Below are 72,089 nucleotides of genomic sequence, written 5' to 3' on the forward strand. Positions count from 1 at the left end.
CTGGTGCCCCCCAAAAAACACCTTTGAGACAAAGGAAGATATTTTGCAAGCTTGTTCGTTAAAAAATAAGCAAAAACAGAAACTGTGTTATAGTAATCCCCCGTGAGGCCGAGGTCGATTATCCAGAAAATCGTAGGCCCCACGTGTGGTGCCCCATAACTTAACAAATGCGCCCGCCCGAAACATTGTTTTTTCCCATCCGTGTCTCAAATTCCTGTGGCAGGTCTTTATATTTTTTTTTATTTACATGTTTTCTGATAACTCATCTCAAAACCTTCCTTTAAAATGAAAAATAAATCAATGGAAAAAGACTCCAAAACCAGCAGGAATCCTTAAATAAATTCTCAAAGAAAACAAAATCAGCCCCACCTGGCTCGACTGTAAGCCGAAGAATCCCTCCAGCTCTCGGCATTCGTGCAATAAAGCAATGCATGGGTGGACAGGCCCTTTAAACAATAATGCGCAAACTAGAGTGTGTTTTTGTTCGTGGTTACGCATCAATGGGGGGCTCGGATCCACTGAAATAGTGCCTAAACTGGAAAAAAATTATACTTAAAAGCAGGGATGGTCAAGGAAGTTTGGGAGCTTGGAAGGCCCACCAGGGTAGGCCGGTTTGTTGGCGAGTGCAGATATCTCTTCCAGAGGTTAAAGTAGCTGCAAGAGGGACTTCAAAGTCCCGTGACCGCCTCCGAAGGGATCAGAAACTAAAGGTATTTAGCATTTCAGGCAAACTGCTGCCACAATTCTGTCCTCGCTTCAATTATTCGAGTATGGTTTTGCATGCGGAAATGGGGTGAATGGGCTTGAAATGGAAATAAAATGAATCGCATTTGTGTACTTTAGGTGCGGCAGTTAAAATTGTTTCTGGGGAGGGCCGTGTTAAAGTGGGAATGAAAGAGAACGATAGGAAAGGTTCACGTCCACCGAGCGGAATCGGCTGGAATACTAGGAGCTTCCACCTCATGGAGCCCGTCACATGGCCTCAAAATATCTCTTGCGGCTAGTTTTGCCGCCGGGATAGATACCAACATTCACCGGCAAGCTGGCCCTGGGTTCCTAGGAGCCCAGTTCGAGAGCCCATTAACTAAAGTATTGTGCAACTGTGGTTCAAAGTGCTCAGCGGTTGTACAATGGAAGTGAGGAGTTTTTTTCTCTCGTTGAAAAACTTGTTTAGAGGCAAGGAAAAAAAAAAGGAGCAACATGGAGTGAATGGATGTTAATCATGAGCCCTTAAAAGAAAGGGGTAGCAGGCTTTTGTTTCCATTTGTAAACACTTGTCAGAGTAAACACAGCTTTCGTGGGGGCTGTGCACATGATGTGCACTTTGCACCGCGTCCAAAACCCGTAAAAGTTGATAGTGGGCACTTGTATGGACATGGACGCATCATCGGTATCTTTTGGCAATACATTAGTCAAAACAAATTCTCGTTTAAAAGTTTGCCTGCAACATGAGGACTCCTAAAAGCTTGGTGCAATAGATTTGCCACGTGCATTGATGTGAAATGTTACATCTTTCTGTCAAGTCGAACATTTTCTGCAATTAATTTTAAATCTGCCTTGCTCCTAGGGAGACCCTACTAAGAAGTGGAGAAAACAAGAGAGAAAGAACAATCTGCATAGATACTTGTGTCTACAAGTCTTGCCACTTCAATGCCAGTGTTACTACCAGCAGGAGAGTGCAGTGCAAGATGAGAGCCGAGATGTAAGAGCACCCAACACACCAAATGCTTCTTTGGCATTGCATCCTCAGCCCAGTAACAGTGTTTCTGTTCCAGAGAGGGCCAGAACTTTAAATGCTTTCCATCTCTACCACAGAGTTGTTTGTTGGGAAGCTCGTGATGTCAGCATTGTCTTGAAGCATCAGAATCTGCCTCCAGGTTATACAGCCCGATCTCAGAGCAAAGTATTAGCTTTTGTTTCATTACACTGTATAAAAAAAGAGCAAATGAGGTGCTGCCATGGGATGTAAAGGGGCTCCAAAATTTCTATTCACTAAGCTGCTACGAGACAAAATTCTTTTGGTCTCACTAAGCCATGTTGGTGAGTAAACAAAATAAATTCAATGACTAATGTCACGACCATAAGCTCTGCCAAGGAGACGCATGCTTGTTCTGGGAAGGCACGCTTACGAGGAGAGTTTAATCTTTGATCTTTGCTGCTAGCGACCAATTGCGAAGCTGATAGGTACACGGCACCAGGCCGGGAAGGCCTTGCTGGCTAGGCGCCCAACAAAAGCGGAAAGGAAGGAATTAACACAAAACTCGAAGTGGAAACTGCAAAAATTTTATTCCATCAGCAACCAAGTGGGAAGGTTCCAAAGGAGTTTTTTTTTTTCGTTTTTATTTTTTATTTTTTTAGGATAGTTCACAGCGATGCACAAGCCAGAAGCAGCATTTCTTTGGGCTCGCCTAGGCGTTAGCTTACAGTCGTGAAATTCCAGGGTGAAACCATCGGGAAAACAATACAAATTCTGACTGCATGCCACACAACATCCATTTTCATCCCTTGGAATAAGCAAACGAACAGAGCAATACATGTGAACATGCACAAGTAAACTATCCATCATCCTAAATATGCCTGACAAATAAGATGCAACAGGGTATTAATACACTAAAACAAAACAGGCAATGAACAAAGGGGATACCACCATTTCATTTAAACTAGCTTTGAACAACCCTTTCTAATTGCCGTTTTCAACGACAGTTTCCCACAATAAACGAGGAAACCGCAGCCCTTGCTTTGCAAGTTTCAGAAAACATCTTCAATGCTAAACTTCCAAAATAAAAATGAAAAGCATAAAAAGCTTTTATGTAATATGCACAAAGACGAGTCATTTTTGCAGGTCAGCTGCGAACAGAAAGTGACACAGAACAGCTCACACTTAACATTTGGGAAGCACGACATCCTTCAGGTGGTGGTGGTTATGACACAAGACATTGGGCTAAAGTGCCAGCACCATTAACCAACAGCTAACTGTGTCAAGACACATAAAGAAAAGCATCTTTACATATATAAAAATATGCCCTTTACACAAAGAGTTAGCAACAGAAAGCACGCCTAAAAATAAAACCTCAATCACATACGAACGCTAAACGACATTTAGCCAAATACCATGAATCGGCAAATCAGTGTGTGTCGCGCAAGACGCTTAGAGCCAAGATTGTAAGCTGATACGTCGATTGCTCAAATGTCATTTCGCTAAATGTTATTTGAACTGCTGTTTGACAGCAGTACTAGACTGACTGAAGGGCTACATTTATTGCACCCTCATAGCACACACTTAAATATTTCTTAAAGCTTGGGATCACAGTGTGCAAACATGTTCCAGGATTGACAGAATAATAAGAGTGACCCATAAGCAAATAGTGCATTGAATTCTATGAACACCTATGACAGAGTGTAAGGGTCTGACCCAAAATTATGCACACGCCGAAACCAGTCTCCTGACGGAATACCAGATTCACAATGCATGACCTCCGTACTTGCCCATGGCACCGTTCAGAACAAGCGATTCCCATCCAACCCAAGCTAAACTTTTCAGAAACGGCTACACAGTTTCACACAAGTATGTGAAGTTCCACTGGAATGTCACATCATGTGCAAACAAGTCACACACTTTTGACAACACTCATAATTGGGAAAGTACCGACCTGAACCACACATCTACGTCAGTCTCGTGACAGTGCGTGTTGAAAGTTCCCAAAAAGATGCAGCCAGGTGATAGATGTTTTTAAAACTTAAAAGCGTGTGATACCTGTGCCCTAAGAATTGAAAATACAGATACAACTCACTTTCCCATGAACAAATATCCATTCCTGTCACAGCAAATAATTAAAAAAAAAGACAGGGTTGCCGATTCCTGTTTTAGCAAAAGATTGGTGCTGAGAAAGCCACATAGGCAAGTCTTTTGAGTTACTCCATGGTTTCATCAAAACAAATTTCTAGGCAGCCTACAATGCTTAGCTTGAAAGAAATAGACTAAGCATAACAGTGCACCACAAAAAAAAAAATTAATTAATAGTTTTTATTTTTGACCCAAGTAATTAGTTCTGTACAATGAAATTCTGAAACTAACAGCCGACCACCATTATCGTCTTCACAAAAAATTACAAAATGAACGATCAAGATGCCAAAGAGATCAATGTCAGCTTCGAATGATACACCCTAAATGGAAAATAAAGCCACAGAAAAACCTAACATTGTAAAACAGAAGGCTCAAAACTAGTTTTAAACCTTTGTACAGGAAACGAGCCCTCAGTAGACCATAAGCTTTGATTTTATTACCTTGTCTCTATTGCCAAAAATGAACCAGTTACTCTTCTCTCCCAGATTTCATCTTTTTATGGTATTATGTCATAAAATTAAGCTAGTACATTTGAGTACACTTCAGTACATGGAAGCTACTGTGATACAGTTTGATTTGCACAGCTTGCGGCACATAGAGCTGGCAATGTATTGAAAACTATTTGAGGGTCCACTAAGGTACTGGGGATGGTTGACACAACACCTCAAAATCAACAACCTCAAAATTCCTCAAAGGCAACCCAGGTAGGCCTAACCAATATTTAAATGGCGGTGGCAGCAAGCCTGAAACGGACAAATGAAAGCAATAGAGGACTACTGAGAAAGAAAAAAAGAGAAACAAATAGACAAACAAGTTTACTCATGAACAATTCTTATATCTCGTTAAGTTAGTAGAAAAGTACTATTTAATAAAAAAAGAACTCAGATGTACTGCAGAATCAAGTGACTTACGGCAGTAGAGCAAAACATCCGACTAAAAAACCAATTGAAATTAATTTTTTAGTAAGAAAACTGACTTTTTCAGCGTCTCAATAAGATATGAATTCTTTATAGAAGTCTATGCAATCCACAAAAGAAAGCAGAAACGAGTCTGTATGTAGAGTTTCCATCATTTAGACAGCCCAAACAAAAAGAAATGCAGAAAAAAAAAAAGAAACGGTGAAAACAAAAGTATTCAAGGTGCCGTGGGCACGTGCGATTGCAGCACACTCTGCAAATGCTCCCAAATGAACCGAAAGTGTTGCAGAAAGCTGGCCTGTGCATGAGGGCCTAGACAGGCATATCAATAAACCCTACAGCTGGTTCATGCCACCGAGCCTTCAGAAGAAGCAAGGTGATTGCCCAGGGCAGGGCGAACAGCAAATGTCACCTGGACGTTGCCATTCACCCAGCAACAATACGACTGCAGCGTGACGACTATGTTTCGTCTCGGTGGGGGAACGCGACCGCAATCCCGAGGCCCGACGGGCGGGCAGTTTAGTGAGGGTCGCAAAGGGGAGGGACTTCAGCCCGCGCGGCGGGGCCCAGAGGGGGCTTTGACCCACCTGGCCTGGCGGCAGCACAAGCTGTAGCCGTTGAGCGCCCCAGGGTCGCGCTGGAGCTCGAGCCCCTTGTCCTGACAGAATTTGCAGGGCAAGTCTGTCCTGACCACCCCACGCTCCACCAGCCAGGGCACCGGGTCGCGACCCTCCACTATTCTGCGGAACTGGGCCTCTACACGAAGCAGAGGTAGACATTGTTGTTGTTACTGGCGGGAGGGCCCTCGGGGGGCGCCCCCTCGGGGGCTCCTCCCTGGGGCCGGGGCCCCGTACCCAGCTGCTGGGCCTTCTCCTGGAGCGTCTTGCCCGGCAGCAGCTTGCTGGGCATCACCTTCACCATGAGCAGAGAGTTGGCCGTCACTGGCGCCGTGCCCCCCGTGATCAGCGGGATCGGACGCGCCGCCACCGTGCCCTGGGGGGGTCCCTGCACCTGTCGGAGGGAGAGCACTGTCAGGCCACGCTTCAGGCTACGAGGGGCCAAACCAACGCTCTGGTGGGTCCCTTTAGCAGCTCGCCAGTCGCACCAGTCGTCTCTCAAGCGCTGGCTAACATTACCAACGCGAGAACTTGGCTTTTGAAAGTGCATTTGCCATGCAACTGCACACGCAGTGTGGTGGTCTAGGAGTGGAGGTGTGATTATCGCGTGGGCCAGACCGGTTCCATAATTCATGCTCATGAAGCGCAGCATAATTGGTTTAGAGCCCTATTCTGGGCTGTGTAAAAAAAATGCTAAAAAAAGTGGGCAGATTGAGCATCTGATCCCACTCTGTAGAGCAACAGTGTGACGTGTTTGGCTAGTTGGTTTGAAGTGAACATCTTGGGATAAAGAAACACACACGACAGGATGGCACTGAACTAACAGCTGTTGTTTATTACATAAAATGGAAGCAAGAAAACAAGAAGCATCTTAACCAGAAAAATAGGCACCACACACGCACCAACCAAGCAGCATATTATGTTAAGATAGACCATATCACTGACTATGTAATGCCCTTCATAGTTGATCAAAGGCACCCAAATTCTTTTTCAGATAAGGCCACAGACGGTTTGCTGACGCATCTCCCGCCAACTTCAGAGTTAGAGAGGCTCGAGGTACACCTGAGCACTTCTTACGAGTTGTGAATGCGAAAGCATCTACATAATTCTTCCACTCCGCTCTACCGGCGAGGAGAGAGCACCTCTCCTCACCGCTCTCACCTTGGACGTTTTGTGTTGGCGCGCTAACGGACACGCAGCACCATGAGGTGGCCAGTCGTTGAAATTGATGCGCAGCGTCAGTTTCTACGATCGGCCTCCTCATGGCGCGGCTTGTCCGGCTAATGGAAGCCTCGTCGAGGCGCACCAGCCAATGAGACTGAAGCCAAAAATCCATCAGCTTTATTCCGCTGCTTTGGGATCGGGGAATTTTGGTGCTGCTGGCTAGTTTTGCGTGGGGTTTCATAGCTGGGAGCTGGCTTCACTTGGAGAAAGGATTTAAGATGCCGTTTGGTGTGGTTTCAAAGCTGATGATGGCGGCTCGCTCCATGAGACAGTTAAAGGGACACTGACAGGGTATTTATGCTCGCCGAGGTTTTTAGTGGTACATGACATATGAGAGCCCAACTACCCAGAACACAATTTGCGAGTTGAAATTCGGTTTCTTTCCTCCCGAAAACTGCCGATCAAGAACTGGCCGGTTCGAGTCTCGCTCACTCTCTTTTCCGTGGTCACGGGCCGTTTTCTAAGGTATCGATGCGACCACCAAATTTAATCAAAGTTGTTAGTCACTGAAGGCACACACTCAATATTAAAAATAGAAAAAAATATGAAACCCATTTTTTGTGGCTTCTAAAAAGCTGCAAATATGTTGATTGAAGAAAAAGTTCCACAGACAACCGGAAGCATTCTGAGCGTGCGTCGTCTGGAGTCGTTTCGCGTATCGTGGGACTCGCGGGGACGGCGATGGGAGCGGACGACGGGCGTGGGACCTCTATTTCAGAACTGTCGTTCGCGGTACCGGCGAATTCTATCTGCCTTTTAAAAAAAATTTGGGACTGATCAAAAGAATTGGTATTCATCCCATACGACACGCCCGACCACCAAGCCAATTTGCACGAAGACGTCGCCGAGCCGTCGCTCCCATCTCGTGGCTGAAGACATCGCTCGCGCAAACGTCAAGCACGACGTGTCTACTTCGAGTTGAATATGCACGCGTACGATTTCTTTACTAGGTGCGAATGTCCCCAAAGCGTGGTGCTTCCCGATTTCGACCCGGGGGCGCTTTTGCTGGAAGAAAATCGGCAGCAAACTTTCCAACTTACAGTTTACCGGCTGAAATATTACTACGGAAAGAGATCCACCAGTGAAGAGATTCCCCAGTAGCTCAGTGGGAGAGACGTCCGCTTCACACGCGGTAGGACCAAGTTCAATCCCCCCTCAAACCTTTTTTTTTTTTTTTTTCGAACTTTTTTTGACGTCTACATTTTTTTTTTTACAATTAACAAACAAATGTTGTGGACGACACGTCACTGAAATAAATGGCATGGGATTTCCTTTTTGACACCTGCGAACTCAATGTAATCACTTTCCACAAAATGCAAGGAGCATATAAATCGGGTAGCGTCCGCTTTCCGAGGTGCCCGTAAATGTTCTACAGGAATTGCAGCCAGCCGCTGGTCTCGATCCCGTTGATCTTTCGGAAACTCTGGCGCACAATGCCACTTTTTTTCGGACGCAGGACATGTGAGCCAGCTCTTCACGCAACACCTTGGGTGTATTCTTTTCGGAGCCAATGATGGAAATTCACCACGGGCACTCACTACTCATCTCAAACTCCTCAATGTACAAAACAACTCATCTTGGAGTACAGAACAACGAGCGGAACAAACATAACTGCAAACCAATCGCACGGCGAAGAGTTCCCGTAGGCCGCATGTCGTCTGCTACGGAAAGAAGAAAGAGAAAAATAAAAAAAACTTGCACGGTCGGGTGTAGCTATGTGACTTCCGCCACTCACTCTCTTCTCTCCACTTCTCCGACCTCCGTCGGGTTTCAGTTTCGAGCAGTTGCGTCTTTGGCTTTATTAAGAAAATATGCTACTCTGTTGCAAAATATTAATTAAGTAATCCTCCGACACCATAATAAAGCGCCTGGCAAAAAATGAAAAAAAAAAAATTCTGGTAGGTGTCAGTGTCCCTTTAAAGACCCGTTCACACTCTTGCGACCGAGTACGACTGAGAGAGACGAGATCTCTTACAACTTCTTAAATGTTTCTAGAATGAGGGAACACACTGACATTGTGGCGCCATCTATGCGGTGACCCTAGAACTGCATTTCACAAAAGCGACGGTTTTGTGGGATTTCCGAGGTCAAATGTGCGTAATAACCATAGAAAGGCTCGTTTATAACATTGACAAAAGTATTTCGAGCCAAAAAAATAAGGATAATGCGCGATAAATAAATACAAAATATGCCGGACCGCCGAGTTTACACTGCTTCCCAATAGATGGCACCAGTGTGTTCTCTGGTTTAAGAAGTTTTAAGGAACCCAGGTTTAAGAGGTCGCAAGAGTGTGAACGGGCCTTAATGCTTTTGCCTTAAAAAGCCTCAATAATTGTCCTTGTCACTCTGTCTATGTTTATCCAAAACATTTACAAAAAAAAAAAAAAAAAGAATGGTGGTTGTGCCCTATTTTCATTGGGTATTCCATAACCTTAAACGGGCACCTGCAGAAATATTCTTCCGCCTGGCCGAAAGTCCTCGCCCTCGTTTTTGCCCTTTTCCTCTTGTCTAGCTGGATGGCAAGGGCGGGGGAAGGTCCATTTCTGTACCGGCTTCTTTGAGAGGATAAGCCTAGAAAAGCCCAAAATGACCAGCAGGCTTTTTGACCCTTTGCAAAAAGACAGCAGCCTGGGAAAAAAGGAGGGCAGGGAGGGGTAACGTTGGGCAGAGGAATATTTCTGCAAGTCCCCTTTAAGGGGAGGCACGGCCTAGGAATCGCAATTTTTTCAAAAAAGTCACATTTTTGGAAAATAGGTTGACCAGCTTTTACAACTCATAAAGAATGCTGTCCAAAAATTTTATTCCTGTAAGTAAAGTATTTACTCCGAAATAAATTATTTTCGAAGTGCTGGCGGCCGCACGTGCGCGCCGACGACGCGGCCGATAACGAAAATGTGCCATTTTCAAGGCACGCTCCCTCCGCGTTTCTTAGGATTAGCATGGACAGGCCCCCCTCGTCGGAATGAGCGTCTCGCCCTCTTTCGTTCTGTTCGCAGCATTTTTCGTGATATTGTGCTCACAGACCGTAAAACCCCGTAGAAAACATAGCTGTGCACGCTCTTATTGGTCAAGCTGGCGAAACAAGAGCTCTGATTCGCTAGGACGAGCCACGTGACGTGGCTCGTCCTAGCGAATCAGGAAGCTCTGTTGGAAATGGGCATACAGCCAGGGAGCTACCAAGCGTCATATGGAGAGAGGGCCACCAAGATGAAGGTTGCGAAGGCCCAAGTGAAAGCGCTCGAGTCCTCCAAGATGTCCCACAAAAAAAGGAAGATGGAAGCTGTGGCCAAGGCACAGAGGGACCGTTTAGAGGAAGGAGTGACATATGCCCCTGGAGCATTTTAGATGAAATGGCAAGCCCCATCTAAACTAAAACACTGTTCGAACTTTCAAACCCTTTTTTCTCAGCTTCATGTTTTCACCATTTTTTCACAGCTCTAAAACTATCGTTCGATGAGTTAAGCGCCCCCAAGTCTAATGTATGGCTTTTTTGGCATGAAATTTACTGGAGAACTCGGCTATGCGCTTACCTTTTGCAAATTGTTATTTCTTCACACAAAAACGTTGACGTTTGTGAAACAAGAAAAAACCTAAAAATTCATACCACTATTGAAAGTTAATTTTTACGTGAAATATGGCCTTAAAAATTATTTCAAGCCTACTACCGATTAGTTTAGTCATTTAGCGTTATATCCCAATAAGGAAATTGTGCCTTTTTATTCATATTTTGAAACGATAGTTTTTTTCCTTTGGTACTGCTATATGTACATTTTAAAAAATAAACCTTTTAGGTTGAAAGTTGGTCTAGCCTCCTAAGTTTTGACGTTTAAAGTACCCTAAAAATTTCATTGACCTGGCACAAATGCTTAAAAAGTAGACCCTCCAAGGGAGTGCCTCCCCTTAAAGGGATGGTGAACCGAAATTCGGATTTGAGGAAACAATGCAGGAGTTGTAGGCGGGACGCTACAATCCCTACAACACTACTCGTACGGCGATATCTCGAATGGACGGCTGTATTTTTGGAAAAAGAGGTCGAGATTAAACAAGGCCGACAAGGCACGTGATGTCAAGATATCTCGTTTCCTCCCATTTTCGCTTCGCCCCCTCAAGGTGGCGAGGCGGAAAAGACGCGAGGCTGTTTCCTCTCCTTCTCGACTCTTCTCGGAGAAACAAGACGTCGACATATCTGTCAAATGCTCCTCCTTTTTTTTAGAAAAATACGGTCATCCGTTTGAGATATCGAAGTATGAGTAATGTTTTGGTGTTTGTAGCATCCCCTTACCCGCTTTTGCCGCAGTGTTTTGTGGAATTCAGATTTCGGTTCAGCATCCCTTTAACCCGTATTTACTGTTTGAATAAAAAGTAAAAGAAAAAAGTGAAAGCCGCTTACAACTCCCTGTAACGCCGAATTAGAGCGCAGCTCTTGAGGAGGAGGAGGGAAGGGCGCTGGGAGGGGGGGGGGGGTTAAACTAACCAGGGGGGTCACGTGACCTTGGGGGGTCACGTGACCTTGGGGGTCACGTGATCCCCAATGCCGATGATGTCATCACTGACGTCACTGATGACGTCATCAGTGAAGATGACGATGCGGGTACCGATGACGTCATAGGTGATGTCGCTGATGACGTCATCAGTGATGATGACGATGACGATGCGGATGCCGGTGACGTCATCAGTGATGATGACGATGACGATGCGAATGCCGGTGACGTCATCAGTGATGATGACGATGACGATGCGGATGCCGGTGACGTCATCAGTGATGATGACGATGACGATGTGGATGCCGGTGACGACATCAGTGACGTCACTGATGACGTCATCAGTGATGATGACGATGACGATGCAGATGTCGGTAACGTCATCAGTGATGATGACGATGCGGATGCCGGTGACGTCATCAGTGATGATGACGATGACGATGTGGATGCCGGTGACGTCATCAGTGATGATGACGATGACGATGTGGATGCCGGTGACGTCATCAGTGACGATGACGTCATCGGGGGGTCACGCGACATCGGCGGGGGTCAGGTGACCTCGGGGGTCACGTGACCTCAAGGAGGAGGTCACGTGACCTCAGGGGAGTCACGTGACTTCGGGGGGTCACGTGCCCCCCCCCCCCCCCCCCCCCCCCCCGAGGTCACGTGACCCCGGTGCATCATGGGAAATGTTCCATAATGCACCCCGGTGCATCATGGGAAATGTCCCATAATGCACCGCGCGAGCCCCCCACCGGGGTCACGTGACCTCGGGGGTCACGTGCCCCCCACGAGGTCACGTGACCCCGGTGGGGGCTCGCGCGGTGCATTATGGGACATTTCCCATGATGCACCGCGCGGTTACGCCGACGGCGACGCCGACGCCGCTCAAGCCGGAAACGGGCCCCTAAGAGCTGCGCTCTAAAATAAAAATAAAAAAAAACCGCATCTACACGTGGTGAATGATGTTGATTGGGGCAAAGCTCTGTTGGTGCTTGTCTGCGTAGACGCTGAGCCGCAGCATGCTCAGCCTTTCGTTCGTTTTCATCCATGTCACGCTGCGGTCAAATGCTCAAATGCGTATTTAACCACGTTCCATACCACACATTCTCTTTCTGACATGGATGAAAACGAACGAAAGGCTCGGCATGCTGCGGCTCACCGTCTACGCAGACAAGCACCACCAGAGCTTCGCCCCAATCAACATCATTCACCATGGGGAGGTGCAGTTGTCTTTTCTTTTTGCCCTACACGAGTACGGGAGCACGTGCTCACATGCTCATGAGCATGTGAGCGTGTGAGCTCACGAGCAGGAGCACGTGCACCCGACGGCGGACGGACATACGGACATGGCTAGCCCCTAAGGAGCTTCCCCCCAAAAAAAATAAACAACCTTCCCAGCAAGCGTATGAATGCCATGCCAGGCCTCGCGGGCGCAGAGCTGCACCGTAGTGAAATCGAAAAACATGGTGCTTTCCTCGCGTCTTTTGAAAGCGTGCCGCACCTCAGCGCACCGAGGAGCCATTGAAAATGTTCATTTTCTCGGTAATTACGGCACGGTAGTTTACCGAATTTCGCTATATTGCTCATTAAGGAACTGCAACATTCGGTTAGAAATGCCAAAACTGCAAAATTCGAAAAAAGATGGGCATTTTAGGGCCCTTAAAGAAATTTCCACGACTGCCCCCTGCTATCATTTGTCCACGGTGTTCGGCAGCGTCAAGCGGGTCGCCCTGTCCCTTCCCCTGGAGCCAACTTGGGACCACCCACCTGCTTGACCGCCACTGGCTGCCCGGCCGGCACGCAGGGTCCTGACGCTCCTGCCGGGGTCACCGTTGTTATGGTTGGGCCGGCCGCCTTGGTTGCTGAGGCGATGGGAGACAGAAGATTACCGCTCAGCAACGAAGTGACCCTCCCCTGTGCTAAGGTTCTCACTAGTGATGGGCCAATTTTTTGCCCAATCGAAAATTCGGCACCGAATCTTGGAATTCTGCAAAGCTCAAGTTTTGCCGAAAGTTTCTAAAGATTCGGCAAAGATACATTGTTGGCAGACTTAAAAGATGATATATAGTTTGTTTTTTTTTTGGCCAAAAAAAGATTTCAGGATTTTTTTTTTAATGCTTGTTGACACAGTTATTAAATAAATTGATATTCTACAATATAAATGTATCGGTGTCATTTTTCTGTGCTTACAGGCAATTTTACAGTGACTTTTTGCAGAAGTGGCGTGACAACGAGGTTCGACGATACGCGAGCTTTGGTTTTAAGGCCTCATCAGCCCAAGCCTGCAAGTGTGTACATTGTTAAAATAAAGGCGGTAACACAGTTCTTACTTTCTCTGTGAGTCACCGTTTCACAAGCTGCTGAGACTTCAGAAGAGAAAACAATATTATCGTAAATATGCATGCTTTCCAATTGAGTCACTTGACGCCATCTTTGCAAGAAAGCGTGTGTCCCATATTTGCAACGTCTCGTTTTTAATTTTTAAATTTCTGGTTTTTGATGTTGGGACACATGCGGATGTTTAGGAAGATGGGAACAGTTTGGAATGTCAGACGTGCAACGGCAAGCATGATAGTTCTGCGTCTAGTTTTATGAGGATAGATGAAAACCACGAAATAACGCTCATTTCAAAGCAATATTGTTTTGTTTTGGCACAAACTACTTGTGAGCCGAAAACAGGATTGCTCTAATTGCGAGGAGTGCTTCAAAGTACTTGTCAGTCAATGTTGCAACTACCTCGTTGCGTAACTAGAAATATCAAACGTAAAACATGCTATCCAGAATGTACAGCATAATTTGTCACTTGCGCAGTGGACTGTGTCAATTCCTGGTTGATTTTCTGTTTTCTAGGCAGAACATACTGAAGAGAACCACACTCACAAAGGCTGACAAACACACAGTTACCATATCACCCACTCCGCACCTCGCCATAACCGCTCGTAGTACTACAATACTACGCTGTACGATAGTGACCGCACGGCATCCATTTACAATCCATGGATCCGTTGCAATCTCACATGCGTGCAGACGTCTGCCAAACTTTTGCAGAATCTTTGCCTAACTTTCCTTCAAAAGTTTGTCATGTGCCGAACTTATGTGTGGAATTGGACTTTAGTCCATCACTAGTTCTCACACACTTTAATTTCCAAGAGTAGCTAGCTTCCTCGAGCGAAGGCCGAGGTAGCTGGGCGCTCGCAATCTCGCGACGAAACGGTTTAAAAGACTGCAAACCTTGATAAGAAAAAAATGTGTGCTACAGAGTAAGGTGCAAATGTCTGGCTTGGTCGTATACCAATGCTATGCTTAAATAATGAATAAACTAAAGAAAAAAAAACAAAAAAAACACTCGTGGGATTTAAGAAGTTTGAGCCCGCAAGATAACCCCGTCCCAGAACCGAAAAAGATTGAAAAATTGTAGGCTGAAAGCCAGAACGAAGTGCCAAGTTGAACAGACCCAAGGTAACTACCGTGTTTACACGATTGTAGGTAGACCCATTTTTCAATTTTTTTAAAATTGAAAGCATCCCACTATTGACCAAGCAGAAACTGCAGTGATAACGGAAAAACACCTCAGTTCATTACAAGCGCCACTGGCTCAGCCGGCTATACCTGCAGCATTACGTCCTTCTGTGCGCTCGTTTTACAAGTATTGTATTTTCCGGTGTATAAGTTGCGGTTTTTTTCAGACATTTTTCTTGGTGAGTCTTATACAAGAATGCAACTTGTATGCATTTTTTTTTTCTTTTTTTATTTATTTTTTAATTCACGGTATGCACCATTTTTTTCTGTGCCGCGTGCCATCTTTCATTGAGCACCGTAACTATGTATCCATTGGTGGTGTTGCCCCTTCCAGTTGTCATAACTGACTCGGAAAGTGAGAAATTGTATGGTTACCCCAAACCGGCTTAATCTGGATAGGCAAGACAGTGAGAATAAAACTTTTACAGCATGTGATCGATGTTGCTTCATTCAGCCATGGTTCCGTAGTCTTTTGCTAGAGTCCAGTAATACTGAAAGGTAAGTGGGCTGGTATACACGCATTGCAGGAATTTTTCTCACATCTTTTTTAGTTCCCGTACGAGCAGCAGTTTTCTTTCTGCCATGCTCCAGCCGTGTTGCCACACAAGAAGGATTGTGGCGAGCTGATCTTTTTGCAGCACCAAAAGAAGTGTTTCAAGATTCATCTACCTGCCGGCACGTTGATGCTCAGGTCGTCTCCACGACTTAGCCGCGGAAAGGCCTAGTGGTCCAAAGCTTAGTTCACGAGTGTCTGGCTCATTGAACTTTCGTTTGCTCGGCATGTGTTTGCTTGAATAAAGCCGACTACCTTCTCATTTTGCGCGTTTTACATCCTTTTGCTGCGAAACACTCATTGCCCCTGCCAGACGCCGCGCTATGGGCCTTTTTCGTGGGTCTAGACGTCAAAGTTGCGCGTCAGGCAGTACGTACGATATAGCTGACTGTGCAAAACTCAGATTTTCCAATACCGATGCCCGTAAAACTAAAAAATCTCATCGCGTGTACCATGCAAAGAAGTGTGACTTAAAGGCGCAACTTATATACCAACTTGTCCACAAAAACGGCTTAATATAACAGATGTGCAACTTATAGTCCGGAAAATACGGAACACCTTTTATTTTTTTACTTGTGCAAACAGGTATTACAGTTCGCATATCGGCACGGAATGTGCAGAATACACTGCAGTGATCGGCGCACAAATCAAACGGCTGCGCCGAGACTTTGGGGGGTGCGACAGTTGTTGCAAAAGTTACGTCAAAACAGCTTCCGTTCGTACGGTCGCATGTTCTTCGTTTGAACGATTCGTGTTTGAAGGACACTGCGCGACCGTGCTGGAGGGTGCCAGGCCACATTTCTCTCTATTGACATGCGTGGGGTTTCGGCGCTCGTTTACAGCCATTCTTCATGAGGAAGCAACTAACAACTGCACTGCTGGATGCAACTTTGACATGTCGGAGCGGGTGATGTGCCAGTGGCTTCTGCAACGGTACAAGATCTTTAACTGTGAAGGCAAAAAAAAAATTTCCACGCGCCGACTTCTGGGTGTTTTCCAGAGATCAAGCTTGCACACATGGCGCAGAAATGCGAGATCGATCCCGGTCCGTGATGTGCGGAGCGATCACCGAGCAAGTGCAGGAGATTTTGTTGGACGACGACATGCTTTGGCAACGTAGCAGTTACGATGACTCGAACAACACCGACGAGGACAAATCATAATTCGGGGATTAACAAATGTCTGCCATGGAATGTATCCTAAAGTACATTGCTACATTGAGCTTGCTTAGAACACAACCTGGAAGGTTCAAGTAAACAGAGCAGGAACTGGCTTCAAAACAAGCGCAAGCAAGACCCCACTTTGTTTCATCTTATGTCCGGCCGGAGAGGATGCCACAAGCCATCCCAGCCAATCCAGCTCTTTAAAAACAGCACGTGACTACGCTTTCCGTGCCCCACGGTGCTCCCTCTCGAAGGTCGCAGGAAACTCGCACGGCTTTGGATTGGCCCCGACGGCTCGTAGCATCCGTTGTGGCCAGATGTAATATGAAACGGAGTATAGGAATCTCTGGCCTGTTCAAGAAGTGAAAGCAACATACTGTTTGTGCTGAGCACCAGCGGCGCTTGACCAGCAGACAGCAACATCCCGCTGCGAGCGTCGTAGATCAGGTTCACCGTGGTTGGCTTGGCCAGCTGAAAACAAATGGTTGCCTGCTGTTCACTGCCCCACAAAGCAACACACGTAGGGAGGGTGCATAGGCAAGAAAACTTCCCTGGCGAACATCAGGAAAGCGGTACACAACGTGACATCGTTAGCACGAACAAGCGGTCAAGTTTTTTTTCTGTTTTTGCCTTAAAATTAGACGGTTGCCGTAATAACTACAAGTGTGACGGAGAGACCTCATTAAAAAACATTAACACCCCAAAATATTTCATTTTTCTGTTAGGCGATCCTTATGATGCCAGAAGACTACCCAATCAACTACAGTGTCACATATATTTTAAATAAAGTAAAAAAAACGCAACTGCTCGAAACCGAAACTGGACTGAGGAGGAAGAAGAAATAGAGAGGAGGAGAAAGATACAAAAAAGTCACGCGGCTGTACAACTTTTTTTTCAATCAACGTATTTGCAGCTTTTAAGAAGCTCCAAAAAATGGGTATCATATTTTTTGTCCATTTCTAGTATTGAGTGTGTGCCTTCCATGACTCATGACTCTGATAATCTTTGGTGGTTGTGTTTAAACCATAGAAAAGGGCACATAACCACGGAGAAGAGAGTGAGCGAGACTTAAACCTGCCAGTTCTCGATTGGCAGTTTTAGGGCAGAAAGAAAACAAATTTCGAGTCGCAAATTGCATTCTGGGTAGTTTAGCTCAGATATGTCATGTATAAATAAAAACCTTGTTGAGCATAAATACCCTGTCAGTGTACCTTTCAGGGCAGTAGCCCAAGTGGTAAAGATTGGTGCCTGTCAATACCCTGCCTGCATGAAATGCAGAAAAGCACTGATGTCGTGTTCACGCTAATAGTGTCGCACAGTGTATATGGACACTCTAAGAGTCAAATGCTGCACGGGAACAAACGTATGGCCCTTCCTGGTCCAAGTGACTACACACAGGGGTGGAAGCGGGCGTCAGCGTTTTGTAGCTGGTCTGGGAGCAGCAAAGGTGTCACTTCAGAGCAGCTTTGGAGGAGCAGAATTTATGCATTTATGCTTTGGAGCAGCTCAGAAGACGCAAAAATTTAGTTTTGTAGCAGTAAGTAAATCTTCGAGCTGGTCATCCAGATCAAACATGGGGCTACAAGTGCAGACATGTATGTTGAAAAGTAGTGAAAGTGCACAATAAAGACGAATATGCTTATTATGTGAATAAAGACGAGTGCGCTTTCACTACTTTTCAACATGCATAACCAACTCGCCTGCATCGCTACATTAGTGCAGACATGTATATTGTATGAATATAAAAATAGAACAAAGAAAAAACATCTTCATGTGGCGTTGCATAACAATGTCAGAACATACAATTTACAGTCACCGACCGATTTTCGGACTCGGAGGGGACCCCAAAATTGTCCAAAAAATCAAACGGTCTGAAAAATCTATTTCAGCTAAAATATCAAATTTCCACGCATATTCCGCTGAGTATTGGCCACTTTCAACTTGCTTGATGTCAATTTTAAGTTCTCGTGCAACTTCCGCTTTATATTGTTCACTTTTCACTTGTTTGTTGATCTGTTTTATCAAAAAACAAGTGCTGCACTTTGTTGGCGCCATTTGGCGAAGTTGGCACCATTTGGAGACAATGTTTAGTCCACCAAGCTCACTTAAATAATAAGCCTATCGGCGAAAAACCTTTGCGCTCAAAGACCACAAGAACAGCAGACGGCCGCTCTGCTCGCGGTCGCACTTGAAAAGCACGGACCACGAGGAAAACTGGTAGAACCATAAGAATTGGCAGACGGCGACCATGTTGGCTATAGATGAACCGGAAAACCCGACTATCGCTTCAACCCAGCTTGTTTATTGCGTAACACATGGTATCGAAGCTACAGGACAAAATCAGAACAACCAAAATGACGGCAACTAAGCTTGCGGCGCTATCACAGCGGCTGTTTTGTAGCTGTAAACTGAGGAAATCACGCAAATTATGTGTGAAACATAAGAGCAATAAGCTTTATGACGTCCGAAATATCAGCCAATTTTTTACATTAACTCCGCGGGGCAAGTGACGGTACAGTAAAAATGTCAAAATAATCAAACATGTCCGAAAAATCAGCGTTCAAATAAAAAAAATCCAGCCTATGGCATCGAAAGAAAAGAGCGGAAGTGCAGTTCATAGAGTTATTACAATAAACGCTAAAGGCTCCGCTGGCGCTAGTGTCTACGGGACTTCCGGTTGCAAATCGAAGCAGACAGCATGCAGTCTACTTTTCCAGTCTTCCTGTGTATTTCTATGGGAAAACGCGCGTGAATTTTCTCTCGTCGCCGGAAAACAACATGAATAACGCTTGTTATTTCGGTTGTACCAGATAGTATGCACCTTTATTACTATTGTGAAAGTGTAATTGCTTTAGTTACAGCATTTTTCTTTTACCACTGAACGACGTTAAAATTCGCTATATTTCAGGCCCAAACCTCTGTTCCATGGCAGGTATGTAGAAATGACCGACGATTCTAAGCAAAATAACGATCAAAAGGAATGTAGAGTGTGTTAAAAGTCCGCCAGTGGTGCTTATATATTGCTAATATGCCTGTCCTCTTACTATAAGAAAATGACCCCGTCGTGCATCTTTACGAGTGGCTAAAAAAACATTTGAAACGTAATAAATAAAGTATGTGGGCTACGAAACGTGTTTTTTTTAATTATTTCCTATGTCAGGCAGTTTTTATCGCGCACCTGTTCTCTGGCTTCCCCCTATTTGCAAAGATTTGGAGCGCGTGGGTGATGATTTGAGCACAGAACAAGCATCTTCGCACATATTCATGAGCAGAAAAAATAAAGCAGTACTTATTTATTGCAAATCGGACTATATTACGCGACTTTCAATTTATTTTGATCGTCTGCAAGCACAAGGAGTTACTTATCCAGTGTTACTGCGTAGTTCTTGCCGTCTCTCTTGGTTTTCCACATGTCCTTCGTTCGTTTGGCACGTAATCCCCCAGGCTGGAAAGCGATGACGCCGTGTTCGCGCTAACAGTGTCCGACGGTGCACATAAATACATGTACCAAACAGTTTTAGCACCGTTTTTCATGCCACGATTTTAAAATAAAAACGCCGCAACTGACCAATTATTCCATCTGCGTGACTGGGAAATGTTCTAATGTGCCTAGTAGGTACGAATTGTTCGCAATATTTGCTCTTATAATCAAGCACAGAGAGGAAATGCACTCGCGTTTTTCCGTAGAAATGCATTACCGGAAGTCAATTTCGGACTGCTTGCTGTCTGCTTCAATTTGCAACAGCACACTAGCGCCAGTTGAGCCTCTAGCGTACATTATAATAACTTTATGGTGCAGTTTATGTGAATGGCAGCTACTGAAAACTGGTCTGGCAACAGGTTGGTTAACCTTATGGCTTTCCAATGGAAGGCATAGCCAACAAAAGCACAACTTAAAAGGGCACCAAGAGGTCAAAATATTTTTTTTATCCTCCAAAATGATTGAAAACGATGCCTGGACATTACCCTCAAAATTCGAAACTTCGAAACTCAGTATTTGTGAATTAAAAAAACCATTTCCCAAACCAAATCTGAAGTCCCGTGCGATCCATGCCAATGCAGTGATGTCAAATATTGACTTGTCCTGAGACTCGAGTTTCTCTCACGCCTCCGAACCAACCCGAAGTGTCCTGTTTGCCAGCGTCCCGCGAACAACCGCTAGCGTGCCATCTATCGCTGTGAGCAGATGACTCTTTACCTTCAAATTTGAAGTTCTTTTAGGGCTCTTTCAGTGATCTCATATTCTTTGAAACAGCGTGAGGTGGGAAAGAATGCGCAGTAGACTTTTGTGAGCGGTGTGAGGTACCACGTCGGCGCTGGTTCTGTGTGAAAGGCTGCCCGGCAGAGTCACAATTGGCACTACGGCACACAGACGCCAAACCCAGTTGTTTTGACCGTTTGACGATTTCCTTTTCGAAGTCTAAGAGGTCGTTGTGCACCTAAACAAGAGAACATCCGGTTCCCCGACTCACCGATTGTCCTCAGTGCTACACGTCTCGAGCGCCGCCATGTTTTCCGAGAAAGCGTAAAAAGCCAGGAAGCTATATCACTCCGGACTCCGGTTTTCGGTATTTCAAAAAGAAGGGCCGTAGTGCGTTGCAAGTGCGTTAAAAACATGTTTTACGAATGCCGTTTTTAAATATTATAGAAATGTTGCTCACAAAGCTTCTAAATTTAATAATTATTGACCTCATAAATAAACAGAAGAGGAGGTGGAGAGGGAGAGAAGGGCAACAAAAATAAAAAGGCATGCGCGCACGTAAGAAAAGTTTGCTCCGCGTTGTGGTATTTTTTTTTAGTGTCTATGACTACAACTTGCATCGTTTCAGACAAAAAGAAAAAGACATTCGGGGTGTCAGCAATTTTTTAAGCCTCAAGAACAAAGCATTGTGTCTATTTAACAGCCCAAATCGCAAGTTCCATAAGACTACTAAAATGAAGTAATAACAAAATATATTAGTATGGTTTGAAATAAGGCCCAATCCTTACTGACTACACTTTTTATTAATAGGAAATAAAAATGTTCTAAGCCCCAGTTTAGCAAACAGATGAATTCACAAAGTACAAATCTACTCTATCTGATAAAAGTACAAAAGTTCAATAATGAAAATTTCAAAATATCACCCCTACTCATACATATGCTGCTTGAAGCCCTTAGTAAACATGCATGACTGACTAGAATAAATAAAAGAATGCTTATGGGATTAATAAATAAATGAGATTGACAAAACTAGCCAGTAAAACTATACACCAACTCATGTTTACAAACAAACCGGAGCGCCCCTAGCGGACGCCACCGGCGCCGCGCATGCGCGGTGGATGGTGGGCAAGAAGCCCGCCGTCGCCCATAAACAAACCATTGAATTGCGTTGTTGTCGGCGTCGGTGGGAGTCCCCGTGCTCTTTTTCGCGTTGGAATTGTTGATTCTACGTCCTCCTAACAATGTCCGATTACTTGTGCGGCTTCAGCAAAACTAACGAGGCAAAACTTTGCGTGAATAATGTGACGTGCGGCGAATCATTTCACGTGGACGCCGCAGAGTGGGCGCTAAACCTGACTCCCACGATGAGATTCTGCTCGCTATTTTTAGTCGCGACGTCGCTCGGACTGCAAAAGCGTGGACCGTAGCTGAGATGGTGGACGTCGATACTGAAAACCGCAAGTAGAATCGGGCATTACAAGTCGGTGATGGCTACCGGTAACAATAATGATAAACATCTTGTATCTGTTTACACTTAGCCTACTTACCCCAACCAACCTTCAAAAGTGTTTTGAAGCCTGCACTTAGTTCTTATCGCAATTACCGGGTCAAGGTTTGGTTTACGGGCCGCTGTCGTTTGAACGAGCTGACGACAAAAAGCAGCCAAGTTTGAAAGAGCAGACGACAGTTCGAACGCATGCGCAATGGAGTACGGGCAAGAAGCACCGCGTCCCACGTCAACAAACCATTCGAATGTCACCTTGTCGGCGTTTGTGTGAGTCTGCATACTCTTTTTCGAGTTGGAATTGTCGATTCTACGTCGTCATCAGAATGTCTTTCTTACCACTTTAATCGCCTGAGCGAAATTATCAATTCTTGTTACGCCGCTAAACTTTCCGTAAATAATTTGCGATTCATTCGCGTGAACGCCGCAGAATGGACGCCAAAATCATGATGAGATTCTTCTAAAGTTGAGGCTTGGGCGAGTTGGTACATACTTCGGAAATTAAAAACAGCGCGGAAAGACGAGGACCAGAGAAAGAAGTGACACGGACGTAGCGCAGCGCTACGTCCGTGTCACTTCTTTCTCTGGTCCTCGTCTTTCCGCGCTGTTTTTAATTTCCGGAGATTCTTCTAGCTATTTTCGGACGCGACGTCGCTCGTGCTGCAAAAGTGTAGAAGGCAGCGGCGATGATCGACGTCGATATTGAAAATCGGAAGCGGGAACAAACCAAGCGTAACAAGTCGGTGATGGCCACCGGTACCAATGATCAACATCTTGTATCTACTGTTTACATAGAGCCTACTTAAGTCTTCTGAGGCCTGCTATTACTTCTTATTGCAATTACCAGGTCAACGTTTGGTCTACAGGCCGCTTTTGTTTGAACGAGCAGACGACAAAAAGCAGACAAGTTTGAAAAAGCAGACGAAAGTTCGAACGATCAGGCGGCCGTGTGAATTTGGAGACGCACTGAACCCGTGGGTGGTCCAGACAACTTGGCGGTTTTATCTCGTTCATGTGGAACAAAGCAAATACATCTGGCGACCACAAAGTGTTGCCCGCACACGCAATTGTAGAGCGACAGCGTCTGGTTTTCCCTTTTCACGGCTACTATTCACGTTCTCGGACGAACGGAGGGGGCAGAAACACATGAAAACTGATCTTCAAACCTTTCCAGGCTCTCTTGGTACAGCCCTCGTCGCAGCATTTGACGAGAAGGCAGGTTTTTTGTCTCGTTTCTTCCAAAGGAACACAGGAATGCATGTCTGGTACAGCGACTTCTGCCCACCGCCCCAGACCGGAAGTGCGTCCGGCGCGCCACCACCGCGGCGTGACGTAGGAGAGTTGAGTTGGTGTATAAAACAGAAGGTTTCTCTCACAACAGTTTAAACTACTAAAATAAATATTACTTTTCATAACTTGGAGAAAAGTCAATTTCTTGAATGTGTTCCAGCATAACAGTGTAAAGTTTGCATTGCTCTGCAGAACATTTCCACTCTTCATATTGTCCTCCTGCCGGCTCGCTGTTTCGTGATCGGCGCGTGTATTATATGTAGAGTTCGGAGTTTTCGGTTTAAACCGATAAAAACCGATAAAAGTACGCCGAATCCATTTTCAGAAATTCGGTTTTAACCGAAAAAGGTCAGTTTGTAGGTTCGCCATTTTCGACTTAAACCAATAAAAACCAATAAAAGTACGTCGAATTCATTTTCTAAAATTCAGTTTTAATCGGAAAAGGTCACTTTGACCTTCCAGTCAAACCGCAGAGCCGTGGCGAAAAAGTGGCACGACAGTGCCGACCGAAACGTGTCCGAATGGATGGGATACACGGATGCCATCATGACGTTATGGTTTAATGTGCGCATCATCAATCGGAACTTGAAGTCCGAAATGCCCCATGACTTTGCCATGTACGAGCCTGTTTTCAAACTCGTCGTAAGGAAGACTGGATGCAAGCTCTGCATGTTGTGCTGTGCTTCAAAACGTCGCACCGTGTCTCTTTTGGCGGTCACAACGGGTTGATTGGCCGACTTCGCTCAGGCAGCGCTTCATCTCCTCAGCCCCCCAGTGTCCAGTGTTAGCGTTAAGAGGGCATTCTCGAAGCTCACGATCATATTAACAAAAAAGGAAAAGTGCGGATCAACGAAGAAAACCTGGGAAAGTACCTGCGTGTGTACTATAATAAGATCACGTAATCCCGATGTACAGAAAGTAAAGTTCCGTGTGTTTTGGGCATAGGCTTCATATCTGATTTGTTTGTACTTCCCGTGTTTTTTTGTTGTTTCTTTTACAGTTTCAAACATTTGCCAAATAAAGTATCGATTTCATTTTCAAGTTATCTGTGCAGTTATTCTTTGAGTGATCACAAATATCAAAGCTACAAGGATTGTCTGATCCGGTGTCCGTTAGTATTTATTTTAATTCACCGAAAGAAGCCGATAAACTTTTTTGGGCATAAATATACACCGAAAAAAACCGAAAATTGAATTTTAAAATAAACACCGAAAAAAGTATGCCGAATTTTGCAATAATAGAAACCGAAAACGCGGAACCCTAATTATATGCCTTGTATGCCATTTACGAGAAAGATTCCAGATGAGACAACCAATTATCACTTTTATTGTCAGGCTTACGAAGAGAATGCGGAGCACGGAAGCGGTCTCAGCAAAAGTAAAGTCCCTAAACACAAACAAAAAAAAAAAAGTTAACCAAATGTTTTCTAACCTTCCAAACAAGCGGCCCGCAGGCAAGGCGGCTATGAGTCCCGGTTCCCATGTCCCAAGCGCTAGAAGTGACATGTGCCATAGTGACCTCGTCTCAACGTTTCATTTTCGCTCGAAAAGTACCTCCTGTTCTTTTAATATATTCACACAGTTCATACTTATTTGTGTTCATTTGCCCTTTGTTTCACTTTATTTTTTGCTCCACAGCTTTTTGTAATCTACAACAATTCCGCTACTAGGCTGCAAGTGCGAGCTCTTTGTTGAAGGATGCATATCAGCTGCGCAAACTATCATCAGGAGTAATCTCCAAAGATAAAGCTACAAGCTTGGAATTCTCGCCTTAAAGAAAAAAAAAGAAAAATAATCACCATTAAAAGACAAGTATTTGCTCAAGGTGTTGTAATAAAAATCGTCAGGAAAGAAAGACCTGACAATTTAACTGATTGCTTTTTTAGAGGCAGGTTGAGCCTGGTTAATGTTGAGTGAATTGAGCAAGGGGAACGACAGTGTATTTGCTCTCTTGTTCAATTAAAAATGCCAGCTTCTGTCGCTGGTGCCATTTTAGTTTTGTTATCACATCAGGTCAGGGCCCAAAGTAACCATAAAAAGAAATCAAATCTAAAGACGGCACTGGCAAAGCTGCGTTTACAAAGAACATAGAGCATGAGGTCTCTCCTCTTTTAAATCTTTTTTTTACAGCGGAGCTGTTAAGGGCTAGGTTCTTGAGGATCGTGTCCGGTACAAAATACTTGTCCACAAAAACGCCTCTGACAGCTACCGCCATCTATAAGCAATGGCGGCAAGCACACAACCAGTATGGTTGCCACCGTCGCTCGTAGATGGTGCCAACCTTTCCAGCTATTATAGAAGAATGGATAGTTGGTGGGAATTCATCGTAGGAAACAGTGCAAAAAACAGACAACGACAAAGAAGGAGCACACGTAACGAGCGCAGCGCTCATCAAAGTGTGTTTCTTCGTCTTCGTCTGTTTTGCGAGCTGTTTCCTACGCTCTTATCAGTTTCGATTTGGACTCAGGATGGGTCGGCCGTGCGCCCTTTCGGGAAAAGAAGACTGGCTGCGGAAGGAGCGGTGACGTACGCAGCAGCGCGAATGGGTCCATAATCGCCGCAAAGCCGCTGTCGCCTCGACTTCCACTGCGTCGAGCGCTTCAGATTTCCTTGCCAAAGGAGAGCACATTGCTCGCCTGGAAAGTTGCCGCCAAAAACAGAACCAGCCATGTAAAGGGCGCCGGCGGGCCAACGCCACGGACGACGATTGTGCCATGGAGGCCAAGCGCAAGCACGAGGCCTGGCAACAACTGCACTCCACGCCGGCTGAACAGTTCCCGGGCGCGACGGCGATGTTCCGGAGGGAGTTCGTGAATTACCCGTTTGGCGTCAAGTGCGCCGTGTGCGACCGACTCTGGGTTGCCAAAGACATATCCACGATCGGCGGCGTGTCAGAGAAGAAGAAGCAGGAAATGGACGTGTGTACGTTGCAGCAGTGTATCGAGTACAGCTCTGCTGGTCTTCCTTCTCTACGAAAATGGAAAGGCTGAACGTTTTTTTAATTTAATTTAAATTAAATTAAAACCCCCGTCCGGCCCCCACACTCAAATAAGTTTGAGACCACTGGATCATATGATCGGTGAACGTATGCCAGCATTGTTCGGACCTGCGTGCATGGTGCCTAGCACTCGGCAGTGACAGACCAGGAGAAGAAAGTGATGACCGAAAAACTAATGTTTATTTTTCGTACATCCCTTATATAACCTGATGGCACCAGCGGTGCCATCTGTTAGGCATGCCAACAAATACAACAATAGGGCGGCGACCCCTACAAACGTGCTGCTAGGTATGCTTATATGCGCAATGTAATGCACGCAGCACATTCCGTGACACTCTGTCAAAAATAAACGACAAACTGATATGCCGGTACTTCTGACAAAGCCTCCTAAGCAAGTCTCATTTTCGGAGATCAGAGATCTGCATGCCGTCAGTGGCCGAGCTGTGGCACTGACGGAACAAAGCAACCCGCTCAAACAAGTGCTTCGAAGGCGCTGGCACGGGGTGTATTATTGCCTCTCTGTGGAGCCTGCGCTCACAAACAGAAACAAACACGCAACTTTTATTGTATGTTGCTCATATTCATCCAAACAAGGCATATTTCTAAACAACAATAAGATAATTTAGTTTTCTTCATGTTCGAAACGGACGAGTTAGACCATAGCCCCCTATATAGGAGGCTAAGGTTAAACAAACACCAAATCCCGCGGTTTTTCTGCCTTCTGCAGGCGCTTGACGGCTCATCGCGGCACCATGAATTGAAACAGAACACCGTGTCTATTTACCTGGTGCGATATAAATCATGGTATTTCTCCTTTGATGAAAATAGGCACTTAGCGCTTGTTAGTGTGTTCAAGAAGTTTAAACTAAGTTGATGAGAGTCAGTTGCCTCGATTTTGACACAACAACATCGGTTCAGCGTGATCTAAACGACCACAACATGGTATACCACGGTGGACAGTAAAAAAAAATTCTAATAAATTTAGCGATACAAGAAAAAAAAAAGAAGCTTCTTTGGCCAGTTTTGGCACGAAATTTGCGCTTGGGAGCGGGATGGCACAGCACAAGTGAAATAGTGCACAACGGCACAATTGGTGCAACGCTTCCATCCCTTTATACATGGGGTTGTCTCCTCACCTATTGGAGAGCTAAAGACATGAGCTTGGAGAGGGGGGCGGGGGTGGAGGGGGGGTGCATTTCACCAATTGTTTTAGGAGCTGTGATGACATGCAAGTCTAATTGAAATCAAGTTTTATTGTTCTAGTTCTACCTCTTGCAATACAGGGTCCAAAACAAGTTGCAAAAATACTACCTCCTCTTAATGTGTATGTTTACTCTCCGTGTTGCATTATCCCATATCTTAAAGGGGCGGTGCAACGATTTTATGGTCAAAAGAATTTGCATCTTGTAATTTTTACGTTGTTTATCGTGTCGCAGAGGATAGAGAAAACACCTCCTTCATTAAAAATGTCGCCCTTCCGCTACATAATCGCAAAGCAAAAGTCAAGCTTTTTCCCCCACCTGCAGCCCCAATTGGCAGCCAAAGGAACTACGACGAAAAGATTACGTGACCTCGCTTGGCTGCAACATAACACCCGCTAATGTCAGCAGAGAGAGAGGGAGAGGAAGCGTCCTCTGAGAGAGCACACGGGAACCTACACGGCACTCCCAATGACGTCACTAGGAGGGGGACCAGGTGTGACCCTGAAGGCTGGGAGCGAGTTGAGTGGTGCCCGAAATGCCAATATTTCTCTTTTTTTTAAGCAACAACTAGAACATGCAGGCGACATCCGTTTACTGATCTTTACTTGAGCAGTTACTTGAGAAGTGACAGAGGGCAACCTCCAGAAATCTTTGACCGAAGTCCGGAAATCGTTGCACCCCCCCCCCCCCCCCCCCCCCCCCCCCCCGCTTTAATATGTTTAACCAACTAGCCCACCAGATGATCTTGATGCAGGGCATCCAAGGAATGATGCAAATCTACAACATTAGATGACAAAATGTTAAAATCAAGTAATCCAACGTTCCTTTTAGTTCATGTTAAGATGTGCATGTGAGACAAACACACAAAAAAAAGTTCTCACCTTTTGGTTCTGGCTTATTAGTGGTTGAGCTATGTTGTAAGACTCCTTAGGACAGCAGTAGATGAGTTTGGCCCCCATTGCCTGTTGGAAAATAAAAGATTAGCCTCATTACACTAGTGTAAGTGTAATGGTGTAACTTATATCAAATGATTCACGAACAAATGTATCTTACCAATAAATACCTCCGTGTTCACATTACTTTTAATGTGTCGTGAAAAGCTCCTACCCATCACGTAATTGCTAACGCTAAATCTATGCTTGAATAACCAAAACGAAATTTTACACTAGACCCAATGTTATTCAAATTACTTTTTGTAAAAATCTAGTTTGATCCAAGCTGGAATACGCCATTCGGAGACCTGCAAAGTTGCAGCGTACGTTTTGTACTCTCTTACTATCATCATAGTGCTAGTGGCTGATCTAGGAAAGTCACTCTATCCCTGCCGCTCCTTTTCTTAAATCAAAAAATATCTCGTTTATGCATTTCTACAGAATTGATCATTATAGTGCTCTACTAGACTACAGTCGCCAACCGATTTTTCGGACGCCGATAATTCGGATTTGTTCACTACTTCGGACCTAAAGAAGGAACTGTGACCTACCCGATAGAAATAATGCATATTCACGACCAATGTTTCGGACAGCTCTAGTCCGAATTTCAATTTTTCGGACATAACTGTCGCGAGCGATCGACGGAAAACACCACTGAGAAGCTGCACATGGATTGGCTGCACATGGATTGGCTTAGTTTGGCATTAATACTCGAGTACTGCTAAGTCCTACCGCTAGGTCTGTGTTCCAAAATTTACTCGATCCGACTCCGGTGTAAAGGTTTCGTACCGTGACGTTCCAAAACTTACTCGCGCTTGCTCGATGACGTCGGAACTCGCATTCCAGAAGCGAGTTGTTTACTCCCCAGTAATTACTCACGCTACCCTTCTCAATCGCAGGATGACATTAGATAAAATTGAGTAAATATGTCACGTGATCCGTTCGTCGTCTGCTTTCTGCGCCGACAGCCATCAAAGCTCGTTTGCTCCATTGGCTTTAGTAGTGGTTGTTCGAAATTACGAAGAACGAGGTGCAGTCATTTATGAGTGGCTATTGTGATTTGCTGGTTTTAACGCAAGAATTGACTGCAGACCCAGGCTGTGCACCTTCACCGGGAAGGTATACCCACTGTTATTATCATAGTGCGAGCGTAAACAGGAGCTTCTTTGCATCCTCGTCCTTGGCGTTTGAGGGAATTCCGTATTACCACATTCACGGCTCAAAATATTTGAATACAGTAGATGATGCAAAAGTATTTTTTTCCCCAGAGGGTCTGTAATAAGAGGATAACGCTCGTAAGGCAGTGAAGACTTCGAAGATTTTATGTATATGATCAGTCAACAATCCCTCCCCAAGAAATTGGCTATAGCGGTTTAAAAAATTTTCTTTGTGACATTGTGATTATATTCCCGTCAAAGCGAACATAAGTTACATATCACTATTGAGAAAGTCCTCTGCGCTGTCCCGCTACACCATGTGGAAGCAATTTCTGCAAAACATAATCGGGGCAAATTACGATGCGTGGAATGTATGCGTTTAGAGTGCCTGGACTGAACTTACAGCGATTGCACTGATTAATAAAAAAAATTTTTGATGTCTAACTGAAAGGAGTAAGTAATTTTGATATCAATATACAACCCAAAAGGAAGGTAAGCAAAAGGAGCTGGTGGAGCCACTTCAGAAAACATTGCATAGTCATTAATATTAGATTCTTTGGCTGCTTTCTCCATGATCAAAAAAGATTGTCTGCTATTTTCTGCCACCACTGCTGTGTTTTCTTTTTGCCGTAGCCGAAGATGAAGCCAGTCCGCGTAGTATCCAGGCGATTATAACGGCCGTTCCAAAATCGAGTTGCGAATTGTTTACTTGCAATATCACGTGGCATTACCCGCTGACGCAGGAGACAGGTTACTCGGGTAAGATTTGGAACATGGCCAAGGTGACGCTGCACGACTTTTCTTTCTCTAGCTGTGCGTCATTATCATCATCATTGTTGTTACCATTTTACTTTGTTCATTCGTCATTGCAGTCGTGGACTTGCACCTCTCATCTCGATCTCGTCTCGGTGAATCATGTTTTCGGACTATGCTGGCTCGGCCGTCATTGCCCCATCCATTCTTCCGCCGCCGCTATGAGTCGCTAAGAAGCACAGAAAGTACTCCACCATAACGCCAGAAAAGAATGCAGTGATTCTGAAGCTAATAGAAAGTTGCCGAAGGCAAGTGGAGGCGCAACCTGAAACAAGGTGTGCATGCGTAACCTGAAGCGAGGCACTATTTACGGGTTTTTTAAGCTCGCTTAGACGTAATAAAGGCAATCTTTTTCATCTGGTGATTTTCCGGACTGCGCTATTATTTGGACATTTTTTCGGTCCCTGCGAAGTCAGAAAAATCGGTCGGTGACTGTATTCCTTAGCTCCTCGTAAGTTTCAACACGAGTCGATCGTCAGTTTGTAGTTGGCCTACCTTATTGTTAGAGCCCTGCATATCCGCAGATTATCCACGGATATCCGCGGTAAACTGACGGATTCGGATAAAAATGATTCAAATTTGGCAGATTGCGGATCGAATGCGGATGCCAGGGGCTGCGGATGCAGATCGGATATCCGCAAGTCCGGATATCCGCATCCGCAATGAGTGAGTGGTAATACGAAAGTGTATCATCAAATGTATTGAAGGGGCAAACTACACTCTTAGAATAAATGTGCCAATTGGGAATAAAATCAATATTTACATCAATAAAGATTTGAGTCTCACTAAATATTGCTTTAGAAGGTTTTATCTTGCCAAAAATACTGCCCCCGGAAAAAGGGAAGAATGCAGGAGTATCAGTCGTCGCTAATACGATACTATCAATTTTTTTTTTTAAGTTTTAATAATGCTTGATTTTATTATGTAAAATGAATGCGCAGATCGAGAGTCGGATAGGGTTCCAAATTTTGCGGATGCAGTTCGGATACGGATACAAAGTCTGCAGATGCAGATCGGAAGCGGATATAGAGAAAAAGAAATTCTTCAAAAAACATTGATTTTTATAAATTACATATTTACATCCATCTACATCCAGAGAGTATTCCCAGAAATTTTCACTAGATTACACTGCATAGTTAATTTTTTATAAATTATTTTCTGTCCACCGAAGCTAAAGAAAAGGTAGGGTATGAAGCACTTTGAACGCAATTTTCTGCGTTAAACTTTTTGGTATAAATTCCATTTTAGTCGATCTATCGTTTGATAATGGCAATACAGGGAAGGCTCGTTCTTCACTTTTCCTGACGGAAATTTAATAAGGAATGCGCCTATGGAGTTTGTTTGTCACTTTACAGATGTCTTTTATAAAATATGTTGACATTTTGTCGGGGACACAGAAGACCAAAAAGTTGACAAATTTTGCAGAAGAGAAAATTGATAGAAATCAATGACTTTTTACAAAAAACTTTCCATAGGCACACCCCCTAAGCATTCTGCTACATATCTAGCGAATAAAAATCTTGAATATTGTGATAGTTTTCCGACGATAGATTAACTAAACAATGCAGGGGTGTTGCTGATAGAAGCTGCTCTAATTTCCTTCCCACTTAACCGACAGACCTGAAATTTTGTTATGCACCCTCTAGCATGACCACAAGCCTACCCTGTAAATTTCATTAATTTTAAGCCAAGGGTTCAAAACTCGACCCTCCCAGGGGGTGTCTCCCCTTAAGAACATTGCAGATGCGGATACAAAATCAGCGGATGCAGATCGGATCCGGATGATCAAACTGTTATCTGTGCAGGGCTCTAATTATTGTGAAACATCAGCTTACATTGATGCCCACCCACCAAAAAGGTCATCTGCCTTCTAGCACCTTCAGTAAATGTATCATTACCTGATTTACTTAAAGAGGTGTGACCTATCGCCTTTGCTAATATTGTAACGGACAGATTACTGTCTAACAAAATTGCATTCTTCGTTTGTATTTACAGCACCATTCGTTAGGCACCTATGAGAGGTGCCTAGCCAATGACACTATCCCTGCCTCGTCATTCGCCAGCCACCTTTCGTAGATTGCAGCGATTGGCTATGACTGTGCTCTGTATGGAAGTAACTGAGGAAGGCTTGTTCTTACACGACGCATAAATTATTCGAGTAACTGCGGTACCAATGCGGACAATAAGAGCTGAAACAGTCCTTCGCACATCGTTGGCGTGCCTGCCGGTTTCTTGGAGGGCTGTGGTCCAAACTAGGAAGGAAATGCGGAGTTGAAGTCCCAGACTTCAGACTATTCGACAAATCGAGAGATAGTAGAGCTTACCTATCCGGTCTTTTTCTGCAGTAGCACAAAAAGGACGGATAGAGTGTTTCGGCTCGTACCGTCCGTGGGGGAACATGGATGCGTGGAAAGTGACAGGCAAGACGCAAAACCATGCTACCCCGTAGTTTGTAGCATCCGCGAGATGGGAACGGACGCCGCCCTCGTACGCACCTTGGCCTCGGTGATCTTGCGGACAGACCGCGAGTACGCCCGAGCCGCTCGCGAGTGCGCCTCCTTCTGGGCGACGGACAGGGGCTCGCAGTCGCACTCCATCAGCAGGGGCAGCACCACGTCCGGGTTCAGAGGATTCTTGGCAGAGAGTATGCGTGCCGAAAAACTCCTGGCCGGTGTATGGTACGGCGTCGATCGGACCCCATGCTGAGACCAAAGATGCGGAGCACGATCGTTAGCGGCAGCCTCACAACGTAGTCATGGAATGTTTGTGCTGCCAATTTCCCGTCATTGCAAGCTCCTTATAGTAGACATGTGAGAGTATAAATAGTTGCTAATAAATTGAGAATGGCAGGGTCTTGCTTTTCGAAAGCCCAGCCTCTGGCAGGCGCTCCATGCTCTCCGCCAAGCTTTGACTGCACGCCCGCGATTGAGGTGCATAAGACGCCAAAGCTGACGAAGGTAGGCAGCCCACGCCAAAGGTTGGACAACCGAAGATGCTCCCTCTGCTATTCTCACCTTGCCAGCGACTATAGTACTTTTGAAAGCAGAATGCTTTTACGGGCTGGTTTCCAAGTGTAGAGCGCCACGAAAGGTCCCTACAAAAACGTTACAATACAGCCGAGTCACGTAGCCTCAATTAAGCGGAAAGCGTTTCAACCAAATTACCTCACGTATGTCTCGACGTCAAGCAACTTTTCTCCAAAAATTTAGCGGGAGAACTTCCTGCTAGAAAAACAAGAGGTGGCTGCCAGACCTCTGGTCTTTATACCGGTGCCTGGTGTCGCAGAAGACAGTGATGCACCTACCATGGGACCAGGGGCCGGTGCTCCGGGTGCCTGGGGGATTCTGTTGAAGGGACCCCCCTCTGCTCGCACCTCGGCAGCCAGGTCAAAGTCCTCGTCTGAATCGGCGCCCTCGGCGGCGGACGCCACCGCCAGGTCATACTTGCGCACGGTGTCCGAGATCTTGAGGGCGGCCACACGCGCAGCCTTGCGAGAAGGCCGGATATTCGACTGCGGAGAGTCCTGGAAAGTGAAAGGTGATTAAAACCTTTCGTCGGCTCCCAAAGATCGCCGATGATGGTTATGCTTGCCGTTAGTTTGTGCAAGGGGGTGCTTGACTTTCCCAACAGCACTTAGGAATAGCATACTATGTGCGATCAGCTGTTCACGAGACAGAAGTTTGTTGAGGGGAATAGAAAAATCGGAGTATCAGCTACAGTTTTTTGCGAAAACTTGCACATTTTTTTATGGTTCCTCTCACAACACGACATTAGCAAAATAACTAACAAAACCTGAGAATAACCCCAAGAGGAAAAGCCAACAAAACAAATGACAGCTCAAGTTTATTTGAAACTGTTTAAATACATGCATGGTTTACTTTCCCTTCTGCTCTTTTCCTTTACAGCCTTTGGAAATATAACCTGACATGTAAAACACACCTTACAGCACCAAGCACATTACACTTAGTATTTTTGTGGCTCACATATTGACGGTATCAGAGCCAATCTTAGAGTAGCCCCAACATGACAGGAGATAATTAAGCTTTTAGCTCATTGATAACTACTAGAGCACTCAATATCACTCATACAAAGTCATTTGATTGTAAAATGAGCTATAACTCCTTAGTTCGTAATTTGCATGCACTGCTACAATACGAAACAGTCACACCTGCCATATAATGGCAACTTGGGCCATAGATTAAAAAAATGTGTGTCATGTGTTCTAGCTATATTAGTACAGAATCTATGGAATTGCACCTGCTATGAAGGAGCATAGTAGGTAGTTGCAGGTAATTTTGCCATAAAAATCAGTGTATGTACTAACACCAATGAGGAATCTTTGGGTTCATTTTCAAAACACAGGCTAAGCAACTAAACCTGTGCTTTTAGTGACATGAACTAGACTACCAAGATCAAAAATGGTATCAGGAAAATGCACTGGCAAGACGAAAATAATCCCTGGAGAAGGGGAACAAGAGGGACAAAGGACAAACACAAATCTCCAAACACAGCTAGGCGACTGGTGAGCGACCGAAAAAATCTGCCTGGTCCAAGTATCGAACCCGGGACCTCTCCATTACAGGTGGAGCGCTCTACCAACTGAGCTAACCAGGGGTTAGACGTCAGTAGAGCAAACGGGTTTTATCAGCTGCCACCAGCCTAACATCAACAAGGGTGAAGCTTGCAGTTTAAGGTTATAATTATAATACAATTAAATGCAGAGGTGCAAGCGAGCCGGAAAAGAATGATGTCCTTTTCGTCATTCTTGTCCAGCTCGCTTGCACCTTTGCATTTAATTGCATTATAAATATGCACTGGAAAGCTTTTTCAGCAATACCATAGTAAGGACAATTGTAACTAAAAAAATGACCGCATCTCCACGTGGTGAATGATGTTGATTGCGGCAAAGCTCTGGTGGTGCTGATGATACTGATTTTGTTCATAGGTAGTGCTGATGGTGGTGATTTTTTTTTATTGCTCATAGGTAGTGCCGAGTTCCAGGTTGCATTGGTATGGAATGTGTGGTATGGAACGTGGTTATATATGTATTTGAGCATTTGACCGCAGCGCCCTCTCGTCTATAAACAATAAGCCAATGCATGCAAAGTTTAACACGATTATATACGCATCTGACCGCAGCGCCCTCTCCTGTATAGACGTTAAGCGGCGACATGCAACGTTTCATCCATGACATCCCCAGCTTTTGAGTTACTACCACATCTCAGAGCCCCCTACCCATACCGCAGTCGTGGCTGAGTGGTTAAGGCGATGGACTAGAAATCCATTGGGGTCTCCCCGCACAGGTTCGAAATCTGTCGACTGCGCAAACAATTTTTCTTTTTTTAAGAAGACAGATGGGATGGCAATCGATGTGAGCACGGACGCCAGACGGACAAGGCTAAACCCTAAGGAGCTTCGCCCCTAATATGTGACAAGTTAAGAATGCAGTAGAAGCTTCCCCTGTCCTCAATGACACTTCTGTTAAATGCCCAAATGCCCAAGCACAGTCAAAGCATGAATGAAGGCAACAAGCACACATATGAAAGCAGGGTTTCTACAGCATTCTTAACCTGTGATAGACTATAGTCAACTGTCATTATATGAAATTTAAAAAAAAAAAGAAACAAAAAAAAAAAAAACCTACGCTCTCGGCTATATGGCGATTACTTTAATGTATTTACAAATCGCTTAGTTCATACGCAAAAATTTGGCTGGTTATTAAATTTAAGAGAGCTGGCCTTCGTATTGAACCAATCAATCCATACTGACGGTGCAACGAATGAGTGATGGTTAGCAAGAATGTGGCCTCTAAGAATAATGACGGCCACTCCTGTCTTTGCCACATGCGTAAGCATAGGAGTTAATTTCTTTTTCTTATTCTGAAGTGCTAAGCAAGAAGTCAACAACTACACTTCAAGACAACTTCCTGAAGTAATTATAGATTTGGCCCCTTGTGCACCCAAGCACTTTCAGCATTGATCAAAGCTGCTTATGCATGTGCACTCCTCACTTCTGAAATGCCACATAACTTTATTCCAGAGTATAGAAGGCTTTTCCAACCTGTGATAGTAATTAAAACTGGACTCCACGAAGCAAATAAGCGACAAAGTTTATTTGGTGGAGTCTGACTGCACGCAGTGTCAGAACAGTTGCTGTTGACATTGCAAGCTGAGTGAACGTGTTAGTTACATACTTGTGCTTTGCATTTTGTTTGTACAAACTATTTCCTAATTATACACTTGTAGCTTTTGTTTTATTTTATAATTCAAACAATAATGATTGAGTCAAATTGCCAGAGAAATTGCTACGAGTTAGAGTAAGGAGCCCGGCGTTTGCTAGTCATATCCAGAATTCCAACTGCGTCAACCACTTGGTGACAAGAAAAATGATGTCCCAAGGAAAGGGGCCATCGCCTGCGAGCAGAGTGCAGATCACAGGAATTACGTGGCACACCAGAAGCTTCAACCCACTTACATCCAAATACCACTTATCACAATATAAAATGTGCTTCGACTAAGTGCAGGATGGCACAGAGCCAGCAAAACAGAATGCTTTCTTCACTTGAGCATGTGCAAGTTAAAGCCTGTCCATCAAAGCTCCCCCTTAAAACTACATCTTAGCCCTTCGAAGGCCATGTGTCGGATGTCACTCGACAAAGAAATATTCCCTATGATCAGGAGTTGGGGCTTTCCCGACAGTCTCATTTCTGCTTTGCGGCCAATTGTTGCACACACCCTGACAATTTAGACTAGCGTCATACACCATAGGAGTGAAAGCATGATGCCTTCCATTTTGTACCTTTATGTGAAAAAGCACAAGCAATAACTTTTTTTTTTTTCTAAGACCAGCAAATTTTTGCGCGCACATTCACACCTTGTTTATTATAGCAGATTTTTTCTCATTCGCTTTTATGGAGCCTCATGAATTCATGAGGCGCCCGTCTCCATAGCCTAGAGAGAGTAAAGTCGCCGCTTGACCTCTGTTTGCCCTTGTGACCAATGAAGGGTGCTTCAATGCCTTCTGCCGGCGGCAGAGGGCGTCGACGACATTTCAGCCATCTTGGTGCATAAAATCAGGGTTGGCAGTATGGGGATTCCTGTGGTCTGCCTTCCCTGATGGCTGTGATAACGGCCACAGTTCGAAACGCTTCGCCTCCTTCACTGTGAGCTCCGACCTGTTAGTGAGGCGGAGGGTCCCGTCTTGGAGGGCCCTCCCCTCACTCTCTCTCGGGGGCACCTCTTTCCGTTCCCCTGCTCAGATGCGGATCACTGCTGACAGGCGAGGAAGTTTGGCCTCGTCTTTTCCCGCTTTCTGAAAGGGCACTTGTTCGGTGAACCCGAAAGAGATAGCACACGTATTGGCGACTTCTCTAATGCTTTCCCGCCCTCTGGCACTCCGGAACCCTGCGTCTGGCAGGTAAGGACCTTTTCTTACCTTGCCGGCGCGGGGGGCATTTTGGATGGGGACACAGTAGTTCATGTTGAGAGTGTTTTAATAAATACACTTGGACAATGGCCTTTCTCTGGTACGTGTCTTCTCTTTTGCTATGTTCGTGACAGTGAGACAAGGTAGACAATCATTGGCACCGACGGAGGTAATTTATCGAACTGAACCGCAAAAATGTGGCCCTAAACGTCGTCTATATTGCCGCGAAGATGTGGGGACCACGCTACTAGGTTTGATGTCTCCTTTGAGATTGCCGCCATTGTTGAGATGGCCCTTCGGTTACTGTATCGGTACCTCTGCTTGGTAGCTAGCAAAATCCCACACCAGTTATCTGAAATCACAGGAAATGCTTTTCCGTCCTCCAGAAATGTTAAAACAGTCTGCGACAGAGAAAAACATTATCACCCAAGCTCCCAAACACAGTATCTAAAGCTGAGGAAGTTGCATTTTTTAATTGTGACAATCGACAGTTGAGTTTGCTGTGCACTAAGCACCAAGACGGCGGCGCCCACTAGCAGATCGGGGAACGGAGCGCAGATACCATAGACCATTCCATTTAGAGCTCTCAGGGCGGCGCCATTTTGTTTGATTGCAGCGCCCTCTCCAGTCATCCGGGAAGTTCAGCAGGTTCGGCGGGTAGAACGAGAGAGAGCACGCACCTGATCCCGCTGGCAGACGACAAACCGGGAAGTTGCCGTTCTCAAATCTTTGGGCTGTACCGGTGGGCTGTACCGAACATCAAACTTTCGCACGTGGCTGCTGTTGTGAAGTGGTTCGCGTTCTTAGAATATTTATGGCTGCTCCAAAATTAGCCTATAGTGCTCTGTTGTTTTATTTCAGTAAATGATCAACTAGCGTATCTTTGTTCCGTTCCTTCAATAGCAGTGGAGTCAGCAGGCGGTACTACCCTCAACCACTGCGTCTATTGCATCATGAGAGTACATTTTTATTTATTTATTCAATATTTCCACTCATGACCGCTAAAGGCCTACACCAGTACAAACTTTGTAGAGTAAAAAAGCTACAGCAACCAAATTTATTTCATGCCGGAGAGACCGGCCGCTCTGAAACAGTTTTCCGGTCTTTTTGTTTTTCTATTTGCATGCAGGTAACAGTGCAATTGGACCCGGTTAGTCTTTTTACCAAGCATAGCATTACACGATAACTTGCATATCGAAATCCGCGCATCTGCGCTTGAAATTTCAGAAATGACGTGATTTTAAAGAGAGTTTGAACGCCAGCCGGATGTTAGGCACAGCCCACTCTGCGGAGCAGACGACGCAAAAGGTGAGAAAGGGAGGGCATTTTTTTCTCCCTCCGCTCTTCCTTGTGGAACGGTCTATAAGCGTAGCTCATTTAGTGGCATGTTTTCAGCATGTAGTCAACAGATGGACCTGGTCCAGTCTGCTTGGACCATGTGGAAGCCAACTCGCCGGCTTGCGAATTCCCACTTTTTATAAAAACTATGTTAACGATTCAAGTGACAATGAAGGTAATTTTAGCAGACAAGACAACTCTGCAGAGCACTGTGAAAGTTTCTGTGATGGATCCCCAGACAATGGCTGTTACGAGTTCTGTGAATGACAGTGATGAGGAGAGTCTTATGGACATTGCAATTTCTCAAACCTGGACAGCCTAAAAAAATGCAGACCACAATTTGGAAACTCCTTGTTGTACACTCCAAGGTACAGAGTCAGACACCACTTAAAACACTATGTTTTCAAGGATGCTTCGGTGATACATTTTATTTATGACCACTAAGTGATTGTATTGTTTTAGTCTAAAATATTTCTGACCCAAGGAACCAACAAGGTGCAAAGTCGCATGACCCCAAAATTTTAAGCTTGATGGACATTGCTCATAAAATCTCCACAAGAGGAAACAAACTATCAAGAACAGTGAACGTTTCAAGATCATACCTGATCCAAGTCACTGTTGTTAGCAGCTTCGAGGAGGATCAGCTCACGGCTGGTCTTCCGTTTCCGCTTAACTCCATCAGGATTAGGGCTAGGCTTTGGCTTGAACTTGGGCTTGGAAGGAGACGGCTCCTGTCCCGAGAGGCGCATAGAAGGAACCGCAATCTTGCGCACCACCCCTCGCTCGGCATAGTCAAAAGGGCGGAAGTGTCGTGAGCACACAAAGAGGTCATCCGCCTCGGCTTGCTCCTCTGTGAGACCAACAGCTGTAACCCACTTGGCTCGGAGTCCATCCCCTTTTTTGGGAAAGGGGTGCCACCAAGTGCCAGTGTTGTCACACACCGAAACGGCGCACACCTTCATCATCGAGACGCGTCAACTACAATGCTGTACATCTTGCTAGATCGCTCCCTCCTCTGAAATGAGAAAAATCAGCAAGAGACACATCTGTCAGGCAAAAAGCAGATACGAAAAGTAATAAACAAACAAAATGTGAAGGAAGGAAGCAAAACTGCTCTGTGTGTAGAAGGCGAAAGTTTGTGTTACACATGAGAAATAGAGCCCTGCATGGGCCCGGGCCGACCCGACAGCTCGGGCTGGGCAGCTCGGGCTGGGCAGCACGTATTGTCTTTAAGCAGGGCTTAAAGGGGCCCTGCAACCATATTTAAGCGTCTACCTTTTTTGCGGTTTCCACGTCCCTCGGGGTTCGACCAAGCCGGCGGGCACAGAGGGAGTAACTAAATATCAGTGCGTCATATTTTAACCGGACGACGCGGAAACCTCCTCCACCTACGGGGGTGACCCGCGGTGCCGAAAGCGCGCGATATGTGACGTCTTAGGTCCTGGGCTTACTACTGGTCAGAGCCGCTAAAGGCTTCTTTTTTGTCAAAATACAAAATATAGGTGGCGCGAAAAGTTTCAATTATTTATAAAAGTAGTTTTTGTTTACTATTTTAGATCAGAAAAAAAACAAATGCAGTTTGTAAAGTACGGAAACGAGAAATGACCCGTCGACATACCCGCCATTAAGCAGTGGAAAAGGCGGCGCATACTAGAAAGGTGTAGTGGGATCAGACGCCAACGAGCAACGAGCATAGAAAGCTACCGGATGTAAGCGGCAGCGCTGCGGTCGTACGGACTGGCGGATCTGACCGGTTCCGAGCGTTTCCAAGGCCTTCAGCGCGAAGTGGCTGCCGTTCTAAACTGATCTTTACCCGTGTTTGCTGTTGTTTGTGGCCAATGAAGTGCCATGCCGAATTAGTCTTTAATTGCACAGAAAATGCAACGCAAGCTGCCCGCTTCATACAGCCTATCCAGGAGAACATGCTTTAGTGGCGCCCTCTCGAGCCGTCGACACTGAGTGCAGCAGTCGTGACCGCTCGCTGAGCTCACTACCGCTCGTCTAATTCACGGCCACTCACGCAACCAAGAACATCATGAAGGAGGTTATTTTTTGCGTGTTTTTGTAATTTTAATTTGCCTATAACTTCTAAAATAACACAAAATTAGAGAAAAGAAAAGTTTCATTAAGTTACTACGTTCAGTGCGCTCAGGTTCGGTGCAAATTAAAAACCAGTAATAAAAGCTTCTCGCAGGGCCCCTTTAACACTCCGACAGGACAAACCTTCTTCTATGTTAGAATGTGAAGGCAGTACATTAGTGCTCTCTTCTTTTTCTCACCTCAAGCTTGATTTAACATGTTTACTGCCCTGACTGAAACAGAACCCATGTGCCTAAGAACATAGCTCTATAAAACCATTAAGCAATAAATAAAGTATTATTATTATTATAAGGTGCTTCTCAAGCTAAAGGTGGCATCTTGTCCATGCAGCTTTTGTTTAGTTTAAAGATCAATGAACGAACGCAGCAGCGCCAGTCTCTAAAGCACGAAAGGCTTTTGAAAGGAACCCATCCACCCACGCAATTCCCTGCTAAAGTTATTAACAGGAAAACTGACGTTATGTGACCTGGCATCACATGACATTTACACCAATTCAGTTATCCTGCTAAATGTAGCAGGGAAATTGACTTCACGTAACCTACAGACCAATTGTTTCACCATTAAAACTTAGCGGAAAAATTTACGTCATGTGACCTAATCGCCACTTCAGCTTCCCCGCTAAATTTAATGGGAAAATTGGTGTCACATGGCCCGACATCACATAACTTATGCATTCACACATGGCTCCGACGTCACGCTGCTGTCAAAAGGGCACATGCACGAATCACATTTCTGTGCCCGTGTGGTGCCAACACCCAGTGTGGCCAAATGCTGACTTGTTTGTAAACAGCGTGTCGGTTCAGTTTTCTCACTAAAGTTAGCAGGCAACTTGACATCTATTGACATCTGGATGGATTCAGCTGCCCCTCTAAGTGTAGCAGGGGCGATTGTTGAAATATATAGGGTCTTCACTCCAAAAACAACTGTTTGACATCTAAATAAATTGAAACAATTGTTCTCGAGTACTTCATTCCATGCATGTAGAACTTCGGACATAAAGGTCACTAACACTTCTTTTTCCTGAGCAGATCAAGTGCAACAACACTTTACCAAGACTGCTTTGGATTTAGGAGATGTTTCATCTCCCAGTTGGGGCATCCCCACCTCAGGTCGGGTAAAAGTGGTGGCGAATTTCACTGGTCGTTTTGGAGCGTGCTGGGATTAACTTTTCTGGAGCACGCCTATTTCACTAGGCGATTGGGATCAAGACAGATGCGTTCCCCTAGCCGTTTTGGATCAGCTTCCACTCCAGATCTCCGCCGCAATCCAAATCCAAAAGAAGTCACTTTGCTGATTTCAGCAGATTCAACCGGAAGCCAGAATGGCCAGCCCTCGGCGCGCACATGTGACTTGCTTTCTCATTGGGCATCTCGCCTCAGAATTCGTAATGGCCACTCGCGAAGTGCCGCCCGCTTTACTGCTGCTGCTGCTGCTGCTGCTTGATGACAGTTTGTCATCAAGCTGCTTGAGCAGCTCCTCCAGCAGCAGCAACAAGGATTGTTTGTATATGTCAGATGAATTCCGACTGCCTCCTCAGACCTCGGCAGAAGAGGCCGAAAATCGAGACATACTTGGACACTGTTCATGAGTTTTCCGATGAGGAGGCAAGTCAGCTACGCTGATGCATATGCTTATCGACATGCATCTTTCACATCATGATTAACTCCGCTCGTGCGTTGAACACCTGTTTTTAGCACTGCGATTGCAAAAACCGCAAAAAAAACATCTGCTTCCCAGATCCCGGACTGCGATAAGGGGATTCCTAAGAAGGCCGATCCCCAAGGAGTGGTCACGTTCCACTGGGGATCCGGGGGTGGAGCGACTTCGTTCGGATCGCATGCTCCACCTCGGATCTGGTCTACTGATCTTGGCGCACTCCAAAATGACCAGCGGAATTGGTCACGAGTCAGCAGGCCCAGGCTGGGCCTCGAAAAGTAGGCCCGTGCAGAGCCCTAACAAGAAAACCCTCATCTGGAATGTAACTTTCTTCTCATTCTTCCACTTACCGAGAAAGAGGCAGTTTTATTCCCTTTTTAATTGATAAAACTAAAAGGCATTAAAGTTTTTATGAACAACTGCTTTAAAGAATATTTTTGAATGCTCATATTATGAACACAATTTAATCATACTACATCCAACCAAAGTCTGTGAAGCGTGAAGGCATGACAATGAAATCATCCAAGTATAAACAATTCTGTACTATGGCCTGTAGAGTTGCTTCAATAAAAGACTTCCTGTCTTTTAGGCAGTCCACAGGTTCTTAACCTGCAAATGATACTGCTTTGATGATAACCTAGCCCTGGGCACAAAAGATTAGGGCTAAGGCAAAGATAAAAAGGAAGAGTATGCATGCTTGTTGAGAGTTAACCGTGATAACTTCCATGTAAAAGCATTATGTGTCGAACTAAACAACCAAACAGATACCGTTCTCACCTATGTGGGCTATCTCGAACACCGCTGCGCGCACGTCTCAAGCAAGTAAACTACAGGCACAGATATTACAAGCCAGGACAAGGTCCAGGTCCATCTGGAAGCGCTAGTCTTGAGACCATTGCCTAGGGAGCCCACCATTGCTCATAGCGTCTGATGTTCCGCAGGTGGCGAAGCACGCACAGTTCCGCCATTTCTCTCATTTTTAGTATGCGAAAGGGAAATTTACTTGGAGATTACGTTTCAGATTTCACAAAAGATAAAAACTCTCTTCCCTACAAGCGGACGCGGAGTGCGTGATAGGCAGCTGGCTCCATTGTAACCTTACACGCCTTAGTCAGTTTCAATCGCACAAAACAAGTACGCGAGTTACACATATCTTTTAAACGCTATCGATTTTTCTAGCTTTTATCGTTTTTGTTTTGTTTGGTTAAATTAAGCACGGTTAGTCACGAGGGTCGGTCACGGGGTGTACTTCTGCCGCCCGCTGCAGCACTCCTAGTGGGCTTTTTAAAAAAATGGCGTCTGGTGATTCGAACACACTTCCTTCTACGCGAGCGGCACTCGAGATTCGCGATTCGGAGCGCGCCACTTTAAAACTGTGCAGTTTCGCTGTGCATACCTCGGTGAAACGTCGCAGTGGGATCTTGTGGCGAGAGTCGATAAAGGGCAAGCATGCACGGAAGCCCAGAGAACAGCTCCTTGAAATAACGCGGAATACGAACATACATCGGTCACGAAAACGCGTCCATTCTTCCTCTCGAACAGTGTTGCCAACATCGACCAACGACGAGCGTTACCATGGCTGCGCACGGCGCGCGCGACGCTTTTACGTTTTTCAGGTGCTTCGGGGGAACCTCGTTCAAGGGAATCCTGGGATGCGCTAAATGCTTCAAATAAAAACCGATGAAGAACGTTAGAAATTTTACTTTTGATTCTTTTGATACACACCTGCGTGCGTAGGCTTTTTTATTTATTTTTTTTATTTGTTTATTGTTAGCTAGTTGTCTCTGTGGCAGCATGGGCTGTTTTGTTTTGCATTGTTTTGTGCGCGGAAATAAATATTGAACAACTAATTCTGGGCAAAGCGCAAAGGCGGTGGCGGAGCATATCGGAGTCATCGGAACGATCGGAACGATCTACTAAAACCCCTATATAGATTTATTAATTATTGAATGTGAAGTTTTGAGCAAGAATTGTTTGCTTAGTACACGCTGATCGCCTTCTACTTGTTTACTCATGCTATCGGAACTCTATTTTGTTTTAGAGAAACTATTTCTTTTTTCTTTTTTTAAGAAATTAACAGCGTTAATATTTATAAAGTCCTATGGGAGCGTCAGGACGCCGAGCTCGGATTGACTCTGAATGAAGGATAGCGGGTAGACCTCAAGACAGCTTTCTTTGAGGTCTACCCACTATCCTTCAGGCCTGCTCAGAGTCCTGACATAGTCCTGACGTCACCACAACTCTTGCAAAAGAAGCAGACGAACTTTGCTCTCCGCATACGGTTAGAAATTGAGGGAGATGAGGACGCAGGGGGGGGGGGGGGGGGGGGGGGGGGGGGGGGGGGGCTGGCGTTTGAACGCATATGCCGGACGGCAGCATTCGGAGTTAATTTGAAAGCATTCGAAGATTGAGTAGGGGGATCGGTGGCCGAGTGGTCTAGCGCACACCATATACGGCTCTGGCGCACACCAGCTCGGAGCACGTGGAGGGAAAGCTCGCGCTGCAGAACCCAGGGATCATGGGTTCTGCACCTCCTGGAAGAGAAGGCCGTAGCCAATACCACCTCCGAGTGGTTATGTCATGTCGGACGAAGAAAGGCCATGGCGCAACTACGTGAGAAATTATATGGTATCGACGTGGAAAAAAATATGTTTGTCGAGCGGCGCGGTGGTGTTCGTCAAGGAGGTTATAAGTACTAGGAGGGGGCACGCTATAATATTGGTGACTCGGTGAGGTCTAGTCATAAAAATTTTAAACGATGTTGTGGCCAACGTGATCGTAGATCTCTCTGGCAATTAGTGCGCGTGACATGTCACGTTTGAGATAGATGGTTGATTGTAGGCTTCCTTGCAGGTTGCTCGCGCTCCATCCGGTAGGTTTTATAAGATAGAAGGCTAAACGAAGGCTAGCTATGGTCACGTGATGTGGTAACGTTGGCCCGATAAGTGAGGAAAGTAAGGAGGAAAATGAGAAAAAGGCGAAGTGTCGAGGGAGCATGGCTTGTGGAGGCTACGCGGCTGATGTCATGCCCTCTCCTACCCTTCTATCCTCCTTGGTGTTCGTGCGCGTTTATCCGACATTAATATACGTTTTAAAAGCGCGGTCTTGTATAATTTATTATATATATTATATAATATAAACGTAATATAGAACGCGTTACCAAGGTTGGAAGTACCAAATTTACAGTTATGATTATCCCCATAACCACGGGCTACGTGCAGTCCTGTAGTACCCCCGACTTTTCGAATGAACCGGCCGGGTGCGGCATTTTCTTCCCTCATACGGGTTCCGGTTCTGGTAAATTTACGTTGTGTGTGAGCTGTAACATGTCAGAAAGGAAGGAAACCGAAAAAAAAAATCCAGGCATTGCCGCAGGGAGCGCACACGAGCAAGAGATGGGTCGACAACGCTAAGCCTTTCGTCGCCGCTGCCCTCGCGTGTGGTTCTGTTGCGACTTGTTTCCTTCTTCCCGTCGTTTGTCTGTTGTCACCGCAGTCTCGTGTTCGCTTGATACTACGGCATTTACGTGGATTCGCGGAACAAGTCCTGCTACGGTTTGAGTGACATGTGTGGCAAATAGTCAACGATGACACTGGTCGATTATCGACAGACCTCCCTCTCGACAAAGAGAGACTTGGAGTTCGTGTTAGAAAGTTTTTGTGACGGATGGATACGATGGACAGGCGAGAAACAACTTATTTACGGGCTTTCTTTGTCATGTAGGATAAATTGCTGCAGTCGTTTTTTTTCTTTTAATCAAGTGATAGAATGGATTTTTGTTGTTCGTCGTTATCCGTGTTCACTTGCGTCGATATTTGTAAATATGCGTGGTAATCTAGTTTTTACTGGAACGTAAATAACAAGTTTGTGTAATTATTGAAAGTGGGTTGTTTGTGCTTACATGTTTATATATACTAATGTTATTTTATTGCCTTTACCGCGTTTATACTAGAATCTTAACTGAGCCTGCAGGTTCGATTTTGCCAGGGAGCGCCACCGTCGATCCGCCATCTTCGAGGTCGCGGTTTGACCGGTTTGACTGGCTTGGGTTCACTTTTGCTTGGGTACGCGGCGGTCGTCCGTTGCACTGTGTGCTGCAAATTTCGTATCGTGAAGAAGCTTTGTTGAACAGAAGAGAGAGAGAGAGAGAAAAAAAATGTTTATCTCGGGAGCGGGACGTTTTAATTTTTTTTTTTTTTTTTTTTTTTTGTTGCCGCCCAGTACCGTGTGTAAGGCGCGAAACACATGTACGACGAAACCGTCCGATCCGACGTGCGGACTGCCGGAATGACCTTGGGGGGAGAGGGTTTTCGTAGCATCGGAGAGCGTTGAAAACCCTTGCCTCCGACCGTCGTATTGCGCGGTCGGACGTCGGATCGGGCGGTTTCGTCGTACATGTGTTTCGCGCTTAAAGGGGCCCTGCAATGACTTTTTGACAGGTTTTTAATTTGCACTGAACCTGAGCGTACTGAACGCAGTAACTTAATCCAACTTTTCTTTTCTCAAATTTCGCTTTATTTTAAAAGTTATAGGCAAATTAGAATTACAAAAACAAGCAAAAAATAACCTCCTTCATGACGTCGTAGGTCCTGACTTAAGTGGCCTTGAACTAGAGGAGGAGTAGTGAGCTCATCGAGCGCACACGGCTGCCGCACTCCGTATCGACGGCTCGAGAGGGCGCCACTGAAGCACGTGTTGGATAGTCTATATGAAGCGGGCGGCCAGGGCAGCTCGAATTGCATTTGCTGCGCGACTAATCACTAATTCGGCATAACACTTCATCGGCCACAAACGACAGTAAACACGGGGTAAAGATTAGTTCAGAAATGGGAGCCACTTCGCGCTGACGCACCGCCAAATGGCCAAATCGCCAGCAGGGCCCACGCCGAAGGCCTTCGGAACGCTGGGAACCGGTCGGATTCTTGAGCCGGTATACGACCACAGCGCCGCCGCGTACATCCGGGACCTTTCTACGCTCCTCGTTTGTCGTAGCCTCATCCCACTAGCCTTTTCTAGTATGCGCCGTTTTTTTCCGCCGCTTGGTGGCGGGTATGTCGACGGGTCATTTCTCGTTTCCGTACTTTCCAAACTGCATTTGTTTCTTTTCTGATCTAGAATAGTGAACAAAAACTACTTTCATACATAATTGAAACGGTTCGCGACACTTTCATTTTGTATCTCGACTAAAAAAAATGCTCTTAGCGGCTTTGACCAGTGGCAAGCCCAGGACCAAAGACGTCACATTTTGCGCGCTTTCGGTACCGCGGGTCGCCCTCGTCGGTGGAGGAGGTTTCCGCGCCGTCCGGTTAAAATATGTCGCACTGCTATTTAGTTACTCTCTCCGTGCCCGCTGGCTTGCCCGAACCGCAAGAGACGTGGAAACCGCAAAAAAGGTAGATGCTTAAATATGATTGCAGGGCCCCTTTAAAGGCTGAACCGCATGTGAGCAATTTAGCGAGCAACGGGACGACGACGACCCGCTTCGGTGTCAGTCGCGCGACTCGCTCGGTTACTCGCGTGACGAGGCAAACCGCATGAAAGCGGCGGGAGCAAACGACCAAGGCGATGAGTGACGATTTCCAGAAATCCAAAAGCGGAGCGACGCGACGAGCGACCGTGAGAAATCTCCGTCGCTCGTCGCTCGCTAAATCGCTTACATGCGGTTCACCCTTCATTGTCACTCGTCGCGTAGCTCGGTTTTTAGATTTCTAGAAAACTTCGCTCATCGCCTTGGTTGTTTGCTCTTATCGCTTTCATGCGGTTTGCCTCGTCGCGCGAGTGACCGAGCGACAGCGAAGCGGGTCTCGTCGCTCGCCAAATTCCTTACATGCGGTTTTTAAATTGTTTGGGCTAATGAAAAGTGCGCCGCGCTGCACGGTATGTTTCTGCACAGGAACGAACACCGAAGGCACGACGTACGACACGGAGGCGATGGGGCAACGCGCGGTTACACGTCCGTAGTGCAGAAAAATCGCTAGAAAAAAAAAGAAGAAAGAAACTAGCAAAACAAAACAAAGAGTAATCACACCGTGCTACAAAAGCACCAAAGTAGAAAGTTCTTGCAAAAGAGCTACCGCCGTGGGCCATACCTCGGCAAACTCACTCATGAACTCGCTCACTCACGCTCACTCACACTCACCGCGTGATTGTGAGTAGCTGTGAGCGAGTTCGTGAAGTTTGAAGAGGTCATGATGTGGATCATGAGCGACTTCATGAGCGTGATGAGTTCATGATGAGGTGGTGAATGACTTCGTGAGCATGATGAGTTTGTGATGAAATTGTGAGTAGCATCGTGAACGTGATGGGTTCGTGATCTAACGGGGAGTGAGCCCGTGAACTCTGAAACGTTCGTGATTGTGAGTGAGTTCATGAGTTCATTCAGACGCTGAGTTGAGCTTAGCTGTTGGCGTTTCTTGCGAAAATTGTGCGGTTTGACTTTGGAGAGCTGGCTGAGCGGCGTCGCGAAAGAGAAGGGGGGAGGGGGGATATTGATGGCAAGGGTGGTTCGGACCGTGCGGGTGGGGAAGTGTTTTTTTCTTTTGTGAACGTGCGACTGTTGTGTTTGGTTGTGCTTTCAATGAGTTTTCGTGCTTGACCAGATGGATGAGCTTGAGGGGGTGCTTAGGCGTCGCAGAAGCAAAGATGTACAGAGGCATGGGCGTACCAACCGGGGGGGGCAAGGGGGGCACTTGCCCCCCCCAGTTCTCAGAGTGGGGGGGCAAGGCATGCGTTTTGCCCCCCCCTGAAACGGCCGCCACTGGGCAGAGCAGACACAGGCCGGCGGCGCCCAAGGAATACCAAGGGCACTGCCCCCCGACCCGCGCGGGCATATTTTTAACGCGCAGGCGATACAAACCCTAGCAACGGTGCTCACGCACGCCGGATTGGCTGGTTTGTGGAGCCTTGCCCCACGAACAAGGCTACACGGTAACCTAACGGAATCCATCCGCGAGACATGGGCCGGACGGGCCGTCCAGACCAGGACGTAGGCCCTTACACAAAATAAAGTTTTGCTTGCTTGCTTGGAGATAGGCGCTGCCGCCGTCAACATAGGCAGCGGATGCAATGCGAGTTTCCGAAGAGGTAGCGTAACTTAGTGGTGAGATGTCTGCCTCATACGTGTCAGACCCGGGTTCTATTTATGGTGGGCCGGCTTACTTCTTTTTATTTTTTTTCTCGAACATTTTGTTTTGTCGAGGCATTTGGCGATATTTACATTTCTTTTTTACCATTAACACTAAAAAAACGAATGTTGTTGACGAAACATCGCTAAACTAAATCGTATCGACTCTATTTACGGAAGTGCATGGGGGGCAGCGGGGCTTGGGTTGCCGACCGGACGCCGCAAAGCGGCGTGTACGGGGGGTGGGGGGGCTAGGTGGGTTAATAGATTTGTAATTAGCAGCCGCACACCGTCACCGCGAAGCGGCGTGAACGCAGGCGCGGGGGTGGGTTAACGCGCTTCGAGTGATACACGAGCAGCCCATCCGGCGTGAGCGTCGTTGTTAGGGGTTCTATCGCCTGCACCGTAAAAGGAGCAGTGTGTGCACCTCCTGTAGTGGGCAAGAATTCCTACATTGGAGAGAAGCGGGGACAAGTCCTTTCTTCAAATGCGTCAAGTCTCCTTGAGCTTCGGAATACAAAGAAACGCCACTATTCGGAGCTAATCCCACAGTTACTCGACCTCTCTTGCGTCGTGTCTGTACGCTCCCCGCGCCTCGTAGCAGTGTTGTTGCAGTGGGGGGGCTCGTTAAAATTTTGGGTTTTTTTGGACTATCTAAATCACCTTCTTCCTTCCCATCCCCCCCTTTTCTACTCCGCATGCTTCCCCCTCTGCAAATATCAGCTGACCTTCCGACATCTTTTCTGTGTTGATAGGCGTTTTGCCTATCAACCACTAAAATTAGAAAGTAATTTGTAATTTGAGTGGAAGTCACTCGGAAAAGTAGTTAAAGTAAACTACGAATTACTAGAATATAAATGTAATTAAAAGTTACTAAACTACCCAGAAAAGTAGTTAAACTACGGTAACTTGAGTAAAGTAGTTGAACTACGTACAAGTCTGGCCATACTAGTCCGATTTGGGGGGGGGGGGGGGGGGGGGGGGGAGAGGGTCTGGTTTGCCCCCCCACTCAAAAACAAGTTGGTACGCCACTGTACAGAGGTTTTTGTGTAGTCGGAATGGAGTATGGCGTCTTCCGCGTGTAAAAGAGGGGAGTCGTGGGCTGGGGATGTGGCGTTCGCAGCGCAAAGAGCTGAAGTTTGTTCGCCAGTAATTTCATGCCGTCGAGTTGTGTTCGCGCAGCCTTTGGAACGTTTTAAGTGCTGTGTGCATCACGCACATCGGGCTCGGGAAAAAAACAGGCGGTAGCGGGGCTTACAAATGGGGAGGGGAGGGGAGGGGCGGGCGGGCCCGAATTTACGTCCGGCGGGGCCCGAAATAAAAATAAAGTTACGTCCGACGTAACCCAATATGAAAATTAAAGTTACGTCCGACCGAACTCGAAATAGAAATTAAAGTTACGTCCGATCACACTCGAAATAAAGAGTAAAGTTACGTCCGACGGAACCCGAAATAAAAGTTAAAGTTACGTCCTGTCTAACCTACGCAACCTACGCGTATGTTTCGCTTTATAGCCAATACATGACATAAATACAAAAAAAAAAAATATTGTGAATTATTACTGCGTTACGTCCGATGCAGCATTCGTGAATCGGGTGAAATCTCAACTCTATCCGTATCCCGAGCTTTGTTGAGAAGCCCGAGTAGCTGAGCGTGTGTGGCCCTCTTCTCGAGATGCGGGAATTTTAATGAGCGCTGCCAAATGTGCCGCAGTGCCTTTTTATATGGAATTTGTACCACCTGCTTTCTTGCAATAAAGAAAAAAAATCTTCAGCTTTGTTGAGAGGGCTGGAGTGTGTTCCTCGCACATCGAGGCTGCTGAAGCTCGGTGGGTTCGATGCCCGTCACATACATTTCTTTCTATCTTTTCTTTACAATTTATAGCATATTTGTTCGATATGAAAACACGACTTGCTATCCTTGCCGCGTTTGTTTCACCTGCTTGTAGCCCGTGCTGGCTCGGGCTGAGAGCATAGTTGATCTGGCTAAACGCGAAGGGTCTATTGTCATTCTCACACCCGGGCAGCACCCTCAAAACAGCTCTTTATTTAAGACACTCTGAAAAAAAAAAAAAAAGAACACTGCTAAAGCTAGTGCGCGTGGCGACTTGAATGGTACGTGGAGATTGTGACAGTTTTCAACAAGTCTGCCGGAAACCCTGCTGCTGGGAACAGCACGTTCGTATCACATTACCATTCTATATCTCTTAATATTTGCTTCGAACATCCGCGATTCTAAGAAAGTGTTGCAAGAAATCATCTTAAAGGAGAAATATATATATAAAAAAAAGAAAAACACAAGAAAGCAAAAAAAAAATGATAATAATAATGTGACGGGCGTCTGTACCTGGAGGTATAAATGGAGTCGCGATTTTAACCAATTAACGAATGCTGCATTGGACGTAACGTAATAATAATTCACGATATGTTTGGGTTTACGTCATGTATCGGCCATAAAGTGGAACATTCAATAAGGTTGCGTAAGTTACACAGGACGTAACTTAAACTTTTATTTCCGTCGGACGTAACTTTAATATTAATTTCGAGTTCCGTCGGACGTAACTCGAAACCTTGGGGTAAAATGACGCCGGACGTAACTCTAATTTTTATTTTGGTTTCCGTCGACAGTAATACTGAACACCGCGTTGTTTAAAGGAGCTGTGCAACGATATTCAATTGGAATGTTTTTTCTCTCTACACGAGCTTACTGGCACACCTGGGACTCAAGGATACTCACACGCAACGCCATTGGCCAAGAAACTCCTTTGTTGCGGTGTAATTTCAAGGACAAAAGCGATCATTTTCATTCAATCTCTCCTTTGCAAAATTTGATGACGTAACTCGGGGATCGCAGTACACCCAAGTGACGATATTTGAATGCGGTTCATAGATTGGACCCGAGCATTGCGGGGGCGCTCGATTTCGCCTCGTGACAATTGCTAGCTCGAAAAGCATTCGGGTAGTGACCCGTGTCCAATCGCTGCAACGACGACAACAGCCGAGCCTTAACAATGTCTGGAACTCAGCGCGTGTCCTGCGCTTTGCCAACCCCAGCGCGTGGCTATGATCAACACTGGCGGCATATAATCGGCTCCAGATCACGTGGCCGCTTGTTCTGGCTGCGAGTTGAGGGGGTGAACGCTGCTCGTTTTTCTTTAATTTGTTTCTGGGACTTCTATTGCGTGGGGTGAAAAAAGAACGCATGTTTCATAGGTCATTAACGTTAGGGAACCGTTTCAAGCGGTATTTGCGCAAAGTACAAAAATTGTTGCATAGCTCCTTTAAACAAGGCAAGTTTTGTCCGTGGACAGGTCTCCAAGCACGTGTCCACGGACAAAACGATGTCCGCGCTCAACACCTGCTACTTTGTCTAACCTTAGCATAAACTATTGTTAGCCGCGAATGGTAAAAGCGCGAGCCAGTTACTTTGGATGAACCTTCGCCGTCTGCACGAGCGCTCGAGTAGCTCCGCTAGCCCTCCGCTACGAAGAAACCGCCACTGCGCCTGCGCGCCGATGGCCTTGGCTGTAGAGTTCCGGGTAGCGGAGGGGCTCAGCGGAGCGGTAAACACGGTCTACGAAAACTCGCTAATGCAATTAAGGTTAGCCGCTCGCTCTTGCACGGCCTTCGCAGTTAGTCCATGCTAAGGTGAGACGAAGTATGAACATTATGAAGCCACGTGCCATGTAAAGGCTGAAACAGATGTGCAGAAAACCGTGAGAAAATCGGATAAACGTCGAAACATGGAAAATCGTTCAACTCCGTCTTAAACAAGAATTTTTGCTTTAAATCACAAATCTGCTGCCATTAAACGCGCATATACAAATGCTGTGCCACAAGTATCTACGAATGTCCTTTTAATGGTATAGGGAACGTTTTTAGTTTCGATTTTGTCAATCGTCAGCTGATTTTCCGCAGACGTGCTCCAGCGGAAACAGACGTGCGAAAAACCATGCGGAACTCGCAGAAATGTTGAACTCGCACAAAACAAAAGTTACACGCCATATTTTGCCAGACGAACTGGGGGCTGGTATTTATCGGACAGAAATCTTACATGCTGTATTCTTTTAACGACATACTTGCGAACCTGATACTGGGTTCACAAGCGTTTCCTAACTAGCTTGTCTGTACTCTCTCCGTTCTGAAAAGCTATTAACAAAAAACGATATATTTTATTTGCTAGCATCGAACACTTTATTATCTTAAAGGTGGCATGAAACAGTTTTCGCGTGTTCCCGGTTGCGTGCAATTTGTGGTTGCTTTTTTTGCACATGTCTTTTTCGCACAATCAAAAGCCTTCATGTTTGATACACGTTGTACGATTTTAAGTAAGATTTTGTTGTTGCGTCGTCGCTTGTGCGACCATAAAAGTGTGGTGGAAGCTACGGTGCTTAACGTTACAGCTCAGACATCCCAAGCGAAATCTTATCATATTAATTAGGTTTCAATTTCCGTTTCATATTGTGCTTGCAATTTTCGCTTGCAAGGTCACTCGTTCGGCAAGAAAATAATAATAATAAACCGTGAATGACACTTCAAGTGCGTGCTGTATTCACTGGAGTTATGCCTAACGAGTACAAATATTACACGTACAATCGCACAACGTAAAATGGGCTTAATTCGGAGACATTCCGAAAGATCTCCAGTTGGTCAAAATTAATCCTCAGCTCACCGCTGGGGCGTACCAGATGCCCTTCGGCAAACACGTAAACGTCTTTTTTTTTTTTTTTTTTTTTTTAATCTAAGGCGCGTGATTGAGCTGTGCATTGGCAGCACGCGGACAAATGCAGTTTTCACATGAGCCAGCAGTACAAGCAGCGACAAACACGCCTATATATCTTTCGATAAATAACGATTCGCGATTACTAAAAGTCGACAAACATTATATTCTTCAGACGTGCGAGAAACGTAAAGGCTGTACGTGCTAGAACGGAAACGTTGTGTCTCGATCAATAGCTCGTTTTAATACAATTTCAGTGCTGCGCCGCCATTTGTTTCCAAGAGCCGCACGAGGCATGTATACCTTGTTTATTGGCACCTTTTCCTTTCTTCTTTTTTTGAATATAAGACATACGAAGCATATCGAGGGTTAAAGTGCCTGAATGTTGCTTGTGTGCCGCGCCAGCACAGCATCATTGAGGAACTCTATAAAAGGGCTTTAACCAACACACTTCCAAGCAGAGTGTAGAAAAAAAGACAAGTTTATAAGAATCACAGAATTTCTTGCTGCTTCAATTTGTAAAAACCCTCTTCGCCAAATTTTATTCCGGAAAACAGCATTTATTTCGATTTGGAGTTTCCGTCATTCGGTAGTTTTAATTTAAACGCTTATCTGTGACTGATATTTAATAATCAATTCATAAGGAAAGAATCCTTTTTTGCCACGGCGTAGAAAAAACGTAAGTGGTCCACGTCCGAGGTGAGCACAAATCAGTGTTCGGTTTACCTTTTCGCTTTGCATTCCATAGCTCAACAGTGTTGAGAACTTTAAATAAATAACTTTACATAAAAGCTGGTGAGAGGAGAAGAAAGGAGCACCTTTGCCCCCCCCCCCCCGGCCCCCTTTTTTTTTTCGCTCTTGAATCTTTTTTCAGCCTCATCAGCCTCATCGGCAGCCATTCCATTTAGCGCTTTCTGGGCGGCACCATTTTGTTCGACAGCAGCGCCCTCTCCGTACATCTGGGAAATTCAGCGGGTTCGTATTGGTTCGGCGGGGTAAAATGAGAGAGAGGGCACGCGCCCGACTCCGCTAGCAGACGACAAACCGGGAGGTTGCCATTCTCCATCTTTGGGCTGTACCGGCGCGCTGTACGGAACATCGAACTCTCGCTCGTGGCTGCCGTTGTGAAGTGGTTCGCGTTCTTAGAATAGTTATGGCTACTCCAAAATCAGCCTAGAGCTCTCTGTTGTTCTATTTTGCTAAATGATCAACTGACGTCTTTTCTCCGTTACTTAAATAGCAGCTGAGTCAGCCGGCGGTTCTATACCTCAACTACTGCGTGTATTGCGGCAGGAGAGCACGTTTTTATTTCTTATTTCAGACATCCACTCATGGTCGCTAAAGGCCTACACCAGTACGAACTTTGTAAAGTAAAAAAGGTACAGCCACCGGATTCACTTTTCGCCGGAGAGACCGGCCAGTCTGACACAGTTTTCCCTATTTTTTTATTTTTTTATTTGCACGCAGATAAAAGCGCAATTGGACTCTGTTAGTCTTTTTTATCTAGCATAGTAATACACGATAACTGGCATACCAAAATCTGCGCATCTGCGCTTGAAATTCCCCAAATGACGAGATTTTAAACAGAGTTTGTACGCCAGCCGGATGCTAGGTACTGCCCACTCGGCAGAGCAGACGACAGGCGGGCGAGAGGGGGAGGGCATCTTTTTCTCTTTTTACCCTCTCTGCTATGACCCTAATGGAACGGTCTATACCGACAAGCCACTTCAGTTCATCAGTTTTGTCGTTATCTCTCTAACGCGGTGAGTCTCATATGTGTGGCATTCGTATAATATTAGCTACCGGCACAAGACATTAACGATTTTCTTTTACTACACTTATAAAAAGCATTTTACGAAGAGAGAGTTGGGCTTTTTGGGAACGTTTGAATGTTGTTTTCACAAGATTTTAAAATTTATCTCAAGTGAACAATATTTTGACGTATGCTTTAGGGCAATTAAAATTTATTCACCAACGTTTAAAGCCCAAATACGTTTGCCCTACATCAAGAAGCAGTAAGTGGTTTATAACGAAATCCAAAGTGTTTTTCATTCAGTTGTGCTTAAATTCGTAACTGAATTTAGAATGCATTACTTGTCGAACTTTCGTAGTTCTTGCACTAAAAATTTCGACGCTTTTCGAACTTATTATGCTAAACATTCTATAATTTTTGAACTTACTTATCTAGAAAATTAGAAAAATTTTGAACTTTCGAATTCCGAAAAGTCTAAAGGTCAACGAATTTCAAACTTTTAGAATAAAAGTTCGAAGTTCGTCGCACTTTGAAAGACTGGCGGGCGGTTGGTTTCATTTGGATTCAAGCAGTGAGGTACATTCGTATTTTTTATTTTCTTTCGAATTTTTGCATGCGATTCCGCATTTCTTGCGAAAGACAATGCCGTTTGTTTTAAACTCCTGGCATGCTTAGTTTTAAAGAAATAAATTCACGAAGGAGCAAGGAAGTACGACGGGTTTTTGACGATTGTCGTTTGGGCCTTATTTGAAGCGCGCTATAGCCGAAGCTATTTGTGGTAGAGATGTTAAACGTTTTTAAGAATGATCTATGTATAGCCTAGGTAAGTTGTTCAAGACGAGTTTCGAAGAAATGTCCATAGATGGATCTACGGGCAATTTTGACCTAAGCATGGTAATTTTTTTCGTCTAGATTTTTTAGGTATCGCATTTAAATTAACACCACAGACAGTACACATTATTGCCATCTGCAGAATGCAAAATGATGTATTTATTGTTTTGCACGTTCAGGAATAACTAACGGGGAAGGTTTCTAATATTGTTCAAGTTCAACACGTCATTAAAAACCGGACATTTTTTTATTTTTAAAGCGAATCTGTATACCTCTACCACCCAAGGAAATTTTCGTGTCGTTGGCGTTGTAAGCAAAAAACTCCCGGCGAACAATTGAAGGCAAAGCAGCATATTTCCTTTGAAATCAGGCATACATCATACAGCTCATTATCCGTTTCAATAAAGAAAACCACAAAACAAGCATCAAAACCACATGATGGATGATAAGGCGTGCATGAACAATAGGAACACCCTCCTACGCGTTCCGGTAAAGATTAGGTTTGCAGCTGCTTTGAAAGGGGTTGACGTCATTCGAAGCCCTCGTGTGAAGTGCAAACCACATGATGGGAGATAATGGCGCCTGCGAACAATGCGAAGCTCGTTCCCTCTCCCCGCGTGTGTTTTCGTGTCGGAGTTCTCACGAAAGAAAAAATACTTCAGAAGATTGAAGCGAAAAGTACGAACACCACGCATACAACATACAACACTACATTCGTGTCAATAAAGAATAAGCACAAAACAAGCATCCTAAGCATATAATGAATGAGAAGCAGCTCCTGAAAACAATGCGAAGCCCGTAACGCTCACCGCATACGTTCCCAGTGAAGATTACTGTTGCCCCAGCTGCCGCGGCGACGGCAGCTTGCGACGTGGGGAGTGACGTCAATAGCCTTTCATCGTTTCACCTTCCGTCCGGACGCAGCGGATGCTACGAGCTATCTTAGCCAATCCCGTTCTGTGGACGTGGCCCGTGATACGCTTTCCACGCGTCGCTGTGCCCCCTCTCTAAGGTCACGTGACACTCACACAGCCTCCAATTGGCTCCGATTGTTTGTAACGTCCGCTGCGCTTAAACCTAAGATGAAACGGAGTATACCAACTGATTTCACTGTTGCTGCAGCACCGCGGTGAATAGGTCACGCATAGTTAGGACTCCCGAGGAGCTGCGTGAATAGACCTTTGCAAAAATTGCCTTCTGCGCGCTGCCATCTTTGTCTGCTGGGCTGTGCAATGCCTTTTGAGCATGCGCTGTTGCTCTGCTGTGCGGTAGATCGGATGCTGCGCATGCGCCCACAGATCAGTGACTCCTCATTTTCCGCCCGGGCGGTTCGTTCGAGACTGCCGCCGGAAAGGTCTATACTAGGAGCGGCAAAGGGGAAAGAAACGGCAATACGACCATGCAGCGGCGGCGTGCAGCGACCGGCGGCGGCATTTTGTATAGCGCAGCAGGCAATCGTTGCAGGTGATACCACAGCTTCGCTGACCAAGCACCTTCAAAGCGTAAATTAAAGCCCCAATTTTTTTTATTTTTTTATTTTTTTATTTTTCTCGTTTCACGTCGCTGGGACGTGCTTCTTTTAGCCTGTACACATTTTGGTAGGAGTAAAACTGTTGCTTCGCTTCTGTTCACCAAACAAAGTTAATATAGATAAGGCTTGAATTTTACTTACGAAAACGACGTGTCGTCACCCATCTCATCTTCGCTCATAATGCTTGATCTTAAGCGCATAATATAGACCCTGACAGCTTCATGAATCGGCACGCACAGGGCACATGTGCAGCACACGTTCGAAGCGAAACTAAACACCGTCAGTTGTGTCGGTTTCTGTGATTTTTCCTCCGTCCCGCAAAATAAACCTCCAGAGCAATTACAAATTTACTATACGCCAGCGTAACTCGGGCGGCGTTCGATTGAATTACTACCAGCATACGCAAGAGGGTGGGGAGGCAGTTTGCCAGATCGCTTCAACGGTTCTTCTGAGCGTCAACCACTTGCACGCCCCTGGCCGTTTCGAACTGGATGAGTATCGTAAAACAGTGCGTTCATGTCATCACTACTGCGCGATGCCCCCCCCCCCCCCGGGCTGGCGGTCACAATTACTGATTTGTGGTCACACGCATCGGCGGCACTAGGGCCAGCGGCACCCGGGGCGGTGGCCCCCGGCGACCCCCCCCCCCCCCCCCCCCCCCCCCCCCGGGGCTCGTTGCCCGCCTCCAATCACCCCCTCCTCTCGTGGCCCGCCGCGACACCCCCCCGGACCCCCGGAGCGCAGCACCCGGGGTGGTCCGCCCCCCCCCCCCCCCCCCCCCCCCCCCTCGTGACGCCACTGGTCACACGTCACTCTGCACTGGCAAATGTTCCAGCACATCCGGGACACTCGTCGTCTCATTTAATTGCCTGACCAACTTCGCACAGTCTAACTATCACACCCGAACTTTCCTAACCCTGATTTCGTGAAAACCAGTGAGACGTGAAAAGGTTATTTAAAGCTGAAACTGTAGAGGAACATGAAAACCGGACTTCAAACTTTGCGAACTTGGACTGGAAAGAAATTCAAAACCTTTGAAGTTATTTTCGAATTTAGCCCTGAAAAAGGATCGAAACCTTCGACCTTTTCAAACTTTATTTAGAAAGATATTCCGAATCTTCGAAGTTTTGGAACTTTGTCTATAGAAATTCGAAAGTTTCAAAATTTTCTCCCTTCAGATCCAAAAAAGGTCGAAATCTTCGATTTTTCGAACTTCAGATTTCAAGAAATCCAAAATTTTGAATCCCTCTATTTCAAGTTAGGAAAGTTCGAAATTTTAAAAGTTCTCGAGCCACAAGTATAAAACTATTCCAAATATTCGAACCCGAACTTCTAGAAACCGTGAAAGCTTCGAACTTTTCGAATTCGAAGCTCCATGGTGTTGGAAAATTGCAAACTTTTCCAAATCGAACCTCGCTACGGTTCGAAGATATCGCAATCTTTCGATTTCGAACCTCAGTTTGGTTCGAAAATATCGGAAGCTTTCCGATTCGAGCCTAGGATAGCGCCTCCCGCTCCCGCGACTCGAGTAAAGACACCGGACAGCCATCTTGCTCGAAGACGAATTGCGGTTTTACTAGCGTTGCAGAGACTGGCGGCAGCGTGCTGAAAACGCGTTTTTTATTCGTTCGTCGTCATTCGCCGACGAAGCGTTTTAAGATCCTGTGTAAGCGTTGAGACTTGCCGTTGAGAACACGTGGAAAATTTTATGAAACCGCGGTGCCGCAGGAAAAAGGCAGAATTCGTAGAAAGTAAGTTTCGCCTGTCTCGCGGCACGATCAAAGCTTCCTTGGTATGCCGAAATGCGGCAAAGCTTTGAAGGTGTCTGGAGCGCAGATGTCTTTGCATCATATCTCGGCCTCAGAGTTCTGGATTGTCCAGCTGTTCCGACAATTTCTTATCAATTAAGGGGGCTGAAGGGAAACAACCTGTACGGTTGCTCTAATGATTAACCATGACCATGTTCCAAATCGACAGTAATGGATCACATGGCAGCAGAAATAGCAACGCTGTGGATCAAGGATGGTCTCCGAAGGCAGAAGTACAAAGCGGCGAGATTGAAAATTTTTGAGGCGCGGTCCATATGGTCGTGTGCAATCAGTTGACCAATCACAATGAGGCGAGCCGCGCCCAAACTTGATGTCACGAGCAGTTGATAATGAGCCAGAATACTGATCGGTGATGAGGAGCTGAATGCGCGGTATTCTGTAAACCGCCTAACGACTTTAAAAAAGACTTACCTTCCCCCCCCCCCCCCCCCCCCCCCATCCTTTTCCGTCGTCACTGTACGCTAAATCAAGCTCGTTTCTGAACTGCGAGAGCCGCAACTTACAAATACAGTCGTCAGAGTAAAGTAAAACGCTGCTCCAGAGGCACATACGGCTTCACGCACATTGCAATCGCAAAACACATCCACGCGGCGTCGAATCTTGATCGGTATCCAAGCGTACGAAAGCACAGAGACGCGGCACTTCGGCCTGTCAAGGAAGGTCACGTCGCGAGACTGGCGAAACTTGCTTTGGACGAGTTCTGAATTTTTGCTGCGACACTGGGTAGGAAAGATGTCTTCAGCACGCTGCCGCCAGGCTCTACAACGCTAGCAAAACCGCAATTCGTCTATGAGCAAGGTGGCCATCTGGTAGCTTATCTCGCGCTGCAGCGACCGAGCGGGGAAGCGCGATCCAGCGATAGACTTCTTCCAAAATTCGATGCGCCCCATCACAGCGAAGTGCCACGCAGTGCACTCTGGAAACTAGTTGGCCACTCAGTTTCGGTTTCTATTGAACAGCTTCAATTCATGATATGATTCTATGACGCTGTAACGGAATGCGCTGTTTTTAATTGTCCGACTTCCCACGAATGTGGAATACTCTAAGCATTCTCGAGCCATATGGAAGAAAGACCGGGGCACTTTTCTTAGTTCCCAATATGCCGGATATTGTGCGTGCGTATGCAAACGTAAAAAGACGTGGTTTAGTCATCTCATCCCCCATTGTATCTTTGAGCTCACTTTCAACAATCCTGTCTAGTACCAGCGAACCACAATTGAAATGTGGTCACTTTGAGCCCTACACGTATTTTGTTTGCCGAACGTCCGCTTCTTCATTATGCGAAAAACAAGCAGCATCCTCACAGGATACTCATAAGCCGTGTTTACACGAATGCGACTTAGTCGCATCGAATCCAGTTGTCGCATTCAATGCGGTCATGTTAACGGCCTAATGCGCTAAGGAAGGTCATCTTATTCATGTCGCAGGGGTGTAGCAAAGACGGGAGCAGCAAAGATACCCCTTTGGAGCAATAAAAAGCTCTACTTTGGAGCAGTTCAGGAGCCACAATAATCGAGTTTCGTAACGGCATAAGTAAGTCTTGGAACTGGTCGCCCAGGTCAAAGCCAAACTTGAGGCTATAAGCGCGGAGGTGTTTTTTTACATTTTTCTTTACAAAAACATTATTGCGGGTCAGTACAGCTATAAATGGATAAGATGGGTTTGATCTTAGCTTTTCAACGGCGTCGTCCAGTTTTACTTCGCGTACTCAGGCGTATTAAGAAAAGCAGCAATTGAAAAAAGGCAATTTTGTCAACGGACGCACAAAACAAGTAACAAACTTCCTGACCACCACTAAGGTAAAGGTGCGAGCTCGATGTACGCGCGCACTTATCGGCTGTTACAGCGTGTTGACTCCTACACAAGCAAGATCCCCGAAGTTCGTAGCGTCGAGATTCCCAGCACTGGCTTGTCCACGTATGTACCTCAAAACTTTAACAACAAGGGTCGAGTACAAAAATAAACAAGCATGTGTCACGACAGACTATACGCATAGTTTGGGCTTGTGCTGCTTAAAGGTCTGGCCATTTAGGCTAGTTTAGAGACCAAAAACGATGCGTTCGGGACGAGGAAACATGAGATGAGGGCTGTTTATAATCCAGACTACGTGTATGATCTCCTGTCGACGAATCGATCTAAACCGAAGCCATGCTTCTTTTCTCTCGCAAACTAGTTCCCAGAGTGCAACACGCGCAGTGTTGCAGCAGGGATTTATGGAAGTAGTCTATTGTCATAGAGATCAGTGGACAGCACCGTTCTGGGGACAGCAGAGGCAGCTGCTACGGTTGGTAACTGCAGTATATTATATGTAGGTCTCCGTGTTTTCAGAGTTTATTTTTCGTCAAATTCGGAGAGTGTTTTTCGGAGTTAATTTTTTGCCGAAGATTCGGAGTATATCGGAGTTTATATTTATTTGATTCCCAATTCTTTGAAATTCGGAGTTTAATTTCACAGTGTTTCCTATTGAAAATAAATATGCAAATATAACCGGATGTAAACGTATGCCAGATAAAAAATAAAACGCGCTTGTATGGATTAAAATTTCTTCAGTTGAATTTGACGTTCGTGCCATTGCCATTGGCAATATTAATTTGTCCCACGACAAAAGCCGCACACAAGTGTTGTTTCAATAAACGTCGATACCTTAATATCAATAAACTCCCGGGGGCAGTTGCTATGAAGCTCGTAGTCATCCCATCCTATTCCACCAATCTAGGCGGCGGCCGCGCGAGTTGGAGTGGTCAAGGATGTAATAGAGACTTTCAACTGTCCTTTTTCTCTATTTAAAACAATCTCTATGGTTCATAGCTTTCACTGTTACAAAAAACATACCTTCTCCTTTCTCTAAATCACAAATCGCATGGCTCAGACTGGAAACCAAAAGAATGGCTTTTGTCGTGACCCGAATGTACAATGACCTGTTGCCCTGAATCAACCTCGACGAGGGAAGCGGCAAGACCCCTTTTGACAACGGTCTGAAATTTGAAAGATAATTATGGTGCCATTTTCCCAGGACCATTGACACCGCGCCAATCAAACTAAACGAAAAAACTTTTTTTTTTTTTTTTTTTTTTTGCGGGGGGGGGGGGGGGGGTTGCATTGGCACATAAACATTCGGAGTTTATCGGATAAATTCGAATTGACCAAAATTTTACCGGCGGGTGTTTTTCAGAGTTTTTCGGATTTATCCGAAAACACGGAGCCCTAATTATATGGAATGGAACACACACCTTTTTTTTTGAAGATCCCGTGTCGGACGAGTGTGTCTTTTGTCGATAACTGAAAACAGCGAAGTCGAAATGATCCTATTGTCGGAGCGAGTCGATCAACGATTCAACGACTCGCAATCGATGCATGAGCATGTTTCAACTTTCAGCAATAGAAAATTAAGGTTTCTTTCCAGCTACATTGTAATAATTTTGAAAATAAAAATAATCTAGTCACGTTGCAACGGTCAACATAGGTTCAGGGCTCTCTGGTATCGCGAAGGAGATTGCGATTCAGGAAATCCGATAGAATTAACTTCTCGACAATAAACCCCTTTCAAAAATCCCAAAAGCCCGCGCGCGCCGCGCGACGAATAATGGGAGTCCTCGCTACGCTCCTCCCACCCACGTGGCATACGCCAGCAGGTGCAGGTTACCGCGGCAACAACTTTTGAGCAGCCGAGTCGGACGAGCGACGAGCCAACGGCGGCTGCCCCTTTCTCATCCCTCCCCTTTGTACCGGCTCTGTCGTCTGCTACACCAACGCTTTGTCGAACCTGGTCGAATCCTGCCACGGTCGCGATGCAAAATAAGTGGATTGGGTGACACTTTAATACGTGAAGGTAAGTTACGACAAATAACATATTCAAATAAGTTTATTTGTCGCGATGCCTTTACGCTGCCAACGACGTACGACTCGGCGGGTGGGCGGGATGCCGGATGGTTCTGAGACACGCTGTTTTAGTTCCCGATTCTCACGACACGTGGCGTATCATCCTTGAGCAAAATAGAGTGCCTTCATACACACGCGCGGTTTTGCTTGAGTGGTGACATCTCAGTCATTTTTTCGCCCAATCGTTTTTTTTTTTTTTTTTTTTTTTTATGCATTTTGAAGTGCGCGCAATCGGGTGTCACTCGGCTCGAGCGCGTAGCTTTGGCTGATGCATAGACGCCATTTTACCGCCCAAGTCACGCACCGAGTGCGCGAGAGCACCACGCGCTGGCACATTCAAAGAAACAATAGATGTCTTCACCCTCAAACAGACAGACATGTAGGCATCCTAGAGCAAGATAAACGGAGAATTCGAAGCGCGCGACCGCTATCTGAACCTCCTCTCCTGTGCATCTCTCCGGCCTCCCACCCTTTTCACCGTTTGCGTCTGGCCAAATACTTTACTAGGGGGAATACAATCCACTCCGCTCATTTGCATTACACAGAACGCGTACAGCGCCGAATCCAGCCCTGACAAAAGAAAAGCCCGAGCCGAGACTTCTTTTTTTTTTTTTTCTTTTTTTGCAAATAAGCTATCTTCATCATCAGCGGCGTAGACTTTCCATTTTCCCGGGGGGGAGGCGAGGTGCTGCGCGTTACCTTCTCGCCAGAACTGGAGATTGAAGCCAACGAAAGCACGCTGGCATTCCATTTCCCGTGTATTTTGTATAAAGGCAACGTGGGCGTTATTTTGATTTGATTACATGCCACTACTAGAAGCTCGTTATATGGCACGTAAACAGCGTCTCAGTAAGGATCATGGCCCGGGCCTGGGGGGCTCTGCCCTCCCCCCCCCCCCCCCCCCCCCCCGGATCTCACCAAGGGGAGCACGAGCCCCGATGCCCCCCCCCCCCCCCCCCCCCCTTCTGTAGTCTACGCCTATGATCATCATTAGTAGCAGACATTTCACGACTACGCGCTATGCTACGCCGGCGGTCGGTGCGCCAGTGCAAGCCAGTGTCTCGAAGTGTGAAACAACGTCAAATGTGTTGCGTGGTGTCTTCGTTCATACTTTTTCGAAACGATGCACACGATATACCCCGAGTTTCAGCAAACATTAGTTTAGGTTTCTAAATTTAGCTTTTAAAACAAAAAATCTCCTCAATTATGTGTATTTTGCCGCTTTACGTTCGAAAGGAAATCTGTTATATTCTGTATTGCGTATGTTATTTAGCGATGTGCGCCACTAGTATGGTGTAGTTTTGGAATTTGTATCCTCTAAACGAGGAAACACTATTGTCCTTTATTTTAACGCGCTACCGGCTGTTGGTCAGCAAGGCATTTTGTCTTTAGTCCTTAATTTTTAGTCTTTCTTTATTTGGCTCTGGAGAGCCGCGGCACCGCGGAAAGGCAGCAGTCCGTACAATGGAGGCCCGCGGTGCCGCGTCTAGTGAACATGATAATGTGATGAGTATATACATGCATGATGACGACGACATGGATTGTAGGTATTGGGGAGGATGGCAGTCCGATTCGCAGAAGTCCTTATTTCGTGGAGGTGGGTTGCGCGGGCCAGCAGCGAGCCATGGGGATCTGGCACGCCGTTCGATCGGTGCATGGAGGAGCCCCAGGAACATGATGGCGCTGTTGCTCACTGAGGTTTACTCAGGTCGAAGCATCAGGCTCCAAGGAGGTAGCCCAGTCAAAGTAGAAGCTGCCGCTTCCAAGGAACCAGAGCTCAGATTGAGGCACCGCCGTCGCCCGGTGTGTCATCCTCTCAACGTCGTCGTCGTTGTGTTTTTTATTTATACGCGTATATATGTATAAATAAAATAAGATAGATAAAAAAAACACACAATCGAACGGCCAGCGGCGGGCCGTTCTAGTTATATTGCTAGTTATTTCTAGTTATAGACGCCTGAAAGAATTTTGTTCAGTTTGTGTCTGTAACCGAGCTAAAACTTTAAGTACACAGGCAAATTCAAAGCAAAATATATACAATGCAAGTGTTTCTGACCCTACATAACAATTGCCTATATTTGAAATCCAGGGCACAAATTTTGATTGTAAACATCTAATTATTATATAGTCATAATATAACCGCCACATTCTTAGTCAATATGCTGTCACAAAGGCATCGTACAAATTTTTTTTTTTTTTCGATAAGCCTATGTAAAGGTAGCTTGGCCGCAAGCTTCTTGGTGCACGGCGGAGTGCTAACTTTACAGGGGCAAAACGCGGGCCGAATTTGAAATTGAGTAATGCGCATTCTTGGGCGAGTTGGTACTGAAACTTGGAGAGCATAACAGCGCTTCACGACAGGGACGAAGAGTAGAAACGAGACAACACAATGCGCTAACTTCAACTGGTTTAATTATTTAACATTAATAATGTTATTAGAAAATATAGATATAAGACGGTAAGGGAAATTATAGAGGCAGACCTGATAAAAAAAAAAAAAAAACTACGGGGATTGATGTGTCAGCGTGGCGTCGATCGATTTGGGCGACAAAGAAACACAGTTCTTGCAATCAGTGTCGTGGAATGGGATTGGCTGAATGGCGTGATGATGCAGAGTATTTATACCCTTGATTTTTTGACGATTAAACCAGTTGAAGTTAGCGCAGCGTGTTGTCTCGTTCCTACTCTTCGTCCCTGTCGTGAAGCGCTATTATGTTCTCCGAATTTGAAAGTCTCGAGGACTAAAAAGTATTAATTAAAATACCTAAATCTTAACTGCGGTGTGTGCTATGAGTCGGCAGCTATTAAATTCCTCGGGAAATTTACAATTCTTCATTTCCGTGAGAAGAAATTTAAAATTTTGTCAAAGTGGCCCATAGGATCCCAGTGCAACAATATTATATCGGGCCCAGCAATAACAAGTATACAATCCTGAGGTTCAAGTAGGTATTAAATAAGAGTGTATTAGTGCCCTCTATACACCAACTCATGTTTACAAACAAACCGGCGCGCCCCTAGCGGACGCCACCGGCGCCGCGCATGCGCGGTGGATGGTGGGCAAGAAGCCCGCCGTCGCCCATAAACAAACCATTGAATTGCGTTGTTGTCGGCGTCGGTGGGAGTCCCCGTGCTCTTTTTTACGTTGGAATTGTTTATTCTACGTCCTCCTAACAATGTCTGACTACTTGAGCGGCTTCAGCAAAACTAACGAGGCAAAACTTTGCGTGAATAATGTGACGTGCGGCGATTCATTTCACGTGGACGCCGCGGAATAGGCGCTAAAGCCTGACTCCCACGATGAGATTCTACTCGCTGTTTTCAGACGCGACGTTGATTGGACTGCAAAAGCGTGGACCGTAGCTGAGATGGTGAACGTCGATACTGAAAACCGCGAGTAGAATCGGGCATTACAAGTCGGTGACGGCCACTGCCACTGGTAACAATGATCAACATCTTGTATCTGCTGTTTACACTTAGCCTACTTACCCCAACCAACCTTCAAAAGTGTTTTGAGGCCTGCACTTAGTTCTTATCGCAATTACCGGGTCAACGTTTGGTTTACGGGCCGCAGTCGTTTGAACGAGCTGACGAAAAAAAGCAGCCAATTTTGAAAGAGCAGACGACAGTTCGAACGCACGCGTAAAGGCCTGTTCACACATACAGCGGAGCGCTAAGTTAGCGCTACGTTAGCGCTCCAAGGAGCGCTCATGTGGCGCTTCCAGCGCGTGACTTTGTTCTAATATAGCTCGTGGTAAGCGCTTTAGTAGCGCCTTGTTAGCGCTCCAGTAGCGCCTTGTTAGCGCTCCAATAGCGCCTTGTTAGCGCTCCAGTAGCGCTTTGTTAGCGCTCCAGTAGCGCCTTGTTAGCGCTTCAGTAGCGCCGTGTTAGCGCGTCATTAGCGCTTATTGTACCGCGGTGCTGCGGATTAGCAGGTGCACTGCGGTTTCGGTTCCTGTGGTTGGGTGTGCATCAGCAGCACCATGGCGGACATGTGGGATGCTGAAATAGAAATGCAAACAATGCTCTTACATACGCGATTAGTGCATATGTGTGAGGACGGCTTAACGGCCATCGAGATACCGACGGGTACTCGGCGAATCTTGTTCCTAGGATGAGGAACCGAGACACAGAGCTCTTTCGAAGGCGATTATTTTTACCTGCGTGTCCTTGAAACCAGCGTCACACATATCGAATTGAGAGCTATGAGGTCGTACCCAATCAATTAGTCACTCAGAGTCCATGACTCTGGGTCGCCGGCCCGACCCTCTGCTTAGAGAGCGGCTTTTACTTTCTCTTCTTTCAATGCCAAAGAAAATAGAACAACCTAAAAATCGCCGTGCACGCGCTATTCCGCAGCAGCAAGCACAGCACAAGGGGCGTTAGAGCGCTAACAGAGCGCTTCTGTAGCGCTAACAGAGCGCTACATCACGCGCCAGGAAGCGCCACATGAGCGCTCCTTGGAGCGCTCACGTAGCGCTAACTTAGCGCTCCGCTGTATGTGTGAACCGGCCTTAATGGGGCGCGGGCAAGAAGCACCGTGTCCCGCGTCAACAAACCACTCGAATGTCACGTTGTCGGCGTCTGTGTGAGTCTGCGTACTCTTTTTCGCGTTGGAATTGTCGATTCTAGGTCCTCATCGCAATGTCTTACCACTTTAATCGCCTAAGCGAAATTATCAAGGCTCGTTACGCCGCTAAACTTTCCGTGAATAATTTGACGTGCGGCGATTCATTCGCATGAACGCCGCAGAATGGACGCCAAAACCATGATGAGATTCTTCTAGCTATTTTCGGTAGCGACGTCGCTCGTGTTGCAAAAGTGTAGAAGGTAGCGGCGATGATCGACGTCGATACTGAAAATCGGAAGCGGGAACAGACACAGAGAATGTTTGAGACGTTCTCTGTGTCTGTTCCTTCTACTGAGAGTTCTTCCGATTTCTTCCACCGCAGTCTCAGGTGTAATACGACATGATTATCTTGCATCTACTGTTTACACCGAGCCTACCTAAGTCTTTTGAGGCCTGCAATTACTTCTTATTGCAATCACCGGGTCAAAGTTTGGTCTACGGGCCGCTTTTGTTTGAACGAGCAGACGACAAAAAGCAGACATGTTTGAAAGAGCAGACGAAAGTTCGAACGATCAGGCCGCCGTGTGAATTTGAAGACGCACTGAACCCGTGGGTGGTTCGGACAACTTGACGATTTTCTCTCGTTTATGTTGGAACAAAGCAAATACATCTGGCGACCACAAGGTGTTGCCCGCACACGCAATCGCAGTTCGACAGCGTCTGGTTTGCCCTTTTCTCGGCTACTATCCACGTTCTCGGACGAACGGAGGGGTCAAAAACACATGAAAACTGATCTTCAAACCTTTCCAGACTCTCTTGGTACAACCCCCGTCGCAGCATTTTGACGAGAAGGCAGGTTTTTTGTCTCGTTTCTTCCAAAGGAACACGGGAATACATGTCTGGCACGGCGACTTCTGCCCACCGCCCCAGACCGGAAGTGCGTCCGGCGCGCCACCACCGCGGCGTGACGTAGGAGAGTTGAGTTGGTGTATATATATCCCGGGGAACTTAAGGATTTCTGCAGTAGTTTGGCTGAAATTATTATTTTACTGCGTTTTGCTGAGAATAGCCAAGAGAGGGTGCAAGGAGACCGTGTTTGTGATGGCAGCCGCCATCACAGACACCAACATCCCAATATCCGGACATGCTACACCGATGGCTGCATCACCCGCAAGGACAGTACGGCATGGGCAGCCAAAGGATGATGGGACAGTGGTTCCAACACAGCGATTAGGAAGTGGTACGACCAGGCGGACCAACGATAGGAGTCGGAATCAAGACTCGTTAACACTGGTACACGAAGGGAATAGATTTCGCAAGAAGCGTCGACGACGCAAGCGGGATATGCCTGCTCTGGTGGTGGCCGGTTTTCTCAACCTTCAGGGTGCACAGCGACAGGCAAAATGGGAAGAACTATACAAGATGCTGGAAATCGAAAACCTATTTCCCTCCTTGCAGTTGCAGAAACGCATCTACGCGGCTTAGAGGAGCCTCCGATTCACCCTAGACGGTGCTGTGCAGGTTGTAATCGGGACGGAGGAGAACGAAAAGGTGGGGGCGATGGTTCTCTTTGGCATGTTGACTCCGCACGGCATCCAAGGCAAGATATTACATGCACAGATCATCTCTGGATAATCGGGGAGATTGTGCAAATACCAGTGAATGTATGCGTGGTTTACATGGTTGTGGAGGGAACCAGACACGAGGAAAACTCGCAGGTAGTCGCATGCATTCAGAAAGGTGCCAGGCGCATGGCTCAGGAAGCCGAAGTACTTATAATGTGATACTTCAACGGACATTTAGAGGAATCGGACGGAAAGGAAGATGGTAATGAAATCTATCGCGTGGGCTGGCGGATAACTTAAAGGAGCTGTGCAACAATTTTTGTACTCTGCACAAATACCGCTTAAAACGGATCCCTAACGTTAATGACCTATGAAACACGCGTTCGTTTTTCACCCCACGCAATAGAAGTCCCAGAAAAAAAATTTAAGAAAAACGAGTAGCGTTCACCCCCTCAACTCGCAGCCAGAACAAGCGGCCACGTGATCTGGAGCCGATTATATGCCGCCAATGTTGATCATAGCCACGCGCTGGGGTTGGCAAAGCGCAGGACACGCGCTGAGTTCCAGACATTGTTATGGCTCGGCTGTTGTCGTCGTTGCAGCGATTGGACACGGGCCACTACCCGAACGCTTCTCGAGCTAGTAATTATCACGAGCCTAAGTCGAGTGCCCACGCAATGCTCGGGTCCAATCTATGAACCGCATTCAAATATCGTCACTTGGGTGTACTGCGATCCCCGAGTTACGTCATCACATTTTGCAAAGGAGAGATTGAATGAAAATGATCGCTTTTGTCCTCGAAATTACACCGCAACAAAGGAGTTTCTTGGCCAATGGCGTTGCGTGTGAGTATCCTTGAGTCCCAGGTGTGCCAGTAAGCTCGTGTAGAGAGAAAAACATTCCAATTGAATATCGTTGCACAGCTCCTTTAAACCTGGAAATAATCAATCTCCGTGAGACTTGTGGAGGACAGTTTACATGGTGAGCAAGGAACAGCAAAGCGTGTATTGACTACGTGCCACTTCCAGTGCACTTGGACGTAAACTACAGAGCATGCAGATAGACGGAGATGGAACATTCAGTTTAGGCAGTCTGAGGGGACTTTTCGTCTTCAACATGGAAGCGGCCACAAAAGTAACAATACAAGACTGTCGAACTTGTGTTACCTGTGAGCGCTATTGAAATCGTGGCGATGGAGTTCGAAGCCAGCACAAGACGGGCTTCAGCGACGACCTATGAGGAGTTTATTAGGGAACTCAAACATCTAATTAAAGTACACTCCATCCGGAGACGGTCACGAGGCGGATATCGGCGCAATTGAGGAGTTCCAGCGAATGTAAGGGGCGCTCCGATCGA

At 46.0% G+C, this 72,089-nt stretch overlaps 1 protein-coding gene across 2 annotated transcripts; it reads right to left on the reverse strand.

Annotated features, from left to right (window-relative positions):
- Positions 1-2,264: 2,264 nt before the first annotated feature.
- On the reverse strand, positions 2,265-44,418 carry LOC121835505. Of its 2 annotated transcripts, none has more exons than XM_042289757.1 (9): positions 44,333-44,418; positions 39,783-40,195; positions 33,722-33,940; positions 32,913-33,119; positions 28,397-28,477; positions 16,699-16,792; positions 12,854-12,948; positions 5,616-5,772; positions 2,265-5,517 (listed from the first exon to the last, which is right to left on the reverse strand). In XM_042289757.1, exons 2-9 carry the CDS (start codon positions 40,143-40,145, stop codon positions 5,309-5,311), a joined length of 1,425 nt encoding a protein of 474 aa, XP_042145691.1. In that variant the 5' UTR covers positions 40,146-40,195; positions 44,333-44,418; the 3' UTR covers positions 2,265-5,308. The 2 variants fall into 2 exon arrangements, with proteins under 2 accessions (XP_042145691.1, XP_042145689.1); XM_042289755.1 differs by lacking the exon at positions 44,333-44,418 and adding an exon at positions 43,714-44,154.
- Between the last annotated feature and the right edge of the window lie 27,671 nt (positions 44,419-72,089).

The sequence above is a fragment of the Ixodes scapularis genome, unplaced genomic scaffold (genome assembly GCF_016920785.2).
Source record: "Ixodes scapularis isolate PalLabHiFi unplaced genomic scaffold, ASM1692078v2 PGA_scaffold0__279_contigs__length_252992795, whole genome shotgun sequence".
Taxonomy (NCBI): Eukaryota; Metazoa; Arthropoda; class Arachnida; order Ixodida; family Ixodidae; genus Ixodes; species Ixodes scapularis.

Coding starts and splice junctions, on each gene's coding strand:
- LOC121835505 (XM_042289757.1), bottom strand. CDS start 40,145: ATGATGAAGGTGTGCGCCGTTTCGGTGTGTGACAACACTGGCACTTGG. Junction 5,773..12,853: donor AGCCAGTGGCGGTCAAGCAG/GTGGGTGGTCCC, acceptor TCCCTCCGACAG/GTGCAGGGACCCCCCCAGGG. Junction 5,518..5,615: donor GGAGAAGGCCCAGCAGCTGG/GTACGGGGCCCC, acceptor TGCTTCGTGTAG/AGGCCCAGTTCCGCAGAATA.